This window comes from Macrotis lagotis, chromosome 2, assembly GCF_037893015.1.
Source record: "Macrotis lagotis isolate mMagLag1 chromosome 2, bilby.v1.9.chrom.fasta, whole genome shotgun sequence".
Taxonomy (NCBI): domain Eukaryota; kingdom Metazoa; phylum Chordata; class Mammalia; order Peramelemorphia; family Peramelidae; genus Macrotis; species Macrotis lagotis.
The window spans coordinates 245,438,204-245,510,292 of NC_133659.1; the positions used below are offsets into that span (position 1 = coordinate 245,438,204).

At 37.0% G+C, this 72,089-nt stretch overlaps 1 protein-coding gene across 4 annotated transcripts; it reads right to left on the bottom strand.

Moving 5' to 3' along the window:
* Positions 1 to 2,313: 2,313 nt before the first annotated feature.
* Positions 2,314 to 43,384, bottom strand: LOC141514642 (uncharacterized). Of its 4 annotated transcripts, XM_074225614.1 has the most exons (4): positions 43,103 to 43,384; positions 40,936 to 41,050; positions 31,356 to 31,463; positions 2,314 to 9,427 (listed from the first exon to the last, which is right to left on the bottom strand). In XM_074225614.1, the coding sequence occupies exon 4, from the start codon at positions 9,345 to 9,347 to the stop codon at positions 7,779 to 7,781; it is 1,569 nt and encodes a 522-aa protein (XP_074081715.1). In that variant the 5' UTR covers positions 9,348 to 9,427; positions 31,356 to 31,463; positions 40,936 to 41,050; positions 43,103 to 43,384; the 3' UTR covers positions 2,314 to 7,778. The 4 variants fall into 4 exon arrangements, with proteins under 4 accessions (XP_074081715.1, XP_074081718.1, XP_074081716.1 ...); XM_074225617.1 differs by lacking the exon at positions 40,936 to 41,050; XM_074225615.1 differs by lacking the exons at positions 31,356 to 31,463; positions 40,936 to 41,050.
* Positions 43,385 to 72,089: the final 28,705 nt, after the last annotated feature.

Consider the following 72,089-nt stretch of genomic DNA (forward strand, 5'->3'; position numbering starts at 1 on the left):
CAAAGACTTACCTTTAATTTAGGGGAAAAAAACCCCATTTTCTTATTATGTAATTCTGCTATCTCTTATACTTTATTTTCTTCCTTAAGGATATCATTTCTCTCTCATCACATTCAACTTAGATCAGTGTATACCATAGAAACAATGTAAAGACTAACAGACTGTCTTCTGTGGGGGGGTGGGGAGAGGGAAGCAAGATTAGGGGAAATTGTAAAACTCAAAATAAAAAAAATTTTTAAGAATGGAAAAAATAAAATAAAATTATCAAATAAGATAGAAAGAAATTTAAAAAATGAGCTTTTTCAAAGCAGAACTCAACTTACTTTTCTATTTGTATCCCAATGCTTAGCACTACTTAATGTTTTTTTATTCATTGATTCCAGGCATTTTTCTTTAGAAAATTAGATTTGAAAAAGCTTTTGAAATGTGTAAAAAGATAAAGAAGTCCTACTAATCTTGAAAAGGACAAACAACAGTTCTCAAATTTTTTGGTCTCAGGATTACTTTACATTCTTTATTTTTTAGGTTTATTTATTTATTTTTTTTTTGCAAGGCAAATGGGGCTAAGTGGCTTGCCCAAGGCCACACAGCTAGGTAATTATTAAGTGTCTGAGACCAGATTTGAACCCAAGTACTCCTGACTCCAGGGCCAGTGCTTTATCACTGGGCCACCTAGCCACCCCACTACTTTACATTCTTAAGAATTATTGAGAATCCCAAGAAGCTTTTGTTTATGTGGGTTATAGCTATCATTTTTTACTATATTAGAAATAGTAGTTGATAAAACTTCAAAATATTTTTTCATTTTTAAAATACATATATTTTCCAAAACAAAAAACAATGTAGAGACAAGACTAACATTGTTTTCCATATTTTCCCAACTCTCTTTAATGTCTGTCTTAATAAAAGAAAAATGGACTTTCGTACCTGTTTATAAATATGATGTGTTTTGGATGAAGGATATGAAGAAAATCTTTTATTACACAGACATACAGTTGAAAAAGAGAAGGATATTTTAATAGGTAAAAAACATCTTCTTATTATTATCATTATCATCATAAAAATAGTTTGGACCTTGAGAATATCCTGAAAGGGTCTTGGGAAATACCAGAGGTTGAAGGATCACACTTTGAGAACCAAAGGAGCTAGATGATGATGTTTACATGACTCTAGGTAAGAGACAACTATATTTTGGATGTCCCACTTTATCTATAAATCATTTAATGAACAAAAGAAAAAGAGCTAAGAGTTTGGAGTCTCAGAAAAAGAAGTCGAAAAGTATTTCTTGGAGGAATGGTGGGAGTGTGGGGTTAGGAGGATAGGGAGGTGGAGAACAATAGTATCATAGTGACCGTTCTGGCTAAAGTACACCAGATGGAGTTGCTTTTCCACTTCTGGGAGACTTTTTTTTTTATAATGAAGCAAATCCTGGGTAGTTCTTTAGTTCCCCAACCATGACAGCTAAGGAGTAGGGGAGGAGGATAGGGGAAATGGCTACATTAAAGAGGACTGGCCATCAAAATCTGACAGAGTGACTCCTGCTCTTTAGAATCTAGATATCTTTTCCAATGTGTTGAAGATATGAAGATTCTTCAAAACTTTCACTAAAGGGAGTGGGAAGCTAGCTACATTTCTCCCACCCTGGCATGATAGAGCTCTCCTGAGACTGAATTGCTTCTTCTGATCAAAAATCCTGATTACATCTTCAATTTTATGTTTCTTTACTGAGTATAAATGACTTTGTTTACATGATTTAAAATGACAGTCTTGAGACAGACATTTTCAGCTTTGGAGGCAATCTTGGGTGATAGCAGAGGTTGGCTGCTTTTGGATCCTCAATATTATGCTGACTGCACTTTGGGAGGAGCTCCTGGAAACTTTTTGGGAGATGACAATGGGCAAGAGAATGAGCCTAACTGCTGATCTGGCTTGCCAAAATGCACGGATTTGTTAGAAAAAGGCAGAACTAAGGTGAAGGTAAAAAAAAAAATTTAATAATCATAAAATATCTTATTTTCCTGGGTTAGGTATCAGTCTTCTGGGAGAGGGCATTAACTGTTATTGCTCATTTAAGCCTTCCCAATATGTGGTTATGAATCTTTTGTGTTTAGTATTTCCTCGGGATAGAAATAACTGTTTTATGATTTACATTGTACAAAGAGTACCTTTCTACATGCTTATTTTTGGAGAGACACTGAATGTGGACCAAACTTAAATTTTCTTCCTGAGCTTTTAGGATGAGGATATAAAGACAGGAGTTCAAGGAAAGGAAACTGACCCCTCACTTAGAGGCTAAATTCCTCCAGGACCAAATTCAGTCTCTTTATTGCTTATTATTATTATTATTAATGTTACACAAAAATTAGTTGAAAGGAGGAACAGATTGAGGGGGCAGGGATTCATTAAGCTTACTCTTCCAAAGTATTGGGGTCCTTTCCCTGGAGACCTCCAAACAAGGACTGGAAGATTACTTATAACGTATTTGATAGAAAGTATTCATTTTAAGGTTTAAGTTAAATTGGATGGCTGTCAAGATAATTTCTGATTCTGAAATTCTATAATTTTATGAAATCACTTAGGGGAATTTTCTCTCCAGATCTGGTCTAGCTGACTATAGGGTAGAGATATCATAAGTGCTCTAACTAATCCTCAAGGTCAAGTAGGGACTTATGCTTCAGGTGGAAGAACAGAAGAAGTAAAAAAATCAATCAAACAAAATAAACTGTAAGTGAAGATTGTGCAAACTTCATTCTCACTGCTTCAGCCTATTGTAGAAGGAAAATGAACTCTTTCAGGTTCAGGGATCCTGATTTCTTTCTTTCTTTTCTTTTTTTTTTGGGGGGGGGAGTATTTAGTTTATTCGTTTTCCTGCCTTATCTTTAGGGACCAATAAGGGTTATTTGGAAGTCGGAAGAGTTCCTTTGAATTTCGTTCTCAGTAGTTTTGTAGAATTTCCTGGTGCCTTATTATTATTATTTCTTACAATGAGAATTTATTAGGACATTTGACTTCTTATTCTCTAAACACTCTAGATTTACTAAGGCAACTAAGAATCTATCATTTGCTAACCAATGTTGGGCAGCCTTTCTTGTTTCTAATCTCCAAATCATCTCACCCTACTCCAAACCAAAAAAAAAAAAAATTCCTGCACTCCAAACTTCCCAGTCTCAGACCAGGCTTTGTAGAGGGCCAGCCCATGGGAGTTTCACATATCCTTGGTGACTTTTTCCATCAAGGATATGTGTGGATTATTGCTCATTGTATGGATCTGTTGGCTCACCAGTGAACCCTGATCTGGGATAATCTGTGGCTCCAGAGGTGGTTGTAAAAGGTTTTTCTGATAGAGAAGTATGCAGTTTTCTAAGAAAAAATATTGTAGATTTACCCAGGAAATTGTGAAACTGAGTATCCTTTAACTGGTCATTCCTGAGATAAGTTTTTGCTATAAAAAGTCCAGGTTTCCAAAAATAAAGTTGGTAGATTTTTACTTCCCAACTTTTCGTGTTTGGGTATGTTTCTCTACCCGACCTGACTCTCAGAAATTCATGTCCAGACCCACACCAGAACTACCGTGGCTGATAATGCTTCTCTTTACCAATACACCATCTAGTTCAATGGCCTCTCAAGCATACTAGAAATTCAGGAATAGAGGGTACCACACATTTAGTTCAGCTTCTTTTTTTAAGATGTGCGAAGTGAGACCCAGGTAGTTTAAGTAGATTGACCATAGTTCCATAATAAATGACAAAAGCAGGATTCAGTTCTTCTAAATTCAAGTTCAGTAGTCTATAGACAGAAAATTCACATTAGAGGAAACAATCATAAAGTTACATAGCAAAGTAAATCTTTGCTTTTTTTTGTCTGCTCCCATATAGTAACATGAACCAATTTTGTTCCATTATAGAAATCTGTGCAGAAGTTACCTGTTTTGAAATGTACTAATGTGATCTAAGCCATCAAGGAAATAGTCCAACAAAACATTTTCTAGTGTTGGGTTGCCCTATCAAGCACAAAGCATATATGACTACTTGGAAGTACCAGGAATACCTGACTTTGATAAACCCCAACCTAGTTATTATTCTCTAACTTCAAGGGCTCCACATTATCTCAAAGCTTTTCCCAACAATCACACTTCACAGTTATTACTCTTTTCTTTGAACTGAAAAGTAGTATTGATTTAGTAGTATGATCACTGAGCTTGGGATCAGTTATCATGAGTTGCTACCAATTGTATTACTCTTTGTCTTACAGAGATGGAGCTAAATGCTTCCCAATTGTTTTAAGAATCCAACTAATGTAACCTTTCCTGACTTCCAATTAATGAAAGTTATCTCCCCACAAAACTATAAGTTGCTTACTAGTAATACATTATATCTATTTGTATCTCTTTGAACTATGTTGGGATTTAAGGATGATGGTGGGGTGGGAATTGTACTTAGTTTCCTCTGCCACCTTTCCCACCTAGTTAGAGCAAAGGGAGAGCCTGGGCCAGAGATTCTGCAAGTTCATTCTGTGTAAAAGGCTTGAGTGGATAGTCTCTATTAAGTCTTATCTACTATGAAGCTTGTCATTTTTATGGAAGAAGAACTAGTTTGATCCTTTATTGAGATGCTGATGTTATTTAAGCTATCTATAGTATGAGGATGCTGAGCCATTAGCATATTACACCATACAATCCAGGGGTCATTCTGTCTTATCCTTAGTACCTCAAACTGTACTGAAGTATTAGAAAGAGTCCTGAGATTCAGGCTCCAGAATAAAACCTAACATTTATATAATACTTTACAACTTGCAAAGTACTTCAGATATATTCTAACCCCTTTTACAACAATCCTATAACAAAGGTACTACAAATATTATTATTATCCCCATTTTTACAAATGAAGAAACTGAGGTTCAGAAAATGTTAAGTGACTTTCCCATGGTCATAGCATATACAAAGCTATTTGTCAGTGGATATGAAAAATGTGATGAAATTTAATTCTGATGGCCAAACAAATTCAACTTTATTGAATTTTGCCATTTTGTCATGCTCATCTAAAGGACAAATGCTGATTATTTTGTGAATGTCTGTCCATATGCACACATATACACACACAGAGACATTCTATCACTATAAAGTAGGAAGTGTTATATTTGTTTCTGCCTGAATTCATGTATATCCCTCCATCTCCAACAGCAAAGAAATCCTCAAATTCAATATTTTGAGAAAACTCTAAGAAAGAGGTATTAACTGGACTAATGAGTATCATTCCAGTTCTTTACATGGCCTCCTTTACATATTTTGGAAAACTGTCAATAATTTATTATATTTTAGACCTTCATGGACTTAAAACTTAAATGAGCAAATTCAACCTGATTTATTATGAAGAGGAGAGGAATTCTATTATTAAATTCTACTAGCTGGCTTACCTTACTGTTGTTTCATTTTATCCTTTTACTTCTATACAGAGGCTTGATCCCCTAACACTGTTGCACAGATTTGGATATATCTCCCTAGGAAGGTATTCCTTCTAATTTCTCTCTCACTTCTATCACTTTTTCTCATTTTAGTAGAAAAATTTAAGGTGGGGAAGAGAAAGAAGTCAGAGATAGATGGAATACAAGGATGGAGGTTAGAGTGGGATTGGAGAATGGGGTACATACAGGATACAAGGAAGAAAGAGGGCAAGGGGAAGGGGAAATAGGGTCACAGGGACACTTTGCCTCTAGCAAATTATAATTAAAATAAAATTATAAGTTATTTTTGACATGTTTTCAGAAATTTACTGTTAAAATTAAGGGAAAGGAGAGTGTGACCAAGGGAAAGCACATCTGTTTCTTCATCATGTTTAATGTTTTTACCCTCCTTGGTTTCTGGTAGGACTTGAAGTTTCTTCTCCATCAGAAAATCAGATAAATGGTTTTAGTTAGTCAACCCGTTGCCTGGCCATGTAAGGCTATGAAGAATCCGGGATATAATAACTTGTCTGACTGTGTTCGTTCACCAAAGTTTATGAGGATGAATAATAACTAAAATGATATAAATGAAGAGGAGAGTCTATAAGTCAGAGTTCTTCAGTGCAAGAAACCTAGAGCCCTGGGTTTCCTAAAATTTCTGATGACTGAGAAAGCTGTATAAGTTGAGAAAAATTGGTAATGATAAAGAATGAAGACTACAGCTTGGAATAGCCTGCTGTGCTGACTGTTCCTATTTTTAAGACTAAAGTCCCAGTCTGTTCCTATAGTGAGAATCAAGGCAGAGGCAGGACAGATATTTCTTCATTCCCTTCAAGTAGTAGCTTCCTTGACTAGATTTAAGGTTCCTTCTAATATGATGTAAGGAATTTTATCATCCCATGCCATGTGTACTGGAGAGAGTATTTTTGTTCACTTCTAGCTTAATTTCAGGACCAAAAGTCTAGTCCTCTCTTTCAAGTCCTGTTTCCCCTACTCAGTGTTCAGGGTCATGTTATCCATGTACACGAAATCCATAGAATAATTTACAATAAAATGATGAGATATTTTTGTAGAACTAAGTGCCAAATAAAGTAAAAATGTTCTTAAAATTAATCCCTCATGATTTGCATGAACTGATGCTGAGCGAGATGAGCAGAACCAGAAAAACATTGTACACCCTAACAGCAACATGGTGGGTGATGATCAACCTTGATGGACTTGCTCATTCTATCAGTGCAACAATCAGGGACAATTTGGGACTGTCTGAGATGGAGACTACCATTTGTAGTGGAGTTTGTATTAAGACCAAGACCTTTAATTTAGGAAAAAAAAAACCTGATATCTTATTGTCTGATCTTGCTGTCTCTTATACTTTATGTTTCTTCCTTAAGGATATTTCTCTCTCATAGCATTCAATTTGGATCAATGTATGGAAACACTGTAAAGACTGGCAAATTGCCTTCTGTGGAGGTGGGGTGAGGGAAGTAAGATCAGGGGAAAACTCAAAATAAATAAAATCTTTTTTAAAAAAATTAATCCCTCACCATTTTTTCCTGACTTTTTGACTTCCTCAGGTTATGTGAACTATATCCCCATAATCTGAAGATGGAAGCATAATGATTTCCAGGAAAGAAAAAAAAAATTCAAGTACCATAAACAAGAGCTGTCTGGATTCCTGGACCACAGAAATAGCATTGAGATACTCTGTTGCAATTATAATTATTACCTTTCTAGGAGATTTTTCAGATTCATCAACTTAATCCAATGGCCTCAAAACTTTTTAGACTTTGACTCTAAAGTGAATATTAATAGGAAACCAAAAATATTATCTTTTAGAATTCACATAAAATAACAATATAATAATATAATAAAATAATAACATCAGAAAGCCAGTACAATAGTTTAGGGCTCATTGTGTACATTTCAGGTCTCTTAGATCCCCTTTTCCCTAGGCTCTAATGAGTTGAAGATAGTAACTGCCACCTTTTTGGAACAGTTAACCAGATGGTGCAACTTTGGAAGCAATATGATTTGGAAAAGACAATACTACTTTAACTAGTAGAACCAACAGTCCTTAAATCAGGATTTCTTCTTTTTGGTCATTCCATCTTCAGGAAAAAAGTTACTTTAGTGCTCTTAAGTGACCCTTCCAACTTAAGTACACAAAGTTATTTTAATCTATATTAACTCTAGCAGTAGGGCCTGTACAAGGAAATACAGATGCAAAGAGAGTCTGCTTTTAATCAGTGTAATTTTCTATTAGGTCACTTAACTAAAATATTTAAGAAAGCAGATGTCTGATTATAGTTTTCATTTGTAGTACATTTACATAGTTACTTTCAAACATGTAATCTTTGATGTCTGATCAGGGATGAACTACAGGTAAAAGCTTTCCCACATTCATTACATCTATAAGGTTTCTCTCCAGTATGAGTTTTCTGATGTTCAGTAAGGTGGGTATTCCGACTGAAAGCTTTCTCACAATCTCTACATTTATAAGGCTTTTCTCCAGTATGAGTTTTTTGATGTTCAACAAGTCGAGTACTTAGACTGAACGATTTTCCACACTCATTGCATTCATAGGGTTTTTCTCCAGTATGAATTCTCTGATGTTGAGTAAGACGTGTACTCTGACTGAAGGCAGTTCCACATTCATTACATTTATAGGGTTTTTCTCCAGTATGAGTTTTCTGATGTTGGTTAAAGTTGGACCAACAACTGAAGGCTTTCCCACACTCATTACATTCATAGGGTTTCTCTCCAGTATGAACTCTCTGATGTTGAGTAAGGGAAGAACAATAACTAAAGGCTTTTCCGCATTCATTACATTTATAAGGCTTCTCTCCAGAATGAGTTTTCTGATGTTGGTTAAGGTATGAGCAGGAACTGAAAGCTTTCCCACATTCATTACATTTATAGGGTTTCTCTCCAGTATGAGTTTTTTGATGTTCAGTAAGGATTGAGTTTTGACTAAAGGCTTTCCCACATTCGTTACACACATAGGGTTTCTCACCAGTATGAATTATATGATGACGAATAAAGGTTGAGCGATAAGTGAAAGCCTTCCCACATTCATTGCATTTGTAGGGTTTCTCCCCAGTGTGTGTTTTCTGATGTTCAGTTAGGTGTGTGTTCCGGCTGAAGAATTTTCCACAGTCATTGCATTTATAGGGTTTTTCTCCAGTATGAGTTTTCTGATGTTGAATAAGTTGGGTTCTCTGGCTGAATGCTTTTTCACATTCACTACATTCATAGGGTCTTTCTCCAGTATGAATCCTCTGATGCTGAATAAGGTGCTTTTTTTGGCTAAATGCTTTTCCACACTCATTACATTCATAAGGCTTTTCTCCACTGTGAATTCTCTGGTGTTGAATAAAGGTTGATTGGTCACTAAAAGCCTTTCCACATTCATTACATTCATAAGGTTTTTCTCCAGTATGGATTCTCTGATGTCGAATAAAGGGTGAGGGATCACTGAATGCCTTTCCACATTCATTACATGTGTATGGTTTTTCTCCAGTGTGAGTTCGTTGATGTCGAATAAGGTCTGAAAAGTAATTAAAGGCTTTCCCACATTCATTACATTTACAAGATTTCTTGTCTGTATTAGTCCCTTGCTGTTTAACTGTATCCAAATTATGTTTGAAGTTTTGTTCACGAATATCATATTTATCAGGTTTTTCTCCTGTAAAAATTCTTTGCTGTGTTCCCAAGTTTGAGCTCAGATTGAAACTTTCCCCAAATTCATTATATGCAGGGCCTTTTTCCCAAGTTAGATTTTTTCTGTGCATTATCACTTGATGCAATAGTTTATTGGGTTTTCCCTGTACGCTCTCTATACTACCCCCAAATTCCAAAGTTTCTTCTAAATCAGAATTCCAAGATCCATCTATTTTAATTCTTTCCATTACTAGTCCCTAGGATGATGATTCTTTGGAAATGTATTGTTTTGAAGTTGAATGCTTCATCTCAGTCCATGTGTTCCAATCTGAAAGAAATTGAAATTACAAACTTTCCACTTTCCTGTGTGAAAGAAAGGGAACTATTCTGGTGATAATGAGATAATAAAATTGGCATGCTTTGACAATTCCAAGATCCATTCTGGTAATCTGGGCAGGGGACAGGAGGGGAAGCTGAGGCTTGGCAAACAGTCAAGAGAAGGTATAGAAGGGGAGCTTAATGTAGTCTGCTTGAACTGGAAACCTTTATCTAGAAGTAGAGTGGGAACATGGTATATAGGTAGAAACTGTTAAAATTACTGATAAGTTCATAAATGCAGCCAAAGGAATTATACCAGATTTTGTGTTTCTCCTTAACTGGACTATTCATTTTACAGCATCTCTCCATTGCCTATAATATTAAAAAACAAACAATTCTTCCCGCACTGTACCTATTCAGACTTAATTCCCTCTACTTTCTACCTTCCATAGATGGTCCTCTTTAGGCTAATTTTTTTTCTTCGTTGTCTCTAGATTATATCATGCTTATTCTTGATTTCAGTTATCAAATTGTTTACTTTCATCATGTTTAAAGAAATCTTATCCATCCTTTCCTTCTCAAGTTCAAACTCTTGCAAAAAAATTTTTTTTCCTAACCCCTGCTTCCTATATTCTGAGTTCTATAGTCTGCATTATTTACTTTGGCACTAATTGTCTTTTTTTATAATTTCTTTTTTTTTTAATTTTATTTTTTTAAGGCAATGGGGTTAAGAGTGACTTGCTCATATTGCAATGATATGGAAGGGGGAGGCAAGGGGGAATGAGGGAACCTTTGCTCTCATCAGAGATGGCTAGGAGAGGAAACAGCAAATATACTCAATGGGGTATAGACATCTGGAGTAAGAAGGAGGGGGGAGCAGGGGGAAGGGGTGGGGATGTGAATAAAGGAGGAGAGGATGGACTATGGGGGGAGAGTGGTCAGATATAACACATTTTCTTTTTTACTTCTTGCAAGGGGCTGGGATTGGATGGCCTGCCCAGGACCATAGGTCCAGGTGGATTCTGGGCCTAAGGGGTGGTATGGGGGCTCAGGGCTTCTTGGCCCCAGGACCAGGGATCTGTCTGCTGCACCACTCAGTGACCCTACAGCAGAGTCAGAGTGAAAGGAGAGAGAAAATATAGTACATGGTAGTGGAGAAATAAGAAAGGAGGGAGTTGCGATCAGCAATGGCAACGTTGGAAAAATATGGAAGTAACTTTTGTAATGGACTTAATATAAAGAATGCGATCCACCCATGACAGAGTTGCTGGTGTCGGAACAAAGACTGAAGCACATTTTTTATTACTATTATTTGGGGGAGGGTGCAGGGCAAATGGGGCTGGGTGGCCTGCCTGGGGCCACATAGCAGGGTGATCTTTGGGTGTCTGGGACTGGATTTGGACCCAGGTGCTCCTGGCTCAAGGGCCAATGCTCTGTCTGCCACCCAGCCACCCCTACTATTATTACTATTTTATTTTATTTTGGGTCTTTTTTTTTCTTCTTTTTGGTTTTTGCAGGGCAGTGGGGATTGGGTGGCTTGCATGTCACATGGCTGGGTGATTCTTGGGTTTACGAGGCTGGATATGGACTCGGGTGCTCATGGCTCCAGGGCTGGTGCTTCGTCCATTGCACCACCTGGCCATACCTACAATTATTACTATTATTTTTTTTAATTTTAATTCTCTCCCCTTTACTTTTTCGCCCAAGCAAGTCTATCTATATTCATGGGGGGAGGGGTATTTTGTTTACTTGTAAACAAGAATATTTTATTAATGTAAAAAAACATTTGACCCAGCAATACCACTACTGGGTCTATACCCTGAAGATATGAGGAAAAAGGGTAAAAACATTATTTGTACAAAAATATTTATAGCACCCCTGTTTGTGGTGGCAAAGAATTGGAAATCCAGTAAATGTCCTTCAATTGGGGAATGGTTTAGCAAACTGTGGTATATGTATGTCATGGAATACTATTGTTCTATTAGAAATCAGGAGGGATGGGATTTCAGGGAAACTTGGAGGGATTTGCATGAACTGATGCTGAGCGAGATGAGCAGAACCAGAAAAACACTGTACACCCTAACAGCAATATGGGAGTGATGTTCAACCTTGAAGGAGTTGCTCACTCCATCAGCACAACAATTGGGAACAATTTTTGGCTGTCTGCAAAGGAGAGTACCATCTGTATCCAGATAAAAACCCAGATGTCTTATGGTTTGATCTGGTTACCTCTGAGAATTCTGTTCTCTTTAAGGATATGATTTCTCTCTCATCACACCCAATTTGGATCGAGGTACAACATGGAAACAAAGTATAGACTGACGGAATGCTATCTGTGGGGTGGGAGTGGGGGGAGGGAAGCAAGATTGGGGGAAAACTGTAAAACTCAAATAATATCTTTAATAAAAATTTTAAAAAAAGGAAAAAACATTTGTACAAAATGAGAATAAAAAATAAATTAAAAAAAAAGAAAAAAAAAGAGTGACTTGCTCAAAGTCACACAGCTAGGCAATTATTAAGTGTCTGAGGTCAAATTTGAACTCAGGTTCTCCTGACTCCAGGCCTGGTACTCCACCACAGAGCTGCCCCCACACCACCTAGTTGCCCCCTACTAAGTGCCTTTCATGTATACTTGTTTTATATGTTTTCTCAACAAGTATCTTGCTTTCCCATCTAGTCTCTAAGTTCCTATAAAGATAATATGCTTGGGTGGCTAGGTGGCACAGTGGATAGAGCACGGGCCCTGGAGTCAGGAGTACCTGAGTTCAAATCCTACCTCAGACACTCAATAATTACTTAGCTGTGTGGCTTTGGGCAAGCCACTTAAGCCAATGGCCTTGCAAAAAAAAAAAGATAATATGCTAACCTAATTGTGAAATTAAACACAAGACATAAGGATCTTGATTCTTCTACCACATAGATAATTTCCTACCTCCATAACAGCAAATAAAATTGTGTACAGGGTTGTGGTTCTTCCCCTTCTTCACCAAATCCTTTACCTTAGTTAAATTATAGCTATAAAGATGATTTTTACTCAGTTTAGTTTGGCATAGGTTCATATATAGACCAGATTTTTTTCTTTTTTTTTTTAGGGTGTTTTTTTTTTTGCAAGGCAAATGGGGTTAAGTGGCTTACTCAAGGCCACACAGCTAGTTAATTAAGTGTCTGAGGCCAGATTTGAACTCAGGTACTCCTGACTCCAGGGCCCGTGCTCTATCACTGTACCACCTAGCCACCCCAGACCAGATTTTCAAAGTTTGCAGTTTGCTTTCTATTTCAACCTTTCTTCTGATCTTTAAGTCAATGGCAAACTATTTCTCTCAGATCTTTTAATCACTACAAAAACAAGATTTTTTTCTATCTGGATCCAAAGTAGACCTCTTAGTACCAGGTTAAATTTGTTCTTAAAACCACTTGAATTTTAATATGGTAGCTACTAGGAATATGTCCTTCAATATCAGTTTCTCAGAATTACCCAAGCTTTAAGAACATCATCATTTCTGCACCTATTATGTAGAAAAGTCCTCAATTTCTTTCCAGTCTCATCAATCTCAAGTGGTGATATTTTATTTTATTCATTTCTCTTTGAACATTTAGTCTCTTTTTTTTCAGTTATCAACATTAGTATCACTTTTAATGCCTTGAAAATAATAGCAACAATGCACAATTCTATGTTTCTTTTTCATATTTCTAGTATTATAGAAAAGTACTTCCTTACTATTTTCTTCTGAAGGAAGTAGGCTAATATAGCAATGCTTATTTTAAAAATAAAGAAATCAGGAATCTTAGAGTTTATGACTTTCCCAATGGCATATAATACAGATGTCTAGACTCCCAGTCTAGCACTTCTAATTTTATCAAAGGTTTCCAATCCATTGATAATTTTTGAAGAGTTTTATTTGCTACTGCATGTGAAATATATAATTAATTTATAAATGCTTGTTAAATGAACAAATTAATGAATGACTATGTAGTAAGACAAAAGAAAAAATGTTATGTAACAGATGACTTCAACAAAAAAGGGAAATGAATCATTTCTCCTCCATCTATCTTCATTAAAAAAATCAAGTATTTACTGAGCAATTCTAAATGTTCAGTACTGGGGACAAAAAAAATGTAACTTCTCTCTTCTAAAAGCTGAAAATCTAAGTGAGTTTTAAAAAAATTATAATATAAACTAATCAGATATGATATTGTGTTAAAAGACTATATATAAATAATAATGGAATTTCAAAGAAGATGAGGGTGACAAGCAAGACCAAAAGCAAAAATCTGAGAAAATAAGTATAACAAAACACATTGTTTCTTAACTTTGTGGGTATGGAGACAGCTATTTTTATAGTGTTAAAAATATTTTTTAGTTTTATAAAACATTAATGATAAGATCTTGGAAGAATACATCTCTTCCAAAATATCTGATATCATTCCTTCCCCCTTCTCCTCTGAGAGCTTGCCCACTGAATATACTGTTACTCTTCCTAATTTTCTACCCCTCTTTATCCTGGGACCCATTGTTCTGCTACCTAGCAATATGCATACATCTTTTCCAACCTTAAAAACAAATAAATAATCATACAAACAACCCTTTAATCCACCTTACCTTGCCTTCAAATGATTTTCGTACATCTCTTCTCCCTTTCATAGCTAAATTCCTAGGGGAAAAATCTTTTTTGATCCTTATTCTTCTATACAATATTATCATGTCTCCTCTGCCCCCTTATTGTGGGTGCACTCCAGGCTTCTGTTCAGGGCCCATTCTTCTTCTCTATCTTCTCTTGCTTGGTGATCTCATCAGTTCCATTATTATCTCCATGAAGACAACATTGATATCTACCCATCTCAACCCTGCTTCCTAATTTATTTTTCTATTGAGAGCTCTACCATCTTTAGTTATTTGCTTCACGGTAATCCTTAAATGCTAGATGTTACCATTTTCATGGTATATGGTACATATTCTATTTTCATGGCTATAGCACCCCACAATTTCAGAAAAACCTGGAAAGACTTACCTGAACTAATGCTGAGTAAAGGGAGCAGAACCAGAACATTGTATAGAGAAACAGCAACATTGTGTAATGATCAACTATGATTGATTTAGCTCTTCTCAGCAATACAATGACAGCTCCAAAAGACTCATGGAGGAAAATGCTACCCTCATCTAGAGAAAGAACTACAGATACTGAATGCAGATTGAAGCAAACTATTTTCACTTTGTTTTGTGGCTTTTACTTTTTGTTCTATTTCTTCTTTCACAACATGACTTATATGGAGGGAGATATGTTTACATGACTGCACAGGCATTACTTATATCAAATTGCTTGCTGTCTCTGAGAGGGGTAAAAGGAGGGAGAAAAAAATTTGAAAAAAATAAAATACTATTTAAAAAAAAATTCAATGATCAAAGACAATCCTGAGAGACCTGTTATAGAAAATGCCATCCACATCCAGAGGGAAAAAACTATGGAATCTGAATGCAGAGCAAAACATGCTATGTTCACTTTCTAAAACTTCTTTTATGTTTTTCATTTCTTATGGTTTTCCCCCTTAGTTCTAATTCTTCTTTCACAACATGATCAATATATAAATATGTTAAATATGATTGTACATGTATAATCTATATCATGCTCCCTGCATAGTGAGGAGGGAAGGAATAGAGAATGGTAGAAAAATATGGAACTTATAAGTTAGCAAAAGGATGAATGTTGAAATCTATCTTTGCATGTGATTGGAAAAAAATTTTAAAAAAAGAATACAGTAAAAAAGAGAACTATGAAAAGGATATTGATATTGTCCTCTGATTTAATTAGCCTAGAAAAGTAAGACTTTAACCATTGATAATCAAAGTAACAAGGCCAATGTACAAGGAAACAGAAATTTCTCCCTTTCCCTGCCAACATGGCAAATGCAGAAGTAGTAATTCTGTGCCTCCCTGTTTGATCTTTCCTTCTCAGTGTCTTTTTGATGGATCATTGTCCACATCACCCCCCCCCCCCCTTTTAAGAGTTTGTCTGGATTCTTTTCTCTTTTCTTATTCACCTTATCTCTCTTATTGACCTCAAGAACTTTCATGGTTTTAATGATCTCATGAAAATGACTCTCAAATCTGTATCTTGCTCTACTCTCATGCTTGAGCTCCAGTTCCACATCACTGCTACTGGTCAAAGCTAATTGAATATCCTATAAATATCTCACATGCAACAGTTCCAAAACTGGATTCATGTCTATCCAACAAAACTTATCCCCCATTGAACCTCTCTGTTTCTGTTAAAGGCACCACCCTTCTTTCAATTGTATTACCTGGGCAAAAGTCTTCACTCCTCATTCTTCCTCATTTCATATATCCAATCAGTTGTCAAAGATTACGCTTCTTTCCCAAAACATTTATTAGGTCTTCCCCATTCTTACTACTCAAAAGACTATCCCTTTAGTTCAGGCTCTTATTATCTCTCTCTCCAATACAATTCAACCTCAAAGAGTTACCAAAGTGATTTCCATTTTCTGATTTGACAGAGTTGCCATTTCTTTAATCAATAGACATTTCTTTATTGTCTCTAGAATAAAGTGTATAAACTTTGCAAACTGACCCCAACCTTTCTTTCCAGCTTCATTACACATTACTTCCCTCCATGTATGCTATAGTCTATCCAAATTGGTCTTGTTTTTATTCATACATGATACTACATTTCTAGCCAACTCCCATGCTTAAATAAAAAACTTTCCTTTTCTCTACCTTGCTGAATCCATGCTTCCTCAAGTACCTCTTTTTCCATGTTCTTTCTGATACCTCAACCTGCTAGTTCCAGAGTCCCTCTTAATTCCATTGCCTTCCTTCTTTTAATTAATTCCTGCTATCCTCTATATAGCTTGCTTTATATAGGATATATTTGTACATATGTGTTTGTGTGTGTCAATGTATGTATGTTTGCTTATTGTCTCCCTCATTAGATTATAAGCTCTTTGAAGGCAGGTACTAGTACTTGGCACATAGAAGGGCTTAATAAAGATTTATTGATTAATGGATTCATGGCTTGTGCCTTCACTAAGCTAATACTCACTATTTTGTGTTTTATTATAGAGGGATTGATTGAAAAATCTGTTTTTTGCTATCTCAACAATCAATACCCTCTATCCAACCAATTAGCAAGTCTTGTCTTTTTTGCCTTTCCAATCTCTCACAGAACCACCTCTTCACATATTTCACACCACAACACCCTAAGTCAGGCCTTTATCACATTTTGCCTGGACCTTGCGCTAACTTCTTCACTAGACTTTCTTCATCAACCCTTGCCCCTTTTCAAATCTAGTTTTCACAAGGTAGCCAAATTGATGTTTGGAAAGCACAGGTCAAATTGTATTATGCCTCTGCTCAAGAAACTCCATTGTGTCCTTATTGCCTCTAGGATAAAATACAACCTATGGCATTTTAAAAACCCTTCTGAATCTGGCTCCAATCTATCTTTTCAGACTGATTACATATTTTCTTCCCTCTTTCCCTCCCCCTCCCCCAAACTGTACATTCCGGTCAAATTGACTTGCTATTGTTCCTTTCAGGTGATATTCTATTTCCTGCCTTTGCACAGACTGTCCCCCTAGATGCTCTACCTTTTCATAGCTATTAGAGCTCCTATGTCCCTTCAGTGCTCAGCTTCGAGTACTACCTCCTGTAAAAAAGACTTTCCTGGTTCCCTTAGTTGTTAGTAATACATGGGAATGATTTTCTTTTGTACACATCTTTTATTTACTTATCTGTGAATGTGTTGCTTTCCCTTTGCTCCTCATTAAAAGGTAAGCTTCCTGAGGGTAGCAACCATCTTATCTTTGGATTTATGTCCTCAGTACCTAACAGAGAACTTGACAGAGTAGGCAATAAATATTAACTGATTGATTTAATTGATTATAAGAGTATTTTCAATTAAGTTCTGGTGTTAGAATACAGCTTGCCTGACTTATGTAAGAAATAAGTAATGAGGAAGTGGAGGCAGGGGAAATAAACTATATTACTGAAATGTTTAGCATTGAAAAGGAAGGAAAATGGACAGTTGTTGTCCAGTTGAACAGAAGATGCTAGGCAAGAATTGCCCCCTCCTCCATAAAAGAAATATATTCATATTTGAAGGAAAAAAAGAAGCAATTTGTGAAAAGGGAGATGTCAATTATACCAGAAAGCAAAGGATAATCAAGTCATCATGGTCTTTCAATTAAGCAACAGAGAAACATTACAGATGGATTTGGTTAATTTTAAGGAAGAAGTGGGCACCTATTCTTCTGAGACTGAGGGAAATATATTGGAATAGTGACAGTTTAAGTAAAAGTAAAAATTTATGAAGAAAACCTTCAAGGAAGCTTTCCAACCAAAGTGAACATTAACAGCTAGACTTTACTTTTTACAATGATTTCCATCTAGTTCTTACTGACTCACCTGGAAATGTGCCTCTTGGGACATCTTACATTTTTTTTTTTCCAAATAAGATATTGCATCAGGTTTAGAAACTAGAAACCCTATTCAGGGGAAAAGAAATAGTTCATAGCTCAATCACAAAATCATAAAATCTCATAATGGGAAGGAACTCAGCAGCCACTTATCCAACCTACAAAAAAAAATCATCACCACATCAGACAACTAGTTATCCAGACTCTGCCTTGAAAACTCCTAATGCAAGGGAAACCAATACTTTTTTTTTAGGTTGTTGCAAGGCAATGGGGTTAAATGGTTTGCCCAAGACCACACAGCTAGATAATTCTTAACTGTCTGGGGCTGGATTTGAACTCAGGTACTCCTGATTCCAGGGCTGGTGCTCTATCCACTGTACCACCTGGCCGCCCCAAAACCAATACTTCTGAAGAAGTCTTTTTTACTTTGGGATAGCTCTAATTGTTAAGTTAGAGCTTTCTTCCATGAAGCAAAGCAAGCAATTGTTTCTGTTCTGGTAAGAAACTCTGAGAGTCTTTCCCTTTGAAATGGATTCTTTTGTCTTTTGTGAAGACAAATTAGGCTATATTTTACCTCAGTTCTTGCCTAGTGTTTTTTGTTGTTTTTTTTTAAGGCAATGGGGTTAAATGACTTGCCCAAGATCACACAGCCAGGCAATTATTAAGTGTCTGAGTCAGAATTTGAACTCAGGTTCTCCTGACTCCAGGGCTGATGCTCTATCATTGCACCACCATTGTACCACCAAGCTGCCCCCTTGTCTAGCTTTTAACTATTGAATGACTGTAGCCTCAGACAAACAAGACCTTAAAAACTTGACCTTAAAAAGGTCAAGGTCTCCCACTGAAGCCAGGTCCTTTGCCAGTCACCCTGACTTATTTTTTGCCACTGGACTCTTATGACTGGAGGAGTGAGGCTGATGACTTTGCACAGTTCTGTCTAACTTGAATTCAATTCACTTGCAAGTCATCAACCTCCTGTCATCATTGGACTTCTTTGAGAATAAAGAATGAAGTGCAAGAGTGCCAGATATGGAGTCAGGAAGATCTGAGTTCAAATCTGTCCTCAGACTCTTACTAGCTGTGTGACCTTGGACAAATCACTTAATTCCATTTGCCTCAGTTTCTTGATCTGTAAAATGAAATGAAGAAGAAAATGGCAAACCATTATAGTACCTTTGCCAAGAAAATCCCAAATGGGATCACAAAGAGTTGGAGACAACTCAAAATGACTGAATAATGTAGAGGAGCAGTCTTTGTAATTGATTGGATATATGGGGTGAGGAAAAGTAAAGAATCAAGAGTGGTGGTGCCTTTGATAGAAATAGAGAAGTTCAGAAGGAGAGATACTTTAGGGGAAAGGTAATGAATTTCATTTTTGACATGCTTAATTCAAGCCTAATATGGTATATGTGAGTGTAGGAGGGGGAGGTAATTATGTACCTGGCACTGTAAAGTGTTTTACATATACATATATATATATATATATATATATATATATATATATATATAATTTTTTTCACACCAACTTTGTGAGGTATAGTTGTATTATTATCACCATTTTACAGCTAAAGAAACTGAAGCAAACAGAACTAGTAGCTGTGGTCAAATTTGAACTCAGGTCTTTCTGACTTCAGACCGAGTACTTTCCTCACTGTGCCAATCTGATCATTTTCTGCTGAATATGGCATCAGAAGCCAGATTAAATGGAGTTCACAAGAATGGAGACATCGATTGTATATTGTTGGGGGCGGGGGGAAGAGGCTTGGCGGTCGCTTAGCGGGGGAAACATAATCACCTTATAAGGGAATGTTACAGAACTCGGCCCCTCATTGAGTAAGAGTTCATGGGAGGGAGGACAGAGGGGATAAAAGTGTCTGCTGAGAGGTTGGGCGGGAGCGGGATGTGATCACAGAAGAATAAAGACTCATTATCCACCTCAGGCGCTCTGTCTGGTTCTTCCCCCATCAAAGAGTGGGGGCCGGAGGTACCCCGAAGACTCATCACGCGTTGGACTGGTGAGTAAGAGGACGGACTAGCATAAAGAAGCCGGCGTTGTAAATAAAAACCCGGCAAGTGGCACCCGGAACAGGGACCTGATTTTGCTAGGGAACGTCTGAATCCGCTGGTCGGATTCTCCAGACAGCCTCGGTCGTTTCCGACCGGGAGGAAGGAGAGGGCGTTTACTCTCAGATATTGCCTGAAGGACATATCCCTATTGTGTTGACTATGCTTCCTTTCTCTTCCCTTTCTCCTTCTGCTCTAATCACGCTCCTTGCCGTGCTGGCCTGTCTGATTGTGCCCTGCTGCCTCCTTCTCTTTTGCCGAACGGGAACTTACCAGTTCTGCCACCTGTTAGGATTGCAGCCTCGGCTAGTAGACAGCATGGGGGGCCGGAATAGTATTCCCGCCTTTCAGCCGGAGGAGAAAGGGGTCGTTGCAGCGCAGCTTTATAAACTCTGCGCTAAGCATGGCTGTAAATTACCTATCAAGACGTGCCGTGCTTTTGTTGAGAATATCTGGAACATCTGCCCTTGGGTGCAACATAGTGGGATCCAACCAGGTAAATGGAAGGTGGTAGGGCAGCAGATGGCCTCCTATGATGACACCTGCCCGGGAAAACTGACCCCTGAGGATTTTACAGTGTATAAGATAGTGGATGCAGCCCTGCATCCCCAGAAGGTGACTTTGGCACGACCAATCAGCACTCAGGTGGGTAGCTCGTTGGCGGGATCGGATTCAGAGAGCTCAGAGGAAGAGGGAAGGCCACCCCCTCCCCTGTATCCATGGGAGGAACTTAGAAGAAACAATGGGGGAACAAGGGGCCCCCAGGGAGAAGAAAATGCCGCATGCCCCTCCTTACCGAGACAGAAAGAAAAGGGGGAGGGCGATGAATGTGGCACACTTAGAGATTCAGGGCCGGAAGTTTCCGAGCGCGGGAAGGGAGGGGTGCAAACAGTCCTCAGGGGTGGCAGGAAGAGGAGCGTGAGTAGGTGGGACCGGGAGGCTGCTGACGAGGAGGGAGAAGTCCGCGCTGATTGGACAGCTGCCGCGCCCCAGACTTGGCGGCCCAGCCAGGAAACAGAGGCAAAAAATCCCCCGTGTTCCTTGTCCGCCCTTCAGAGATCCCCTCAAGGGCTCTGCCCATCCGGCCTACTTGCCGCGAGTGCCTCCATAGCTATAGAGAAAGAGGAGTAGGTGGACTGGGATGACTGGGGCCTCTACCCGGTATTTACGGACCCCCTTACCGGAGCCCGAGACTACCGCCCTGTCCCTTTTAAGGAGACATGGATGCCTTGAATGGCTATACCCCCGGACCACTAAGAGCATCATCCGGGACCGGTGGGAGGCCCTGGCCTTATTTTGCCTTCAGGCCTCAGAGCGATGCCAGCGTCTCTTTGGCCTCTTGCCTGTCCTCAACTTTACCCTCCCAGAGGAGGTGACCCACTCGCTAGTTGATAGATCTATCGCTTGGGCCACTGTCCTGACTACCCTCTCTCAGACCAGACTCACGCCACCTCCCGTGGTTAGAGTGTTCGCTGAACTGCACCTTTCCCGCCCGCGCCCTCTAGTGTCCCCAGAACCAGTGACCGGCCCTAATGTCTTCACTGACGCTACCAGGTTGGGCCGTGCTGTGGTCCATGACCCTGCTAGACCCGCCACCTGGATTTTTGATACCCCCTTTGACTCCACTCAGAAGAATGAACTATATGCTATACTTCAGGCGTTCCGTCTCTACAGAGACACCCCTTTTAACCTTATTACTGACAGTATGTATTGTGCCATGCTAATCCCTCGTTTAGAAGATGCCTTCATTTCCTCGACTTCTTCCATTAGCCCACTCCTTATACAGCTGCAATCCTCCCTCCGTGATAGAAACCACCCCCTGTTCTTCACGTGCACTCTCACGTTTCTTCCACCGGCCCCATATTCCAGGGCAATGCGGAGGCAGATAGGGCTCTCTTGTTAAACCTGTCCACACCTGCCCAGCTGGCACATGGTAAGTATCACTTGTCATCCAGGTCGCTCCGGCGCCTATACAGCATTCCCCGGAAGGAGGCTCGCCAAATTGTGCGCTCCTGCACTTCTTGTGCTCCCTTTAGACAAGCCCTCCCCGCGGAGGGGTCTAACCCACGTGGGGACGGCCCCAATGCTCTTTGGCAGATGGACATTACTCACCTGGGTCGTAAGTACATCCATGTCTCGGTGGACACCTTCTCCTCCTTCACCTTCGCCTCTCTACAGCCAGGAGAAGCGGTTAAACATGTTCTCTCACATCTATATGCCCAGATGGCTGTCTTAGGCGTCCCCTCGGCTATCAAAACCGATAATGGGCCCGCCTACACCTCGAGAGCCTTTGCTTCCTTTTGCAAAGAATTTTCCATTTCCCATTCCACCGGGATCCCTTACAATCCCACTGGCCAAGCTTTGGTAGAAAGAGCAAATCGCACACTCAAAACTACGCTCTTTAAACAGAAAGGGGGAGTTGGCAGGTCACTGACCCATTCAGACCTGTCTCAGGTACTATTTACCATGAATTTCCTACAAGTCAGGGATGACGGCACTACAGCTGCCCAGAGATTTTTCTCCCCAAAAGGACATGCTAAGAAAGAACCAACGCTCCTGCCCTCTCCCACCAAGGCCCTACCAGGCTCTAAAGTCATGTGGAGAGATGAAGAGGGAGGTTGGCATGGCCCTGTAACGGTAAAGAACAGAAGACAGGGCCACCTGTCATTTCATCCCGAGGATAAGATAGAAGAGCCAGAAAGATGGCTCCCTGTTTACAAGATAAGAGACCTTGATTAATGCCCAACCCTACGGGGTGAGAGGAATTTCTTCCTTTTTCAGGCCTTCTGATCTCGTAGGGATCCTTGGAGGTGCTCCATCTGAAGGAAATCCGACATGGGGAATACTCCGAGTTATTCCCTCTCCCCTTCCGGTAGCACGGAACTCCCCGATCTACCCTCGCCTGCTAGTGACCAATACATCGATGGGGCTCCCTTCTGCATATATGGACCCCGCTGAAGCACCGGTCCAGAACTCCTTCTGCTGGGACCTGAACAACTCCCTATGTTTCGACATCGGGGAAGAAAATCGGTCCTGGAACTTCAACTCCACAGGGCAGAACGATTTTAACTATAGCACTGCCCCGACTGACCCCTGCGTCGGCCTTTTCCCGCAGACGACTGTCAGCCCAGCAGGGACAAAAAAGGGGACCCAGCTCCGAGGCCTTCTGGGTTGGCGACCCCTGGTGAATCAAACTCAACGGGACTTCGTTGGACTGGTGAGTAAGAGGACGGACTAGCATAAAGAAGCCGGCGTTGTAAATAAAAACCCGGCAGTATATATCCTTCACAAGGAGTTTAGTCATGAAAGGAAAAAGAGAGAGACAATGAACCTAGATGGAAAGAATGAATCAAGAAAGGGCTTTTTGAGGGTTGTAGAGGCATGGCTGTGTTTCTAGACAGCAGGGAAGCAACCAATAGGCATGGAGAAACTGAAGATTATAAAGGGACATTCTGGAGAAGATTGAAGGAATGGAATCATGTGGGCATGTAAAAGGGTTTGCTTTGGCAAGGTGAAAGGCCACCTCTTCGTGTAGGATAGATGGAAGAAATAATGACATAAGTTATATGAATGATATATGATGAGGAGAAGGAGAAAAGGAGATCTCTGTGAATGGCCTTAATTTTTTCAGTGCAATATGAGACAAGATTCTCAGTTAAGAGGGTGAGAAGAGGAAAAGACAGGATGAAAAGCTTTGGAAAAGACTTGGGGAAAATAAAAGAAATATTATCCTCTACTTGACAAAATTTTTCTTGAGCATTTGTTTGCCATTTCTAGGAATCAATAGAAACCTATAGAAAGGGTTAGAGTAGAATTGTCCCCAGGCAATTTCCTAAGGTAATTTTATCACAATATGAAGAAGAATTATTCAAAAGTCAGTACCCTTATGAGAAAAACAATGGAGGGTATCAGAGATCCTGAAAAGGTCAGGAACTCCAGGGATTTGTTCTTGGAGTAGGAGTTGAGGGCAGTTGAGAGGATAATGTACTTAACTTTAGTTCTATAAGAGACTATCTTCTCCAACTTGGAGGCAACTCCTAGAAGACTATAGAGATGTGGGGTGGGGGGAAGGGGTGGCAGGGTGGCTGGGTGGCCCAGTAGATAGAGCACTGGCCCTGGAGTCAGGAGTACCTGAGTTCAAACCGGGCCTCAGACACTTAAAATAATTACCTAGCTGTGTAGTCTTGGGCAAGCCACTTAACCCCATTGACTTGCAAAAAAAAAAAGAATATAGAGATGATACTTAGAACATTCAGTGACAAGCGACCTTCAAAGCATATCACCATGTTTACTAGACAGGAGCTTGGAAGGGTGAGGCAACAATTGTTCTCCTGCCTCTGAGAACATTTGTTTCCTGGTGAAGGTAAGGGACAAAATGAAGATGACTGGGGGCCAGGCAGGAAGGATGTGATTTCAGACCTTAATAGATGTGGTGGAGCTCTATTGATCAAAAATTTTAAAGTTAGTATTGTTAAATTTATCTTCAGTATAGCAAAGATTCTCGGGAAGCTTAGATATCCTGGGAGGTACTCTAGACGTCTAACTCTCTATTGTGGTCATTTTAATTTTATGCAAGTAAAATCTATTTACCAATGACTAATTCTTTTTGGATCATAGGAAATTAGAGCCCCAATGGGATGAGAGTAAACAAAAGTCAAGTAGATTATTATTATTGGGAATGTTTGTGCCTCTGAGGCACTGAGGTTTAAAGTAAAAGACTTATTCATGCATAAAAGGAAGACTAAAGAGAAGCTCAGGAAATGGAGTGGTGAAGAAGAAGGAATAATCAACACCTTGGGACTGACAATTACCTTGATGCACCTTGACCTTATTTGAATCAGTTGCTCATTTTGCACTTTAATAGACTGCTAAGATTGCCACTGATTGCTATGACCCTAAATTCCCTCCACACAGCACTCAAAGTCTAGTCCTTTATTCTCTTCCTCTAACCTCTTAGTTCAAATCCCCCTTTTTAGAGCTGATAGGCAAAGCAGGGTCAAAATGATAAAGTCTTCTGGGGAGAAAAGATAAAATGCAAACAAGCGATAAAAACCACCCAACTAAATGAACAAAAAAATCAAAACCTCCTATATCCTAGGATAGGACTGAACAATGATATAGAATTTATGGTGTTATCCTAAGGGATATTTTGGCAATAGATAGAAACCTAGCCTTGGAGTTAGGAAAGCCTGTGTTTAGTCTGTCCTTTGACACATACTGGCTGTGTGACAGTGGACATGTTACTTACCTTTTAGTGCCCCAAAACAAATTTTTAAGACTCAATTAAAGAGGAGAATCTGAGCTGTATCTCTTGGTGTTTCTATTCCATTAACTTCATTCACAATATTTATGAAGTGATGCAGTGGATAGAGCACCAGTTCTGGAGTCAGGAGGACCTGAGTTCAAATCTGGTCTCACTTGAGACCTACTAGCTGTATGACCTTGGGTAAGTCACTTAACCCTGATTGCCTCACATCCAGGGCTATCTCTAGTCATCCTGATTCATATCTGCCCACTGGAACAGATACAGATGTCTCCAAGGGAGAAAGTGAGACTGGTGACTCAGCATAGTATGCCCTCACTCAAAACCAATTCCCTTGCTTGTCATGGCATCACCTCTTTGATGTCTTGAACATCTTCAAGAATGAAAGACTTTTTCAATTAGTCCAGTGCCTGGATCAATCTCTACCCTAATTTGCTCCAATATTAGCTTTCTTTAATATGTTGATGACATAATGGATAGATTGCTATGCCTGGAGTCAGGAAGATTCATCTTTCTAAATTCAAATCCAGCCTCAGATATTTGATAGTTGTGTTATCCTGGGCAAGTCATTTCATCCTTTTTGCCCCAGTTACTTATCTACAAAATGAACTGAAGAAGGAAATGGCAAACTACTCCATTGTCTTTGTCAAGAAAACCACAAATGGGGTCATAAAATGTTGAAAGTATCTAAACAAAAATTAACATTGGTGACATTACCACAAACACCCGCATTTCTCAATTCTTCAATCTACTCAACCCTATGCCTTCTGCTCCACTTCACCTCAGTTATACACTGGAACTATCAACTTTGATCCTGTTGTCAACCACAAATGTTCCCTCTCAAACAAGATTCCTAGGTACTTTTAATCAATTCTAATCTGTCATTCCATTTCTCTCTCTCTCTCTGTGATTTAACTCTTCCTAAATTAATTCTTTCTACTCTCCATGACCTAACAATCTTTCTATCATCAGTGCATTTCTAGGCCAACACTCAATGTGCAAGCAAACTAAAGCCCTGCCCCCCTCATCCACCTCCCCTCCCCCCCACAAACACTATTCCCTCTTAGCAATACTAAGAAAGCATTTTAAAATTATTCAAATCTGAAGTTTTGAACTAATGTGAAAGAAGGGATCCAGAAGTGATGACTGTATGGTGGGGGGAAAGGGATTTTGTGTAAAAGATGTTTCAGAGAGTTTGTTATAAGATATAACAAATTGATAAGATACATGGGTCTACAAGAAAAAGAAGAAGATGGCACCAACATTGTGAATCTCAGTGACTACTCAGTGCCCTGGGTAGTAATAAGAAAGTTCAAAGAACAAGAAAGTACAGAGAGAAAAGCAAAAAGAGCCCAGGACAGAGGCTAGGAGAGCAATGGGAGTGATATAGATGAAGATCCAGCAAAGGAAACTAAAAAGAAATAGACAGATTAGTCAGTTCATAAACATTTAAGCAGCATCTACTATGTGCTAAGCACTGTGGTAAGTGCTTGTGATATAAAGAAAGCAGGAAAACCAATCTTTACTCTCAAGGAGCTCATAGTCTAATAGGGGAGAGAAAATGCAAATCATTATGCACAAAAAGTTATATACAGGATACACAGTGGGTAATGAACAGAGAAAAGGTGCTAGAGCTAAGAGGGATTGGGAAAGACTTCCTGAAGAAGATGGGAGGCCAGGGAAGTCAAAATGTAGGAATGAAAGAAAACATTTCATATATGAAGGAGAGACAATGAAAATACTTGGAGTGAGAAGATAAAATGTCCCTGGATCAAAGAATATATTAGAGGTCAAGAAAGGAAGAGTATAAAGTGACCTAGAATTTCTAGCCTAGTAAGAATATTAGAAAGATTGGGGGTAGGGGAGAGAGGTGGAATAGGGTTTTGATGGATTTTTAAAACCAAAAAATTTCATATTGGATCCCGCAGGTGATAGGGAGTCACTGGGGTTTCTTGAAAGAGATGAGAGAGAAAATGTGTGACATGGTCAAATCTGCACATTGACTTGAATGGAGAATCAACTGGATTGGGCAGAGATTTGTGGCAGGGAAAACAATCAGCAGGCTATAACAATAGTCTAGGCATAAGACGATAAGGGTCTGCACCAGGGTGGAGATGTTATATATGTTCCATATGTGAGAGATGTTACAAAGTAAAAATCAATAGGTCTCAGCAACATATTAGATATGGAGATTGAAAGAGAGTGAGCAAAAGAAAGATACCCTTAGGTTGCAAACAAAAGGATGGTAGTAGCCTCAATATAATAGGGAAGTTTGAAAGTGAGAAGAGCTTGAGGAGAAAAATAGTTTAGTTTGGAAGAACAAAAAAGAACAAATTGCCCATACTAATTACTTACATTTCTTTTCCTTTTAATACCTCTGTAATCTGGTTTCTAACCTCAACATTTAACTGAAACTGCTCTCAAAAATTGCCAATCATTATTTTATTGCCAGATCTAATGTCTTGTTCTTGGCCTGTATGTTTCTTGATCTCTTTGTGGTATTTGACAATGTCATACTTGGAGAAAAAGAGGTATAATTTTGATGGGAACTACCTAGAAGACACACAGTTGGATGTATTATCTATTCAGGGCAGATACCACTGTTCTTTTTTGAATCTTCCTGACTCCAGGCATAGCAATCTATCCATTATGTCATCAACATATTAAAGAAAGCTAATATTGGAGCAAATTAGGGTAGAGATTGATCCAGGCACTGGACTAATTGAAAAAAGTCTTTCATTCTTGAAGATGTTCAAGACATCAAAGAGGTGATGCCATGACAAGCAAGGGAATTGGTTTTGAGTGAGGGCATACTATGCTGAGTCACCAGTCTCACTTTCTCCCTTGGAGACATCTGTATCTGTTCCAGTGGGCAGATATGAATCAGGATGACTAGAGATAGCCCTGGATGTGAGGCAATCAGGGTTAAGTGACTTACCCAAGGTCATACAGCTAGTAGGTCTCAAGTGAGACCAGATTTGAACTCAGGTCCTCCTGACTCCAGAACTGGTGCTCTATCCACTGCATCACTTCATAAATATTGTGAATGAAGTTAATGGAATAGAAACACCAAGAGATACAGCTCAGATTCTCCTCTTTAATTGAGTCTTAAAAATTTGTTTTGGGGCACTAAAAGGTAAGTAACATGTCCACTGTCACACAGCCAGTATGTGTCAAAGGACAGACTAAACACAGGCTTTCCTAACTCCAAGGCTAGGTTTCTATCTATTGCCAAAATATCCCTTAGGATAACACCATAAATTCTATATCATTGTTCAGTCCTATCCTAGGATATAGGAGGTTTTGATTTTTTTGTTCATTTAGTTGGGTGGTTTTTATCGCTTGTTTGCATTTTATCTTTTCTCCCCAGAAGACTTTATCATTTTGACCCTGCTTTGCCTATCAGCTCTAAAAAGGGGGATTTGAACTAAGAGGTTAGAGGAAGAGAATAAAGGACTAGACTTTGAGTGCTGTGTGGAGGGAATTTAGGGTCATAGCAATCAGTGGCAATCTTAGCAGTCTATTAAAGTGCAAAATGAGCAACTGATTCAAATAAGGTCAAGGTAATTAAGATATTCCCTCACAGGCAGCTGAAGAGAGCAATTTCCATTGTTGGTCACCCTGAAGCAGGAAAGAAAATGGGATTAATAAATCAACAAGTACTTACTGAGCACTTGTACTGTTAGAAGTGAGTCATAGAAAAGAAGTGTTGACATGATCTCTCCCCTTAAGAAGCTTATTCATTAAGCAATAAAATGATATATGATATGATCTAAAATACTAAAATTATTGAAGGAATACCTTATCAAGAGGTATGATCACAGAATCTCAGAATTAGAAAGAACCTCCAACATGCACCTGAATCTACCCTCACATACTGTATATATATTTATTCAACTTTTTTTTGAAGATCTCTAGACTGTCCTCTTCATCACATTCTACTTCTACTCATTCTACTTCTGAATTGTTCTAATTGTTGGGAAGTTTCCCTCATCTCAAAACTAACTCTGAAAGTTTCTGGGACTAAGCAGATTAATTCAAATTCTTCCACATGACAACTATCATATCCATTTTCCTTCCCTTCAACTCATCTTTTTCCGGCTAAATATCTACATTTGTTTCAACCAGTCTTCATATACGAGGTCCTAAGACCTCATATTATTCATCTTACCCTCTCTATGCCATTCCCAAAATGTGGCACCTAGAACTGAATTAGAATGGTCTCCTTGGGCTCAATCCAACTCTTTTAGTCTGAAAAAAAATTAAATTGTAAATATAACCTATTCCCTGAAGTAGATAGAAGAAATTAAATTCAACAAATATTCTTTAAATGGCTATCACATGCAAAGTATTGTGTTGGCATTGAGAATACCAAAAACAAAATAGTTCCTGCTCTAGAGAAGTTTACATTCTACTAGGAGGATAAAAGATGAATGCAAAAAATAGAAATATAAGGTAATCTGAGGAGTGAGTGAACATCAGCAAGTGGGACTGGGGTGGGGAATAAAGGGAAGAATCATGGAGAAGATGACCCTTAAACTTGATCCTTAAAGGCAGGCATTCATAGAAATGGAAGTAAGGAAAGAAAAGATTCTAGATATGAAGCAAGACTTGATCAAAGAGAGTTAGGAAATAAAATATAAAATTCTTTTTCACTGAAGCAGAATGAATAAAGAATTATACTAGGGAAGAAATGTGAGATAAATCTGGAAAGGTGAGCTAAAACCGTGTCCTTAAATGCCCAGCAGAGAACTCTATATTTTATTTTGTTGGCAATTGTTATCCATTGAAAATTTTGAACAGGAAAGTGACATGGTTTATTTTGTTTGAGGAAGATTATTTTTGCAACCATGTTAAGAATAGACTGGAGAAAGGAGGGAATTTATACAAGGATATCAAGAAAGAAAATTTATAATTGCTAGTTAAGAAATACTGAATTAGGGGGTGCTAGGTGGCTCAGTGGATAGAGCACTAGCCCTGGAGTCAGGAGTACCTGAGTTCAAATCCAACCTCAGACACTTAATAATTACCTAGCTGTGTAGCCTTGGGCAAGCCACTAACCCCATTTGCCTTGCAAAAACATAAAAAAAAGAAATACTGAATTAGAATGGTACCCATGTAGAAAGGAATGGAGGGATGTGAAAAATGTTGTGGGAATAGTATTCACAAAACTTAATGACTGCTTGGATATAGAGGGTGGAGAAATAATTTAGGTTAATTCAATGATTATGGGGCTAAGCAGATTAAGGAGATAGTAGTTCATTGAGCAGAACTAGAAAAGTGTGGAGGACAGATGGGTCTAAAGAGAAAAATATTCATGTTAATTTGGAGATGCCAGTGGAATATTCAAGTGGAGATTTTCAGTAGGTGGTTATCCCTGTGAGAGTCAACTTTTGATGAAAAATTAGAACTTCATATATAGTTTGTCAACAAAGAAAGTATAGTGAGAGGAGATTAAAAACCAAGAAGGAATCTTAGAAAACAAACATAAACTGTTTTACTGGGAAAATAATAATTGATTTGAAATTCAGAGAGGCAAATCCAACTAAGGGAGAGGATAAAAAGGTATAATGGAGGAGAGGTGAACCAACAAAAGAAACTGTGGAAGGGGTCCTGTCATAGTGGTCAAAATGAGCACAAAGACTGGACTGATCCAATTTTAGAAGATGGGAAGTGGAATCAGGTAATAGATTGTGAAGGAAAATGGAGATAGATAGGCACAGCAAAATGTGAGATAAGCTAACAGAAATAGTACTAGCTGATCACAGGAAGTGGTAAAGAGAGGGAGTCAGCAACTTGTCAGAAGAGTGAGGAATAACCACTATTCCATCCACAAAAGAGAAAATGGAATGACTTCTTCCATGCCTTGATTGCAAATACTATTTCAGGAGATCTGGAGAAATGCTGAGGAAAGTTGCCATCATTTCACTTGTACCTTTCCCTCATAGACCAATAAGGTTGTCCTTTCTGATGACTTCTTTGTAGTTTGAGAAGAATCTTACACGTAATATAAGCTTATGATAATATAGTCACTTCTTCTACAAGTGAGAAAACAATCCAGACATGTTAAATAACTTGTCTAAACTCACACAGAAATTTAGTAATAGAGCCTGGACTAAAACAGAAGAGTCTTCATATCTTGGACTAATGTTTTTCCCATTATACTAAATTTCTTACTCACCTGAACAGGTATCTCGTATGACTTCTTTCTGGTTTGCTACAGATCCAATATCTGCAATCCATTTTTCTCTCTAATTGGGGGATCACATCATATCAGAAAGTAGTACTTCTGGTCATGGGGAAGGAAAAAGACATAGATGTATTTTCTGAGGTGAGTGGGATTAAAGTCTGAGATTTCTTCAGTAGAATATTATAGATTGGAGAATGGTTAACTATGTGCCCCTCCTCCCTTGACAAAGCAACCTCTGGGATATTGGTGAAGAGTCAACAGACCCCACTTTATCTGTTGAAGTTCAGATGACCATTCAGTCCCTGAGGTTGAAGAGATAATCTGGTTTCAGTTTGAATTTTATGCTCTTTTCCCTAGATTAGCTTGCAGGTCTAGATGGTAAAACCACATTCCTCATTAATAAGGGTGGGTCAGTGTGGGGCAGGAATCAAATTAGGATAAATGTGATTCTTGGGCCTTTTGCTTTTGCCTCAATCTCTGTAATTGATTGTGGCCCTTTCCTTGAGAAATGAATAAAGCTTTCTCTTCATAGTTTGGAAGAGCTCCGAAATTTATTTAAGTGGCATTTGTCCCACACAGAGGCAATAGAGCTTAGTTTTAATGCCTGGTCTAAGTGAGATTATATAACTATTCAAAGTGAACAAAAGAGAAAGAGCCAGAAAGAGGAGGACCTCTAAAGAAAACTCAGAATTTATGATCCAAGGAAGATTATGAGAGAAGATCTGAACTCAGCATTATATTTAACTCATTATTCTCTTTTTTATAAGAACTTCTCACAATTGCAGATTATTTAAATGTTTTTGATTTCAACAATTCTAGGAAATTTTGGGGGGGAAGGGGACATATTCCTGAAATTACATATACAAAATCATGCAATTGGAATTAGAAGAGAAATAGTTTATTGGGAAAAAAATTTTTTTGCAGCAAATTCAGATAAAAGTCTGACATCCTACACATAAAGATAATTTTTTTTAAAACTATCAAAACAAGATGGGAAGAAATAAGCTTTTAGTAAGTGTTGAAGGATATTATAAGCAAACTAGAAGATCAAGGAGTAGTTTACTTGTCAGATCTATGGAAAGGGAAGCAGTTTATGACCAAGGAAGAGATGGAGAACATCACTAAAAAACAAACTAGATGATTTTGATTACATTAAATTAAAAAGCTTTTGCACAGACAAAACCATTGTAATCAAGATCAAAAGAAATGTAGTAAACTGGGAAACAATCTTTACAATTATTATTTCTGACAAAGGACTCATTTCTAAAATATATAGAGAACTGAGTCAAATTTTTTAAAAAAACAAGCCATTCCCCAATTGACAGATGGTCAAAAGATAAGCAAAGGCAATTTACAGATGAGAAAATCAAAGTGATCCATGGTCATATGAAAAATTCCTCTAAATCATTACTTATTAGATAAATGCAAAATAAAGTATCTCAGAGGTACCACCTCACACCTCTCAGACTGGCCAATATGACCAGAAAGGACAATTAATGATCAATGTTGTACGGGATGTGGGAAATCTGGGACACTATTACATTGTTGGTGGAGCTGTGAACTCATCGACCCTTCTGGAGAGAAATTTGAAATTATGCCCAAAGGGCAACAAAAATGTGCATACCCTTTGGTCCAGAAATACCTCTACTGGGTATATATCCTGAAGAGATGATGAAAAAGCATAAAAACATCACTTGTACAAAAATATTCATAGCAGCCTTGTTTGTGGTGGCAAAGAATTAGAAATCAAGTAAATGACCTTAAATTGGGGAATGGCTTAACAAATTATGGTATAAGTATGTCATGGAACACTATTGTTCTATTAGAAACCAGGAGGGATGGGGATTCAGGGAAGCCTGCAGGGATTTGCATGAACTGATGAAGAGTGAGATGAGCAGAACCAGAAAAACAATGTACACCCTAACAGCAACATGGGGCTGTTGATCAACCTTGATAGACTAGCTCATTCCATCAGTCCAACAATCAGGGACAGTTTTGGGCTATCTGTGATGAAGAATACCATTTGTATCCAGAGAAAGAATTGTGGAGTTTGAACAAAGACCAAAGACTATTACCTTCAATTTAGGAAAAATGACCCATCAGATTATTATGTAATTTTGCTGTCTCTTATATTTTATTTTTCTTCCTTAAGGATATGATTTCTATCTCATCACATGCAATTTGGATCAATGTATACCATGGAAACAATGTATAGACTAGCAAATTGCCTTCTGTAGGGGGTGGGGAGAGGGATGCACAATTAGGGGAAAAAATTGTAAAACTCAAAATAAAATCTTTGGAAAAAAAAGAAAAAATGTTGAAGGAGAAATTTTTTTTAAGAAAGATTTTATTTTGAGTTTTACAATTTCCCCCCTAATCTTGCTTCCCTCCCCCCCACAGAAGGCAGTCTGTTAGTCTTTACATTGTTTTCATGGTATACATTGATCCAAATTGAATGTGATGAGATAGAAATCATATCCTTAAGGAAGAAAAATAAAGTATAAGACATAGAAAAAGTATTTAATAAGATAATGGTTTTTTTATTTAAAGGTAATAGTCTGGTCTTTGTTCAAACCCCACAATTTTTTCTCTGGATACAGATGGTATTCTTCAACCCAAATTGCCCAGAATTGTCCCTAATTGTTGGACTGATGATTCCATTTTGCTCTTAGGGTGTACAGTGCTTTTCTGGTTCTGCTCATCTCACTCAGCATCAGTTCATGCAAATTCTTCCAGGCTTCCTTGAATTCCTATCCCTTCTGGTTTCTAAAAGAACAATAGTGTTCTATGACATACATACATCACAGTTTGTTAAGCCATTCCCCACTTGAAGGACATTTACTTAATTTCCAATTCTTTACCACCACAAACAGGGTTACTATGTATATTTTTGTACAAGTGATGCTTTTACCCTTTTTTTCATAATCTCTTCAGGTTATAGAGCCAAGAAGTGGTATTGCTGGATCAAATGGTATGCACATTTCTGTTGCCCTTTGGGCATAATTCCAAATTGCTCTCCAAGAAAGGTTGGATGAGTTCACAGCTCTACCAATAAATAATGCATTAGTGTCCCAGATTTCCCACATGCCTTCCAACATTGATCATTGTCCTTTCTGGTCATGTTGGCCAGTCTGAGAGGTGTGAGGTGGTATCTCAGAGATGCTTTAATTTGCCTTTTCTCTAATAAGTAATTATTTAGAGTAATTTTTCATATGACTGTGGATGGTTTTGATTTCTTCATCTGTAAATTGCCTTTGCATACATATCCTTTGACCATTTGTCAATTGGGGAATGGCTTGTTGTTTTGAAAATTTGATTCAGTTCTCTGTGTATATTTTAGAAATGAGCCCTTTGTCTAGTTGTAAAAAATGGTTTCTCAGTTTACTACATTTCTTTTGATCTTGGTTACAGTGGTTTTGTCTGTGCAAAAGATTTTTAATTTAATGCAATAAAAATTATCTAGCTTGTATTTAATGACGTTCTCCATCTTGAAGGAGAAATATTAGAAAAATATTTCTCTAGCCTTTCCTGTAACATTTAGAAGCTACTATCTGTGCTTGTCTGGCATTTTTGGTGGACTCTCAAGTCCTCACCATTGTTCAGTCTAACATTCTTCTCAAATGTAAATTCATTAAGATAATAGAATTCAACCTCAGTCCCTTACCCTTACCCCTCCTACACCTGTCTGGATGTAACCTTCCAAGATGCATGCCTGACTCCAGTCATATCCAGATAGGGTCATTCCTTGACCCTCTATTCCTTGACTTCTCCCTGCACAGGAGGTGGGCTAGGTTCCCTATAAGGTTTCAGCCCACCCTCTTCTCCATGCTGCTGGATCTATGTGATACCAGTTCAGCTACTTGTCTCATGATTGTTTTCTTTCCCCTTCCATTTTCCCTTTCTTAACTGTTTTTTTTTGATGCAAGTAGCTGCTTCTTTGCTTAAAATTGCTATCTTCTTAAAAACTCACTTTCCTTAACCTTGCTAATGAATTCTGTGACTTAATCTGTGAAGTTTTTTGCAGTAAATTGTGAACTTTTGCAATAACGTGTGAATTTAATTTTAAACCTTTGTTACCCTCATGAGTCAGAGAGCCTCACCTAAAATGAACCCACATCCTTAAGCCCCTTGTCTTGAGCTCATTTCTCCCAGTTTCAAGCATAAATAACAATAAATACAACTCACTGTGCACCAAGTGCATTTATAAAAAAAAATTACTCAATTTGATCCCTTCAACTTTCCTGTGGGGTAGGAGCTTTTATTCCCAATTTTCAGAGGCAAATAGAGATTAAGTGACTTGCCCAGGATCTCAGAACTAGTAAACATCTGAGGCTAAAGTTGAATACAGGTTTTTCTGACTCCAGGTCCATTGTTCTAGTCACTGTTGTTATCAACTGCCTTCATATGCCACAACCATATTAAAAAAAATTCTTCAAATCATTAATGAGAGAAAGATATATTAAAATACACTTGAGTTTTCATGCTACAAACATCCCCATTGGTAAGCAGGCCAGTTTGGCTAAGGAGTAGAATGAAGGAAAGAGAATAATAATAATAATAATAATAATAATAACACTAGAAAGGCAATCTGGAGGCAAAGCTATTCATTTATATGATAAAAAGAAGTACAACCCAATACCTTTTAAGAAGACAATATGGTGTTGATTTTAAAACACAGCAAAAATAATATTAAAAATAAAATAACCAATCCTTTCATTAATATTTATATATGGGGCAGCTAGGTGGCTCACCTACCCTGGAGTCAGGAGGACTTAAGTTCATATCCAATCTCAGACACTTAATAATTACTGTGACTACTGTCACTAGCTGTGACCTTGGGTAAGTAATTTAACCTTGAAATATATATATATATATACATATATATATGCAAATATTAAATCAGTTTTTAACTTACCAAATTCAGCAATATATTTTAAAAAATGAAAGGGCCCCTGTGTGATTAAATCAATAGAGAAAATAACTATTGATGAAAATTCACCATTCATTTTTGAAAAAAATTGCTAAGAAGACTAAACTAGGGAGAGATTTTTCCTTAATTCTGTAAAAACTTTCTAACAAACCAAGGATCACTATGATCTACACTGAGATAAGAGTACTATAACCTTGTCAATAAAATTTTTTTACAAATGAATCGCAGAATTCAAAGGGGGAAAGAATTTTTAAAAGAATTTATTCTAGTCCCTTCATTTTTATAGACAAGGCAACAGAGGCCCAGAAAGTTATTTGATTTTTTCAAGGTTACACAGAGATAGAATTTAAATCTAAGTTTTCTGAATTTTCTTTCTTTACCTCCATTCTTTTTTCTTAAAGTCTCTGGTGGTTCTTTCCCTTAGCAAACACTGCTCCTACACTTGTGCTCTTAATCCTATCCCCTCCAGTCATTTAGGAAAAATTACTCCCTAGATCTTTCTTTCTCTTTTCTTTAATCTAGCCTCATTCATGGGTTCTTCCTCTAATAAATGCCCAGGTCTCTTCCCAAAAGGACATTTAATTGAGATCTTGTCAGTTCCTCAATCTACAATGCTTTAGATCTTCTTTTCACAACCAAACTCTTAGTCATCTACTTACTTTACTTCCATTTCCTTATTTACACCCTCTTATTTACCATATGTCCCCATGTATAAGATGCACCCTTTTATGAAAAATTTGGGGTCTAAAAACTAAGAACATCTTATACAGTGGTTGTAGATTTTTTCCTTGCATTTTCTGCTTTTTTTGCACTTGTCTTTGCACTCATTATTTCACATTTGTTATCAGTATATTAGATTACATTTTGTCATGTTCTGCCCAGAAATTGGCTCAGAAAAGATTTTCCTACAGTGCTGAATTCAAGTTCAAAGTGATCCAGTTTGCAAAAGTGAATGTGATGCAGGGAAAAGATGTGGAGAATTATGAATGTAGAAATTGGGCAGAGATGTAAATTGATTATTCATTCATTGTTTAATGTAAAATTGGTATCCTGATTGCCTTAGGTTTCATCTTCTACCTAATTCCAGATCTAGTTAAGGGGAAGGCAGTTCACCTTTTGCTCTTTGGATGAGAGGCAAGACATAAAAACGTGAGTTGGACTCTGCCAGGGGCTGCCATTCTTCTATTCTGACCTGCTGGCTCAGCCAATACTACTTGGCTGTTCTTTTCTCCCCCCCCCACCCTTCCTATATGTTGTAACTTCTTTTAATAAATTTTTGTTTTATTTCCACCCTTGCTTTCCTGAGTCTGAATAATGATTCCTCATAGGCAGAATTGAACTCAACTAGCCAGCAGCAACAAATGGAAATCGTGCTGCCGAACCTAAGTTTGGTCCTCCTCCAACTGAGAAAATAATTTGACTCTGGCTATGGGAAGAGAAAACCCTCTTGAAAACACCATGGCAGAAGAAGGCCAAGCCAGCAAAATGTCCTGATTTAGAGAGGGAATTGAAGATATGGATTGAAGAGCAAAAGGCATATGGAATTCCTGTGTCCACAAAGATGGTTCAACATGAGACAAGAAGAATGCTGATGAAAAAGAAGTTACTGATTTCAAAGGAGGACAAAGTTAGTGCTTCAGGTTTACGAAATGGAATGGACTAAGCATATGCACATACCAAACTTGCCCAAAAGATGGCTGAAAGCTATGAGCTCAATATGAGTACAATAACTTTATGTAATTATTTTTTTCAAATTTCAGGCTCCAAAATTAAGGTACATCTTATACATGGGAAAATATGGTAACTAAAGCTTTTCCCTTCAAGGTTATTAAACATTTCTTAAATACTAATCATCAGATCTTTTCTCAGACTCCCCAGTCTTTGACATTATAGTCTTTGATTCTTTCTTCCTGGTTATCTCCCCACCCCCTTCTTTTCCTTAATATTCTTTGATTGTTTTCTCAATACCCTTCCTGGGTCTTCAATCTCTTTCCATCTACCACAAGTGGTTGTGTGGACTTCCTTTAAAAACTCTTAATCTGACCCCTTCTCTCTTTATATTCTTCCTTTTGATGATCTCATTTGTTCTCTTGGGTTCAATTATCATCCATTATGCAGGTCACTCACATAACCTGCTGGATCCTGAATTCCTGGAAGTTGGATTCCTTTTACCTGAATGGATCTCAAACTCAATGTCTTTAAAAAGAGTTTATTATATTTTCCCTAAACCTATCCCTCCTCCAAACTTCCGTGTTTCTTTTCTATGACACTACATTCCTTCAAGTAATCAAGGTTTATAACTTTGGGAATCATCTTCAACTTCTCATTCTGAAATAAAAGAAATATTGGATAGAGAAATGTATTTATAGTTATTAATCTGTACCCTCTGTATTGACCTCACATCTTTCCCTAATTCCATTCCATTGTTCAAGGTATTGAAATGAAGTCAATGAATTTTTAGTAAAGTACCTGGCCTCTCCCAGAAATCCTATCAACAAAACAATGGTCCTTGCCCTAGCATTAAAGGATTAAGTCTTAGAGCTACGTGTGACTCATCAACATAACTCTTAAACTCTTCCTTGGCTCTTGGAACTACCCACCCCACTTACATCTCACTATGTCCTCTTTAAAAGCTAATACTCCTCCTTAGTTTGCTTGTTTTCCTTGGAAGCTAGATGGCTCTTGGGGAGTCTAACACCCAAGGTAACTTCACTTACTCCAATATTTTTCTTTCTTGCTCATCTCATGGCAGCTTAAGTTGTTGATGTTGCTCCTGTACCTTTTCTTACTGTTCAGTCTTTCATGGTGGCTTTGCTTGCTTAGCATGTTTTAGGCAACTTAGGGATAAATAATTTCCTGCCTTTATTCTTTCTGCTAATCACAGTAATATTTAAATAAACCTTTTTTATCCCTAAAATTTCTTCTATGTCAGAGTTGGTCTTTTACATGAATTCTTTCATGTTTCACAACTTTTAGCTGGCTACATTCTTTCTGGTAACAATCCCTATAGAATTCCTATGTCTTGTCTATTCTACTTTCAAAAAATATCTTCAATAAGTATTTAGTAGTCCTATTATATGGTAGGCACTATGATGGCATCTGCTGTCCTTTTTCTATTGTTTTTATCCTACTTCAAGACCCTCACCTCTCACAGGTCTTACTGCATTATCATCTTCATTGATTCCCTGCCAACAATCTTTCCCTATTTTTCACACAGCTACTAAATATAGATTCATAAAATATAAATCTGAACATGCTTACTCAAAAAGATTTACGCATTCCTTATTGCTTCTAGAATTGAATATGAAGGTCTCATCCTGGCATTTAAGATTCTCCATAATCTGGATCTCATCTCCCTTTCTAATCTTACTTCACATTGGTCTTTCAATCAAACTGATTTGAAGTTATTGCATGAATATGGCATTCTACTTCCTCTCTCCATACTTTTGCATACATGATGTCCCCATGTCTGAAAAGTACTACTTTCTCACTTTTACCTGTTGACAATATTTAGATTCCTGTAAGACACAATTCAACTAAGAACTGGTCCAAATATTCTGGAAATGTTATCAAATTATCTTTTTAAAAAGTGATCAAAAATGGGACATATGCCTATCAGATAACCTCTGAGCTAAATTTAGGCACATGTCCCATAGAAGTCAAAGAAAACAAAAACCCTATACATTCCAGGATATTTATAATAGCAATTTTGTTGTAGTAAGAAAGTGGAAACAAAATACAGAATGGGTTAAGTAAAACTTTAGCATAACTATGTAATATAAAGTTATTCTGCTATAAGAAATGATGACTATTAAAAAATTTGTAGAAACCTAATAAGATTTATGTGAAGTGATACAGTGTAGAGTAAGCAGAACCTGATGCAATTGGAGGGAACAAAGAAAGGAAACTCAACATTAAGTCATTATAATGATAACCTTGGATAAGAGATAACATAATGCACTTCTCTCTTTTCACTTCATATATTATAAGTTTTGGCTGATGTTTTAGTTTTGCTGCTTTTTTCCTTAATTTTTTTTTATTCTTTATTTCAAAGAATGGTCTTCTGGATAAGAAATAAGAGATATATTCTGAAGTGAAGATATATAAATTACAAAAGATTTTTTTAAAATTTCCACAATAAAAACAGAAAGAACAATAAAACAGCAAATCACTATGTAATCATGACATATTTAATTTTAGAGAATAAATGACAAAATCTGCCTCCCTCTTTTCCTTGAAGAGGTGGCAACTCTTCTAAAGATTTGAAATGTTGCATATATTGTCAAATACATTAGATGTGTCAGTTAACCCTGTTGAACTATTTTTGATGTTTTTTTAAATTTAACTTTGGGAACAAAAGAAGGTTTACTCGGGCTCATGTTTGGAAAAGACTAATAGAGAAAAAACCTTCCAAAAAGATTTTAAAAAAGTAAAAAATTAGGTATTCCTGCATTATATTTTATTCATGAAAATTTAATTGTAAACGTTTTTTAAGACTTATCTCTTATCTCACCCAGGCAGGAGATACAGTGATTGTTAACAGGTTCTGAAAGTTTTGACCCACTCCATTTTTCCAATTTGATTCCTTCTTAGGCAATTTGATGACCCTGTACACCTGAGGACTCATATTGGTGCCAATACCTGAGAGGTTTGACCCTTACTGAAGCTCAGAACTCCTGAACCCAAGCAGTTCAACCAGTTTCATCCTCTGCAGCAAATTACAGACATGTTCCACAAGATCAGACCAAAGTTATTTCTAAAGGAAAAAAAATAATAGCTAGAGTTTATATAGAACTTTTAAAGTTTGTGATGCATTTTACATTTTAAATCATTTGATTCTCACAACAACCCAGTTAGTTGATATTGTTATTATTTTACAAATAAAGAAACTGAGGCTAAAGAAATTAAGAGACTTCTGCCGAGTCACATTGTGAGTTTGAGCAGAATTTGAAGTCAGAGCTTCCTGACTCCAAAGTCAATATTCTATCCTCTTCACCTTTTAGATGTCCAAAATAAGCAAAGCTCTAGTGCCACAGGCCTTTCCTGACCCCTTTTCTTCCCTCCCCCCAAGTTGTTAACTCTCCCTTCCTTTTGAAATTACTTTGTTTTTTGTATGCACTTGGTATTTATTAATTTGTGTATATGTTTTAACCCTTTCTGACACTCCGAGGAAAAAGTATCCAAAACAGTCCTAGTTCCAAAGCAACAAGACTCAAATATTGAAAACAAAGTCTCTAACACTGAGGTGCTCATAGCAGTTTACAGGGTACAAAAGTCTGATGTAGGAAGTCTGGGAAGAATGAATTCAAATTTCTGTTCCCAACATACCATGAAATCTGGAGTAATTCAGTGTTTCTGTGCTCCAATCACCTCATCATTTAATGAAGAAAATATATCCCCTCCTTGCCTCAGTTTATGGGGAATACCCTTTCTCCATAAAAATGTTTAGAGAAAAATGATAATATGACCTAGTGGAAAAGAGTATAGAACAAATTTGGGCCTCTTTTAGCTCTACTCTTGAAAGCATCAGGATCCTGTTACAATCCTTTGCCAAGTGATATGGTAGCAATTACTTCCCTACCCTACCCTGTAAGGCTGTTATAAGGATCACAAAATCCAAGTGGGAAAAACATGGTAAATATTAAGTGCTATATACACACATAGGTAGTTTAATAATGCACAAGCCCAAGTTTCAAACCAATTGCTTAAAAGATTGAATTGGCATAAAGTTGGGAAGAGGAAAAAGGGGGTTGAATATTTTGCTTCTTAAAGTGAACTTCTGCTCCAAGAAGAAATTCTTGTCCATTCACCACTTTTAAATAATCAGGGAGGATAGCAAAATTGGTCATTGATCCCAGTTTAAAAAATCTAAATGTGGGGGTGGCTAGAGCACCCGCCCTGGAGTACCTCAGTTCAAATCTGATCTCAGACACTTACACACACACACACACACACACACACACACACACAAACACGTCTGGCCTTGGGCAAGCCACTTAACCCCATTGCCTTGCAAAAACCCTGAAAAAAAAATCTAACTGTGAGACCACAGGCAAATCATCTAACACTTCTGAGCCTGTTTCCTTAACTGTGTAGATAAATTTATATTAGTGTTTATATTGTTAAAAATGTAAAGGTTTCATTTTCTTTCAGGGAAGCTTGAATCTGTGAGACAAAAAACAGTAGCTTTCTTCCAGTTGACAACTTCACTCTGGGCTTGTCAAGAGAACCAACCTTCTGAAGATTCAGGTCCAAACTTAGAAGGATCAAAAAGAGGGGCTTAAGCAGTCAAAATTTAATACACTTTAAATTTCAATATCCCAGAGGAACTATTGTGGGCAAAAGAGCTTAGAGGCCCGGCAGTTGATTTTTTCAAATATGTAAACAAAAGACACACAAACACACAGACACACACATACACAATTAGACGAAAAAAATCTTGTCTCCGTTCTCAGAACCAAAAAGTGCAGACCTGTAGGAAATATGTATGCATAGTTGGAAAAGGGAACAAAAGCACTAATTGACAGATTGTTATAGCCTGGAAAGGGGGAGGGGACTCTTTTCTACTTTTATATCTTGCAAGAGTGCACCCAAAGGATTTGGGATTTTGGTGACAAAAGGAGGGAACTCAGTTGAGACAAGACTATTCTTAAAAAAAAAAGAGTCGAGTTACCCAGACTGAGTCATTTTTCCTTCTAGGGTTCCCCACCCTGCCAAAATCGCAGCAGGGTAGGGGAGTGGCCAGAAGCCAGAGATCAGGAGCTTTCTCGCGGATATAGGTGCCCCCAGGGGTTGAGGACTCACTCACCTTCTGCGCACAACCGAACAATTCTGGCTACTCTAGAGAGCTATTCGTTCCAGTTCAGAGCCGCGCCCCATACTCAGTCCAAGCCCCTAATGGGGGGCCGGACCAGGAGCACGCAGCCTCCTGCAGCAGGAGGAGGGATTAAAGGAAGATCCCATTTCTCCTAACTCCCCAAAGATAGGCTAGGTGGAGGGATCCAGAGCATCCTCGCTCATCTTTGAGGTCATAGCCTACCTCACCCGAAAGCACCTTCTGGCCAGGCAAGAGGGGTTCACAGGTACTCGAGACCATAGAAGCAATTGATTGTGAAACCGGAATATTTAAAACTACGATTCCCAAAATCCCCTTGGCTGCGCCTCTTCCTTCTGACTTTGTTAATCAACTAGCGGAAAGGCTAGATGGATCCTGGAAGCTTTCCGGGAAATAAGCTGAATCCCAGAACATGAGAGGGAGGAATTTTTAGGTTTCAGGGAACCGTGTACCTTCCTGGAGCTTTCACGTGTCTGGATAAAAAATGTTCTAGGGGTTCCAATAGGGACCGGCTCCACAGAAGCCTCTGAGTTGAACTTACTAGAAAAACAAATCTCAGACATCAGCCAACTGGAACTAGGTGATGCTAAAAACTTGTGTTTAAATAACTTAAGGTAATAGACATTTTAGTTACATTTTATACTTAAGGGAAACAGTTTCAGAGAACGCTAAATGTCACACCAGTGAGCGTCACTGGCCTAGGTCTTTTTTTTTTTTCCTTCACCCTCCCTTCCCAGACTTCTCCATCTCTTCTCTAAGGGGTTAAGGTAGGATTTTGGCGGGGAGTGGCGTTCCTGCTACTCCAATTCAACCTATTTTCTACTTTCTCTTAACGAGACCTCTCATAAATCATTTGTATCTTTTTCAAAACTCCCAAGTGATACTCCAATCCGTCTTTTGGCACAAAGATTAGGAGGAACCAAACTACTCAGGGCTAAGAGGAAATATTTGTCTTTCTTAACCACAAATCCGAGGGTGTCAGCTCATTTACATAACTGATTTGTTCGTGGTCTAACTGGTAGAATTTGAACCCACCTTTATCCGATGTAGAGCAGAAAAAAATCGCTGAGAAAATATTTTAATGTAATTTTATTTATCATACACACATATGTATGCTTCTAAGTTCTCTCCCCTATTAGATTGTAATCTCTTTAAAGGTAGGAATTGTTTTTCTCCTTTTTGTATACCCAGCACTTAGAATACTGCCTGACACTTAATAAGGTTTTACTAAATGTTTAATGATTGATTCTAGTACCAAGATCTACAAATTCCAGAGCTGGACACTCAAAAAGAAGCAAGCTCAAGAAATGATGCTGGTGTTGGAACAATTGATGATCTTTTTGTCTGATGGCATCAGGAATTAGATGAGAATATGACGGCCAAAGAACAAGGTGATGAAGGAGTGAAGATTTGACTGAAGCTAGTTTCTTTGACATTTATTAAATGCTTATTTTTTCCAAAGCATTTTCATTCAAAGCTGGCCATACACAATTTAGTTGTGTCTTCAAATATAATCATATACCTGCAGTAGTTCAGTCATTTCATCTCATTGGGACTTAGTTTCTTGATCTGTTAAAGTTAGTATAAAAATATGCACTAAAAATATGTCTTGGGGAAGAAGAGTGAGGAAATTGTTGAAAAATATTAAAAGCCTAACTAGGAATAGCTGAATGGAATGAATGCTGATATTTTTTAATGGAAAAGTTTAAATATATGAAGAAATGAACTTTTCCAATGAAATCTTTTCCCTGTAATTAATCCCTGTATTCTTTCATCTTAAACACCTTTACTAATGTATAGTTTCTCCCCTTTAGGCTCCAGTTAATGACTTTACTAATATTATCACCTTTCTGAATTATTCACATAGGACACCAGGCCTGGAATCAGGAAGACCTGTGTTCAACTCTGGCTTCAAGCACTTAACTGTGTTAACCTGGGAAAGTCACTTAATCTTATTTGTCTCAGATTCCTCATCTGAGAGCTAGAGAACACTACAGAATCTTTGCTAAGAAAACCCTAATTGAGGTTCAGAAAGAGACTGATTAAAATGACTGAACACCAATAACAAATATTTACATGCATACAGTTCAATTTATTAGCTACTTAAGACATATATTTGAAAGATATATTTATATTTTAAAAAGACAAATAAGTCCAGTTGAAGACATAAAGACCCAAAAAACAATCTAAGAGGCCTTAGAATCCTCATCTTGAGTATTTTCTTATTAATTTAGGGCACTGGGGTGGGGGGGGGGGGGATATGGTTCCACTGTTTTCACCTCTGCTACATGAATACAGCTGCATGGAGCCTTTCATACTACTGGTTGCATTTTATGCTGCATACATACAATTATTTGAAGTTTTAATTAAACCAGGGCATCCAACCTTAGGTTATCTTAGGGCCACATTAAAATAAACTAGTTATTGAGGGTTTCACCCAGGATAAGAAATACAGAGCACTAATATAATAGTTAATTTGTAGGTTTAGCAAGCGCTTATGAAAAGTCATGGTACTTTTAGCGTCTTAGAAAGTGGGGGAACACAAATCATTAATACAACAAGTGAAGGAATCCAGTGGGAAAGCAAACAAAACAAAAAAAAAACACAATAGTGTAAAGACAGATGCATACTGATTAGTCTGCATTGTATAGACAGAATGCATCCCACAAATCAGATGAAAATTCTGTGTGATATGTTCCCTCCATAAAACTGCTTAACACCAAAGAAAATTAGCATCAATGATATTATTTATTAGTGATGGAATTAAAAAATCTAATACACATTCCATACAAATTATTAATTTATTTTTTCATTCATGAAAATTAAAACCCACAGGCAGGACACATAAAATCAAACTGAGACTGCAAGAAACCTGCTGGCCAAATGTTGACAACCCTGTCTTAGGGGAATATTTAATTGTGGCAAATTGAGAAATAATTTCTGTGAAACTTTGTAAAGTGGATGTTAAGAGAATTGAGAGAGGAATGACTAAGTCTGAGAAATTATGGGAGAAAAAGTTAAGCTAGTGGGTTAATCATGTGAGGTCACTTTTTAAAGTCTATATTTGGGAGGAATTTGTTTTAAAGTTTCAGGTCTCTATGAACAGTTGTAAATTTGGTAATATGAGTTATTGGGGAAATTTTGACAGGAAATTATGTTAAATCCCTCTGCACTGACCACATGGCTTAGAGCAATTTACTGTCTTGCCCCATTCCATTTTTCAGGTTCTTGAGATAAAGTTAATCAACTTCCAGCTCCTTTAGTATCTCATCGCTGAACTGAGTTTTTGGGGATCACTTTGAGAATTTTACAGGGGAAAATTAAATAGGAATGTCTAATATTATTTCACGATTTTTTATCATTATTGTTAAATTCTGGCAAAACCCTTGTACAGATTGGAAAGTAATTATGAAATTTGGATTGTTAAACTGGTTTCATCTAAGAATATGCTTATGTAAATTAAGGTAGAAATGTGGGATTATTTCTAGTGCCAAAAGAAAATAATATTTGAAAACTTTGTTAAAGAAAGTGGTACTTATGGGGGTGGCTAGGTGGCATAGTGGATAAAGCACCGGCCTTGGAGTCAAGAGTACCTGGGTTCAAATCCGGTCTGGTCTCTGACACTTAATAATTACCTAGCTGTGTGGCCTTGGGCAAGCCACTTAACCCTGTTTGCCTTACAAAAAAAAAAAACCCAAAAAAGAAAGTGGTACTTAGAAGTTTTGTGGTCATTGGAATTTATTGCATGTAAATAAATTTGGGGAATTTTTTTTTGTAGGGCAATGAAGTAAAGTGATTTGTCTAGGGTCATATATCTAAGTAATTATTAATTGTCTGAGACTGGATTTGAACTCAGGTCCTCCTGACTCCAGGGCTGGTGTTCTATCCACTGTGTCACCTAGTTGCCCCTTGGGAATTTATGTATACTGTTTTAAATAAAAATAATAATGTTATACTAACTTAAGGTTGATAGATTTCAATTTTAAGTTTATTTTTGCTTTAAGATTGAATAACCAAGCCTTTTATCATCAGGAATATTAAGGTAGCTTAACATCTATTATTTGAAAATAAGGAATATTAAGATAACTTACTTAACATCTGTTATTTGAAATTAAGCTAACTTACTTAACATCTGTTATTTGAAAATTTGAGAATCTATTTGAAATCTTATTCTATATTGTTTGACTAAGAGTTACATTAGGGTTTTGAAATTATTTTATATATATGATTAAATTCTTGGAAATCTCATTTTCTTTTCGAAAATAGAAGTGTATTTGGAATAAGAGGCAAATAAATTTGTTAAACAAAAATCTAAAAGATATTAAGTTATAAAGGCAACCTTAGTTAAAAAAATCCTTTTTGTTGTTTTGTTTTAAGATTTCAGCAAGGAAATCTTATGTTTAATGTAAATTTATTATATATTCAATTTAAAAGAAGTCAAGATTGTGAATTTCTTTCCCCCTGTTAATTTCAAACTCAGAGGGACAGTAGTCAGGAAATTGGAAAGCATATCCTAACCTCAAGATGTTGTTACAGGTATTGGATAAGCATGAGGGGCTCTGAAGAATGGTTGGGCAATTGAAATTGTGTAGCCCCCTGTAAGGTAACTCACAGATAAGCAAGATGTTGAGAATTATTTTTATCAGTTATGTGATCTACTTTTGTAATTGCAGAGATTGTATCAACAATGTTTGGTTTTCTATTGTGAAAATATAAGCTATTTGGAGTTGCTGTAATAATGTTGAGGTCTGGAATTAATAACTAATTGTTTTGTAGGGATAATGAGGGAAAATATCAAAAATCATGAGCTCCCCTGGGATCCCTGAAATATCTAAACAATGTATTGGACTTGCTCTAGATCTGTAGGTTTATAATATATAATAATGGAAAGATTGTTTTGTAAAATCTAATAATTCATGTATTATTCTTATTACTGTTTTGTTACATTTTGCAATTAATTATATATGTTGAATATTTAAAGTCATCTAAGATGTTCTAATGGGTTGAAAGAATTCTGAAATGAATGATTTGTATTTTAAACATAGTTAATAATTAAACTGGTTTACTGCTAAAAGAGTTGGTTTTATAGAAATTTTCCAGTTATATAAGTAAATTGGGATTATTGTGGTTATACATTCCAAAACTCTGGTTGTTTGCTTTGAAGTAAAAGCACCTGAGTAACATAAGATAGATAATAATTGTAGTAATCAATTGATATTTTTCTTTGATAATGTCCTGCTATTTTTGATATGAGATCATGATTGGTATTTAGTCCTTGTGAACTGGACTCAGTTGAAGGTCTAATTTACTAGAGTTTACTATTTTAGATCTTATGAGACTGTTGAATTGTTTCTGTTCTGTCTTGATAAGACTTATGGTAGGCAAAGGAAATAACTGTTGGATCATTAGTGTTTTGAAATCAGAAAGCCCAATTGGGGTTTGATGATTATAGGTGACAGGTGCTTTGAGATGAGAAGTTGAAGGAGTGGTTTTCTATGTGGACTGAAGTTGGACAATTTCTCATTTGATTTCCTAAATGTGACATTTGAAAAATGTCTCATATGGTAGATTTAAAATCTGGTTCAAGGTATTTGGCTACCCACATGACCTCATGCATGGAAAATGATATTCAAAATCATATCTATAAAGGAATTTTCCTTTGATGTACTGGATTTTTATAGTAAACTGCAATAAGTAACTCTGATATAGAAATTTTAGGTCAGTTGGATTTTAATAAGCACATAGGCTAGTGTGTGGTTTTGACATCTGCTGCAGTTATATATTAAGATTCATTAATTTTTATGCTAAAAGGTATGCTTAGATAAGAAGAATAAGAAATTTTTGTGATTTTAAGATATGATTCTATACAATAGCAGTTTCAAGTTCTAGTTTAAGGAAAGGAATGTGAGTCAACTGATTATAACAGGAGAAGAATGATCTATGGCATGTTTAGGAATATTTTGAGGAGAGAAATTTGTTTTAATCAAGAGTGCTTGAGTCATTATTTTAATAAGAACAAAAGGTTAAGCTGTGTGAGTCACTTGCTGCATACTGTTTGTATTAAGATGATTGTCAAATATATAAATTACAAGGTCAAGTTAATCTGGAAATTTTCAGTGAATTCACTTGTATATTATAACAATTATGCAAGTTTATTTTGTTAGAGTGGAGTATGTATATCAACATAACAGTGAGTAGGGCAAAATGTAAGTTGTAATAAGATCTAAAATTGTATTATCTAGTGATAAAAATATGAGTTTTGATCTGATTAAAATGTTGTCAAGAAGTTCCTTTACCAGAAAAGAAGATCTCAACAAGTCACCTGAACTGGAGAGAACTTTTTGTAATAGACTCTGAAGATGCAGAAGGATATCCCATGTCTCCAGGGAGAAAGAGAGAGACTGAACCAGTTTATCTTCTCCATCTTGTCAGGGGATCTGCCCCTTTGATATCTGTAACTTTCCCCTTGATTCTGTAAGTGTATTGGCCATACTTATGCTCCCTCCTTAGAGATAAACATCATGTTTGTTGCTTGCCCATTGTCAAGAAGGAGAGTTGGGTCTATCAAATTCCATTTATACTCCCAACAGACTCATAAGGTCATTACCAACCAAGAGATGAAGATTTTGATAGAAAGTGATGAGGGTTGTGATTTAAGGAAGAAATCACTATTAAGGTGTGGAAACCAAATTCTTATTTACAAAAGGTGGTGGTGGGGGAGAGGATTGAGAGGAATATAGGGTGTTTGGTTTCCACAGGATATAAGAGGAGATTTTTAGTTAAAAAAAATTATACATTTCAAAGAGTGGGATCTGTCTGTGGCTAATGAAAAGGAAAGACACCAGTCTACATGCAGGTATGTGTAAGACAAAAGGGAATTGACTCCACCAATCACTGAAGTGGGAGAGGTCTTCCAATTTGATCTAAAGATACCAGATCTGAGATTATACCAAGGCCTGCTCCAACTAGTCCTGGGATGACCTAAGGTATCTGACCTCTGCAAGTATGCTTATTTAATGAGTCCATACATATCCCATACATTTAATGAGTTCATACATTGCCTCTGTGATGACTGAGGCTCATCAGCATAACATGTGTTGTATGACTAGGGTGTAAAAAGCATATTAGAGCATAGTACGGGGTGGGTGTATTGAGATTGTACCCCTATCTATTCAGATCAATGGCTGACTTGTAGGGGAGGAGAAAGTCTTTCAAAATGTATAGCAGCCTATACATTATCACAACTTGGGGGTTTTTACCACTAGGGGAGTTAGCCCTTTTCTGCAGAAAAGTTAATAATCAAACACTCCAGGCTGTTTTTATATTATGGGCCATTTATATCTTCCTTAAAGGCCCCACTTAAGTCCTATTTTTTTTTTTAGGTTTTTGCAAGGCAAATGGGGTTAAGTGGCTTGCCCAAGGCCACACAGCTAGGTAATTATTAAGTGTCTGAGACCGGATTTGAATCCAGGTGCTTTATCCACTATGCCACCTAGCCACCCCTAGTCCTATTTTTTTCTTAAAGCTTTCCTTGCCCACTCCAACTCATGCTAATTTTTCCATTCTCTGAAGTCTCAGATGATGTGTTTGACACTTTATTACAGGATCACATGGAAATTAGCAGTTGTTATTAATTTGATAAGTTACTTTCTTGATAGTCATAAACTAATGCTGTGCATTTTTCTTTGCTTATTGTTTGTTTTCCAGAAATTAGCTTCTCTTCTAGCTCCTTGTCCATGTCTTTCCTTATTATTGCCCAATAAAATTGGCATGTGCCACTTCTCCTAGCTCTTGCCTGGTCAGTTCCTCTTAGAGAGATTGCATTTCAGAAATATGGATGGAAGATGATTGTCACAATGAAGCTTCTTGACCAAATCCTATAACTTTGCCTCCCTTTTGTATATGGCAGATTAACTCTTTCACTCTTAATACATACATTTATTTCCCCTCCTCCTTGCATTTTATCTATCCATTTATTTTTTGCAAGGCAGTGGGGCTAAGTGACTTGCCCAAGGTCACACAGCTAGGTAATTATTACGTGTCTTGAGGCTGGATTTGAACTCAGGTCCTCCTGACTCCAGGGCAGGTACTCTATCCACTGTGCCATCTAGCTTCCCCTCCACCTTGCATTTTAATAGCTTTTAATTACCATTGAAAGCAATTAGGTATTTTCAAAAATCTGACTTATTTCTTACTAATTTTTCAGAGGCAAATTAGTGATTTCCTAATCATTTTAATCCTATAACTTTAAAACATGAGATTCTTCCCATGCTAAAAATAAGTCTATCTAATGTGCACATTCTATTTAATCTTTCCAGTAAACTATCGTTAGTGTTGCACATCGAGCCATATTAAAGTTGAAAGCAACTCTTTCAATTTTCTTTTCAAAGAGAGTTAACTTCAGAAATTCGAAGGATGAGAAGATGATTTTTAAAGGCAAAAAAACTAGAGGCAGAACCTGAAAAAGACAACCAGAAGAGTTTTCTGGTGAACAGGAATTTGGGAGAAGCCTTTCTACTAGAAATACCTTCCTGATATTTTTCTCTTCTCCAGCTGTTCCACAAAATTTCCCTATATATCATTAGATATTCTGTAATTTCATCTCATTTATTAACTCTTTGAACTAGCTATATTTATTCCCTGGGGATTTTGTGGGTCTAAAACCTCTCCATAAAGAGAGACTCAGTCTGCTTTGGGCACATGGAGATATATATATATATATATATATATATATATATATATATATATATATATATATATATACTCATTCAAACTGGTCCATTTCTTTAGTCAGTCCTCAGCTGAGATGTCATCCTCATAGCAACAAATTCCTTCCTATAAATATATTCTATTAGAAATAATGGAATTTCTTGCCCTATTTAAATCACTAGTTTTACCCAGTTAAGTACTCTGCGTCCCCTAGGGAGCAGTGTGTGTGACACTGCTTCTGTCAACTCCTTCAAATAAATGTCCCTTACTTGATTTGGAGACAGTATGAATCCTGTAATTCCCTTTTTTTTTTTTTTAGGTTTTTGCAAGGCAAATGGGGTTAAGTGGCTTGCCCAAGGCCACACAGCTAGGCAATTATTAAATGTCTGAGACCTGATTTGAACCCCCCCAGGTACTCCTGACTTCAAGGCTGGTGCTTTATCCACTACACCATCTAGCCGCCCCTCCTGTAATTCTTTAGATTTAACTCTGCAAGATACTCCCTCATCATTAATTAGCTTAATAGTATCTGGAATCCTCCAGGAGAAGGATACCTTAGAATTCCCAAGGGCAGCAGGAATTTAAAGTAGTATGGAGACAAACAGAGAGAGGATGACCTGCCCTAAGCAATATGTCTAGGAATCAGGGAGAGGCCAGTCTGAGCCTCTGAGAGGAATCTGAAGGGGAGGAGATGTCAAGAAGGGGGGACAGAGTACTTACAGATTATTACTCATAGGTATGTCAATGGTTGGGGGGGAAGTATCTGGAGAGGGACTAGAAAGAAAATGAGAAAGAAAACTGGAAAGTGAAGACATTGTGGGTCCTAAGAAGAGAGGAAGATGTGAAGTTATAAGCTCCCAGCTGATGATGCCTTAAAATTTGGAACCATGTGAAGGTCTCATGAAGTAAAGGTAAATGTCTAAATCTACACTTTTTTTTAATCTGTCAGGCAGTTTTTAGTGATGAAAGGATTTCTTAAGACAATAAGAGGTCATCCCATCAGAAAAAATAAGTTTTCACTTTCATTCTGGTCCAATGGAGGCTTTTTTTTAGAAAGGTTTAATTAATTTTGAGTTTTACAATTTTCCCCCCATTCTTGCTTCCCTCCCCCTACCCCCCACAGAAGGCATTCTGTTAGTTTTTACATTGTTTCCATGGTATACATTGATCTCAGTTGAATGTCATGAGAGAGAAATCATATCCTTAAGGAAGAAAAATAAAGTATGAGATAGCAAAATTGCATAAGATAATGGTTTTTGAATGGAGGCTTTTAAAAAAACTTTCTGTTCTCAAAGAAAACTGGTTATTACGATTTAAAAGAAAAGACATCAGAAGCAATGTGGCAAGCCAAGAGTGGCAAAATTCTGCAAAAAGAGTTCCTGGAAGAATCTTCACCTGTTTCCAGGGACTGTGAAGTCAGAGCAGTACAAACTGAGACCACTGGTAGCAGAAACTCTAAGCAGGAGAGCAATAGTATAAGCATATTAAGTCAGGATGAAAGGTGTCATGGAAGCTAAGTTCAGGCTCCTTGACCCAGAAAGAATAATTTGTCAGGAATAGAAAGAAAACTGTCAAATATCTGAATGAATCCAGTACAATCCTAGCAGCAGGAAAAGATCACTTAGAGTGTATTGCTTATGATGTGAGTGGTGAGGGATGGAAGGAAGCTCCAGCCCTGAGAAGATCAGATGAAAGGAGAGGAGCCCAGCACATCTAGACCAAACCTCTGCCCTCTTTGAGCCCCAGAGCTCAAAGACAATAGAAGCCATTGTTCTTTCAACTCTGTTGCTGTCTCCAAGTTTTGTTGTGGTAATTATTGAAGTAGATAGCAACAGAATGAAGGGGTTGCTTAGAGCCATGATTCTGAGGATTACCATGGCATTCTGATGTTGACTAGAGTAGAAGGGAAAGGAGTGGGTTTTGTGAATTTCGGAATGGTTTTGGTTTGTTAAAGACTATCTTACAGAGTTGGGTTTATAGGGGCTAATTGTGGCCAAAGAGTTATGTGCTTCTTTCTCTCCAGGTCATTTCTTTTCTTGTTCATCAGCTTAACTATGTCTTTTTTTTGTTCCATTTCTCCAGGACATGGGCTCCATGTTTTGATGACCTGTTTAGGATTTGTACTATGTGGGAGACATCCAGAAACAGAGTCTTTGAGTGGTGACTTAGTCTTCACATTCCCAAAGTTTAACTGACCAATTCAGGCACTGATGCCAAAAACCTGAAACTTATCTTGTCCAGATAGATAAGTGGAATTCCCCAGAAACAAATATGCAGATATGCCTAGGAAGATGTTTAAGTTTTGTCACTTCACTGAAGTAACCTCTAATCTGGGAATGAGGAGAGCCTAACACAGCAGGCTAGAGTTGGGGAGTCAGGAATGAAAGAGAAGGAATAATATAATATCAAAGTGAGGGAAATGACTGGAGGGCAAGGATTGAAATGAGACACATGGGCCAGATACTGCCCCTAGTGGTACCCAGACCAGTGTGGGGAAATTTCCATCCTGACACCAATGATTCCTGTAACCTTGGAACCCTGACAATAAGGAATAACAGTAACAATGAGACAAGCTGGATTCAGTTGGGTCTCAGGAGCATAATTAGTCTTAGTTTGCACTTAGATTGTCCCACTCAGAGAACAGATACTGGAAAAAGCAATATAATTATGTGATTTTGCTAGAGACTGAAATGCAAAGCCTTGTCATGCCAAACTCTGGGGTAGCTTTCTTGTGGGGACTTAGCTCAGGAAAACAGGGTATCTCCTCCCCTTTTGGCAAAAAGAAGGTTCTGAAAAAATAGAGAGTAATGAAAGAATTACATTTCTGGCTAATAATGCAGAGGCAGGTAGAAGCCAACATGCCATGAAAAATCCTTGAGGAAACCATTTGGTCTGGGGACCTAAAGAAGTAAACTGTTTTGTTGTGAACACAGGAAGAGAGTGGATTGGCCATAGTCTTCCTAGCTGACTCTGCAATTGCATCTTCTCCCAGAGACATTCTAGTATAGTCAGATTTCTCAAAGTTCAAGACAGTCTTCTATTGGGAGGATCACATTCTGTCCTTCTCAATTGTTTATAATTATCTTCATACTGTTCTTGAGGTGGGATAATAAGGTCTACAAATCTTCTGGGTGCATACCTTGCAAACACAGCCTCAGTTTAGCTGTTTCTCCATTCCCTCAACAAGCATCTTTCTCCAAAAAGATAAAAGGACTGAAATATCATACCTCAGGATGACCAAGCTTTTCAAGATTGTGCTGCTTTTCAGGATAAGGGCCATTGTTTCCTAGAGATCCAGGAGGAAATCTTTCTCAGACTTTGCAAAGTGGTGGCAGGTCAGGGTTTCAGCCTCTTGAAAGTTATCTGATTCTTACTGACTACTTTATCATCTTTCCTCCCATAGCTAATTCTATCCTTGTTCTTTGCTTTTGCGTTTTGAGAGAGGGTTGGTAAAGACCTCAATTTTACCAGGTGAGTCCATCAAGAAACTTACAATCTATCTTTCATATTAAATGATCCTCCAAATGTGTCCGCCTCCCCCCCCCCCCCCCCCCCCCCCCCCCCCCCCGCCCACGTCCTGTTCCTCATTTGCGAAATGGACTATTCAGAATAGAAAGCTTCCCCAGGATGTGTCCTCTTCAAGAGACTCTGAATTGCTAGTTTTCCATTACTGTTTGGATTCTGAACTGAAGAGAACAGCCAGTTTTCATACATATAGCAAGAGTTCTGCTGACAATGGAGGGATGGCAATCTTTTAGTGACTTGCATCATAACCCCATTTCTTGCTGAGCACCTTTTCAGGCGTGGTATAAATTTTGTGTTCATTGCCTGAAAGGCAGAGGCATTGCATGCCCTGAGTCATTGAATGGGACAAGTCAGGAGCCAGCAGCAAGGTTAAAAGTAAAGGGAACCTGTCAGGGAGCAGCTTTGACAGCCAGACTTCTCTGGAGCTCTTTCTAGGAGAAGCAACTGTGGAAGTTGTACTGCAGAAGTCAGGAGGTGAAATGAGGGACACTGGAAGATTGGGGGGTGAGGGGAGGGAAGTAAGATTGGGGAAAAATTGTAAAACTCAAAATAAAAAAGTCTTAAAAAAAAGATTATGGAGAGACCCAGCAAGATAAGAATTGAGATAAACCCTTTAGAATAGCAGCAGGGGGAGCTTAGAGTTCAACCAAGAATCAACTGCCCAGCAAAACTGAATATATAATATTTGCTATATGGATTTGTGCTCCTGGGCCACAGAGGTGCCATTTCAAGTTTATTGTGTCAGGTTAGGGGCCTGCTCACAGATGTTCCAGGTTGAGATTGCTAGTCTTGCTCAATAGACTGCATTCCAGCCCAGATGTGCTGGTTGCACATCAGGGCTGAACTTCGAAACCATTGTATGCATCTGTTGCTAATGCACTGAACTGGAACCAAAGGCCTCAGTCTCTGACTGGCATCTTCAACACTGCTTTCCACTTCCTTACCTTTTCTGAAGTCTCTCCTAGAAAAGTGGAAAATGTTTAACTCTGTTCTTTTGTGGGTACTGTCACTCCAGAATCTTGTGCAGAGGGCTGATTGATGTAGTTTCTGAGGGAAGTCCAGGGGAAACTTCCTGGTTTCTGTCATCTTGGCTCCACTCCCAAGTGTAGAAGGGCACTCCATCACATTCACATACTACAATTGGTTCAATCATTCCCCAACTGATGGATGTCCATCCAATTTCCAATTCCTTGTCACTAGAAAAGAGTTGTTATAAATATCTTTTTACATATAAATTCTTTTCCTTCTCATTTTTCATCTCTTCTGGAATATAGACTTAGTAGAGAAAGAGTATATAAATGGTTTTATAGCCCTTCTTTCATAGATCTAAATCTACAGAAGGGTTGAATCATTTCACAACTCATTCAACAATGCATTATTGTCTCATTTTCCCCACATCCCATCCAGCATTTGTGATTTCCCTCTTCTGTTCTATTAGCTAATCCAATAGTTATAAGGTATTATGTCAGAATTGTTCTAATTTGCATTTCTCCAAAAAATAGTGAATTTGAACTTTCAATAAGGACATAGATAGCATTGTTAACCTAATCTGAAAACACTTCATATCTTTTGATGATTCATCAATTGAGGAATGACTCTTATTGTTTGTAAATTTGATTCAGTCCTCTGTGTTTGAGAAATGAGATGTTTATTAAAGAAACTTGTTTCAATATCTTGCCCCACCCTCCACCCCCTGGCCCTGTACTATTGCTAACTGTATTTCCCTCCATCCTATTCTTCTATCCACTCCATGTTTATTCTATTGTTTTTCTCTTTTTTTGACCATCTCGCCACAAAAGTGCTTTACTTCTAACTACCCCTTGCAGAATCTGCACTTCCTTCTATCACTCCCCACTTTTCTCCCATCTCCTTTTATGCTTCTGAGTCTCATATTTGAATATCAAATTTTCTGTTATGCTTTAGTCATTTCATCAACAAAGTTTGAAAGTACCCTAATTCATTGTCTATTCTTATTTTCCTCAAAGAATATATTCAATTTTGCTGGGCAGTTGATTCTTAGTTGAACTCTAAGCTCCCTCCTGTTGCTATTCTAAAAGGTTTATCTCAATTCTTATCTTGCTGGGTCTCTCCATAATCTTTTCTTTTAAAGATTTTTTTATTTTGAGTTTTACAATTTTTCCCCCTAATCTTACTTCCCTCCCCGCACCCCCACAGAAGGCAATTTGCCAGTCTTTACATTGTTTCCATTCTGCATAATCTTTTGACCAGGTAGAAAAGGAAAACAATTAGCAAAAAATCATTATCAGGAGATATGTTCACAGTAGACTCAGTTCAAAAGTTTGAGTTTAGGAAACCATTTCATTTCTATTTTCAATTGTGTTTCTTTTCGGTAGAAAAATATTAAAGTGAAAAACATACCTGAAGAAGAAGCTAGTTTTGAGGACAGTTTGAATCTATAATCTCTCTGGAGAGTCGTACTACTTGTCAGTATTCGAAATAGCAGTATCTCTTTAGGAAACAATATGGCATTATCCATACCAAGTTTAAAAAATATCCCACCTCTGTCTGTCATTCTTTTATTGAGACTACAATGAATGAAGTGACATATGTATAAAGAGAAAAAGAGGTCATATTCATATATTATTACTAGTAGTATCCTTTAGTTATTCCAAAAAGGAGAAACCTGAAATGTCTGACAAGTTGAGACTGTCTGAAGATATTCTATATAACCAACATAGTAGAATAATAGTAGGAATTGAAATTGATCATTGTGAAGAAAAGGAAAATTGTAAATAGATCTCTATAATTTAGTGAGAGCACACAAAAAAACTTACATGCCTTAATAAAGCAAGCACTCATGAGGAATCTATATGTTTTCAATCAAAAAAGAAATGTTATACAGATCAGAATGTTAAAGAGGACAGAGACAGAATCACTGCTAGGATGTTATTAGTATGAATGGATCGAATGAGTAGAATCCAATAGCTTGTAAAGCTCTCCCCAAAATGATACAGAAGAAAGATGCGAATTTCAAACAACTTTGTAAGAGAAAAGTCAAGCATTTATCAATGAAATTGAAGGTATATGGGTCATGGTGAGACAGTTCAGCACATTGGTCCTTTATTTGTATTCCATAAGGATTTCTTCAGGGCCCATTTGTGTGCAATTTCCAGAATTTAGTGATTAGGATTTTGGAAAGTCACCAAGGTAATTTCCTCAATTTGGGAGATTCTGGGAATTTTTCATTCACTTTAGTTATAAAATCTCATTCTGCATCAGTTAAAAATAATTATCTAGGTTATTTCTGCAGTCTTTCAGTTTATTATTTTGGACACTACTGATTTTTACTTTTCAATGTGACCAGTCATAACTTCTATTGATACTCTAAAGGTTTTTTTCTGGGTCTCTTCATAATCTTTGACACCAGGCAGAAAAGGAAAACAATTAGCAAAAAATCATCAGAAGAACATAATTGGCTCAAACTTTTTTGTTTTTGAGTTGCTTTAGGAAAGTATTTGATTTCTCTTTTCAATTATATTTCTTTTCTACAGAAAAGCATTGACATGGAAATAATAACTGAAGAGGAAGCTAATTTTTTAAGGACAGTTAGAATGTATCATATATCTCTGGAGGATCAGGTACTCTTAAGTACTGCTAGTCAGATTTTAGAATGGTAGAATCACTTTAGGAAACAATATTGCATCATCCTAGTAATGTTAAAAAATGTACATCCCATGTCTATTTTCTTTTATTGGGAATATTCAAAATGAAATGACATTTGCATATAATGAAAATGAGAGATTATGTAAAAATATAACAAAACTAGTAGTATTCTTTTGTTATTCCAAAAACCTGGATATGTCTGAAATGTTTGAAAAGTGGAGAGAGAAGAAATTCTACTTAACCTACATACTGTAATAATATTAGGAACTGAAATTGATTGGTGTGAAGATAAGGAAAATTGTAAAATGAACCCTATAATCTAGTTTTGAAGTACAATATCAATGTTTATGAAATTCCTGTATAGAAAGGAGTCCCTGACATCCTTCTGAGCCTTGAGAAACTCCTTAGAAATATAAATTTGGCTAGGCGCCTTTGGGTCTGAAAATAATCTGACAGGACCCAAATGCTTGACTCTGGGGGTCGGTCACAGATATACCATAAATTTGGCTAAGATTCAGAAAGCACCCTTGTTAGCCTAATTATCTTGCTGTATCTGTAAAATTTCTGCTTCCTCCCAGGACTGTCTCCCCTTCCTCAGATGTGACTGGAACCATAAGATAGTAAATTTCACTCCTTCAAACCTGTGGGAAGCCCATGAATATGTGGCTCCCTCTGTCTCAGGAAATATGTTCAGACATAACACAAAGACCTTGACCCTTTCCCACTCTATCTATGCTGAACCATATGTTTGCATATGTTTGTAGCAGTATGACAAGAAAATAAATCTAACTGCTGTCTTTGCTCCTGTTTCCTTCTTGCTCTCAGTACCCCCCTCCAAAACACTATAAAAAACCCTATCCCTTGAACACTCAGCGACTGTCTGATTTGGGTACTCTTCATCCCCAGGCAGTCCCTGGGAATAGAGATCTTCAAACTTATCAAATTCTGGTCTCCATCTCACTCTTTGGGTTCAGCATTTGGAGGTCCCAGTGAGATCTTGGTGTTTTGTGTCACCAAAGGAGACCACAGGAGCCTCAAGTTTAGGTTCCAACAGACTGTCTCTCTCTTTCCTAGGGGAGCTGGACCCTGATGATGTTCCAGTGCTCCAGGACCAGGTAGATATAGTATTAGTATGAACCTCTCCTCGACTGCAATCCCCCATTCGGCCTAAGTAGAGATTCTGTTACACCTCCAGAGGTAAGCTTGTTGTGGTTCTGGGCCTAGACATTTGGTTACAGGATCACTCCTTATCAGATGTGAAGTCTAGGTCCCCTCTTTTGCGTGCTCCTTGCAACAGCAAGGATCACATCTGGTGGGCCTTTGGGAGGGAGAGATAGTTGGACACGACACTGAAATCTCCCCTCAAGGCATTCCTGAGATGTCAGGAATTTGCCATTGGCCTGTGTTTGTGGATATGTGTTGAAATTTTCAGTTTGGAAAATTCTGTTGCGTTTGTGTGATCTGTGCTTGTGCCTCATCTGTCTTTATGTCTTTAGATTGTCTATTTATTTGTGTGTTCAGGTTCTTCTATTTGTTAAATAGGGAGAAAAGTTCCCCTAAAAATTTCCTTGGGTTGCCTCATTTAAATTGCTGCTCTTTGTTATTTTGGGCACCTAGATGCTTAGGCATCTAATGCCCTCACTGGCTCTCCCCTTGAGTCTGCTTTCTACCTGTGTTACAATGGGTAATCTGATCCCTCCCTCCTCACCCTTGCATTGTTTCTTGAGCACTTCCAAGAGGGATTTTTTTTTTATTTAAAAAAGGAATGGATTTTCGTGTTAAATTAACTGAGGCCAAACTACTCACTCTATTATTTTACTATTATGAGAAGCCTCCCCCCCATTCCTTGTTTATGTTCCCTTCTCTTCCCCATTCTCCTTGATTCTGTGCTGCCAGAGTGTTTCCCTTCCCTTCTCCTTTCAGGAGAGAGAGAGTTACTTCAGGAAGAATTATTAAAGTAAATGATTAAAAGGGACCTTATTTTGAAGTAATTACCAAATATGTTAAAAAAGGAAATCATAGAAAGAAATGCTATTTTAATCTGAAAATAGGGAAAATAAATTTCAGAAACACAAGAGAGTTAGGTTAATCCTAAAGTGTATAATGTGGTTACCAAGATATGCCTGTATAGGGGAAACTAAATAGTTAATCTTTTTCCAGAATGATGTGGTATCATTAGAGCTTCAGGAGTTTATCAATATAGATTCAGATATTGTTAGTTATTACAGAAAATTATGGGACGTGTAAGGATCGAAGAACTGAAGATCAACCCCCCAGAAAGAATCTAGGATGGTCTCTCTATGAATGTTATTCAGTTTACTCTATTTGAAGAAGGGGGGCAGGGAATATTCTAATTAGGCTAAGGGATTTTTGAATGACTGTTTGCCCTCTCCAGAATTTTAGCAGTTATAATCAAGAAATGTTAAATATTAAAACCTTGGAATGGAAAATGTATTCTGAAAAGTGGAATCATCTGTGGTTTATATAGCTGTATAAGCTATGTGATTTTAATTCAGAATAGTATGAATTAAGAAGTGCAATGAAAAGGAATGGTGCAACAGTATATCGAGAGAAACTGTGAGCTGTATAGTTTGGATCAGAGGTTTGGAAAGAACTTGAAAGAAAATCCAGACATGGAGACAATTGAGATTTTTGAACCATTTGTTAAGTATGGAAATGGATAAAAGCAGGTAGACAGAAAGTTTGAGCAGGTTTGACTTTGTATACAAAAGATGGATTTTGGGAACTTTGGAAAATGGTTTACACATCATTGTAAGAAAAGAAGAAAGTATAGAACTATAAGTCTCTAGGGATATATGTGTTTATATGAGGTTGAGGTGATTTAAAAGTTGCATTAAATTGGTACTTTTTGCAATATTAGGCAATGAATTGATTGGAAAAGTAATAAATCCCATGAAGTGAAAAGTTTGATTTGAAAGCAATGGCTGGGTAAATGTTATTTTTATTATGTTATTATTGTTCCTATAATGTGCTAATCTAAAGATACATGTAAATTGAATTAAGGGGTTTGTAAAAAAAAAATATGTTTGAGTTTGGATTCTGATGTTTTATGGCCCCTCCAGAGTCATGGGAGTCAGGACAGACTTGTGAGTTAGCTTTAGAATAACTAAACAAGGGGAAGTTATTATTTTACACTGATTGGAATGTAGATCATGTATTTGGGAAAAATCTGGAGTAAGTAATGATAAATAGTAAAGTTAAAGAATTAATACACATTACTTTGATATCTCAAATTGTGGGGAATCTTCAATTCCCAGAACATAGAATGTTCTAATATTAAGAAATGTTGGTCAGTGAGGATAGAAAGCTCTTATAAGCAAGAAAATTGAGAAGTTAGAATTGCACTGATAAAGATAAAAAAAGAATTTGCAAACTTTTTAGGCTTTTGAAAAGAAAATGTTTGAAGGGTAATTCGAATATGACTTTTGGAATTTAAGAAAAGTATAAAGAAAATCTTGTAGTCATAAGAAGGGATTTTTTTTTAGCAACAATTGGTCTTAATTCTTTGTATTTTAAAGTTTTAGGGAGTAAAGAAAACATATGCAATTGAAATATGCTGTGTACAATCAGTAAACTTTGCATAAGAACAATTTAAGCTATATTTTTTGAGATTTTAAAATTGATTTGTAATAACAAATTATGAATGAATTGAAGTTTCATCTATCACATCTGTAAAGATTTTGTTATGAGAAAAAAAACTAGAGAATACCTTGCCAATGGGTTATAGTTCTCAAGGTCTTTTTGGCCCAGAAAATTTGTGAAAAGCTTTGTTTTTCACCTCTTTATGAAAGGGAATATTGATATGTGAGATCAATGTAGCTTATTTATTATCTGTTAAAAAGAAGAAATTATACATATAACTGTAACACTGTCATGGGTAATAAATGTATATTGGGCTTTTGAAATTATTGTATAAAACTAACATTGATAGAGGATCTTATTTTCTTTGAGAACAGAACTGTATTTTTTTTTTCAGGTTTTTGCAAGGCAAATGGGGTTAAGTGGCTTGCCCAAGGCCACACAACTAGGTAATTATTAAGTGTCTGAGGCTGGATTTGAACTCAGGTACTCCTGACTCCAGGGCTGGTGCTCTATCCACTGTGCCACCTAGCCACCCCTAGAAGTGTATTTGGAAGAAGAGATGAAGTAAGTTATAAAGTAAAAATTCAGAAGAGGTTCGCGTGTAAAAGATACTTAATTATAAGGTTAACTTTAAGAGAACCTGTTGTTTTATGTTGCTTTAAGACAATGAGATGTCAGCATGTTATGTGTCATGTAGGTTAAGAATTTAATTTTTACCTTATAACTTAACTGCAAGATACCCTTTCCATTGATATTGAATAAATGTGAGGGGCTTTGGTAAATGATTAGGAAATTAAAAATTATGTAACCCTAATTAGATGACTTATCAATAAATAAGATTGAAGGGTGGTGTCAAACATGATCTGCTTTTGGAAATATAAACTATTTTACTGTAATAATGTCAAAGCTGGAATCAATGATTGTTAATGAGGGAAATTATCAAATCATGACCCTCTGGGTTCCCTGAAATTTTAAATGATGTGTTGGACCTTGCTCTAGATCTGTAGGTCCAGGTATAAATGTAATAATGGAAAGATTATTTTGTGAAATCTAGTTCTTAATGTGTTACACTTATTACTGTTTTGTTAAATTTAGAGCCCTCAGCCCCTGAATTTCCAACCCCCCCTCCCCACTCCTGTCACCAGGTCTCATCTGTTCCCCCTTGGAAGATTTCTTCACTAGATCAAAAGGGGGGAATACAAGAGCAGGGAAGGTAATGAACATTCCTAGATGGAAAAATCCTGTTCTGTCTCCCCTTCCCCTGACCCAGCCTACTCTTCCCTTGGAGGATTCCTTTGCTGAATAAAAAGGGGAGAAGAAGGTAGCAGGAGGATGGTGGGGAACTGGCAGAAAAATTCTTATCTGAAAAACAATAGAAAGACAGTAAAAACACCTGCAGCATGTTTTGAGTATCTCTTGGTTTTTGTTGACACATTTTCAGAAAGAGTAAAAGCTAACGAAATAGCCTTGGAAGTAGTTTAAAAATTCTGAATGAACCCCTTCCCCATTTGACTTCCTGCTAGGAATCAGGTCAGACAATGGCCCTGTCTTTACAACTAAAATCTCTCAAGGAATACTCCAGATCTTGGGAGAACTAGACTGCTTTTTGAACGTTTAGAAAGTAACCCTATTTAATGTATTCTGAGGATAGGGACACTCAGAGTAGATATATGTGATATATGTATAAAGAAGGGAACTGATTGATTGTGACCCCCCCAATCTAAATTGCAAAGTGGATTCACTTGGAGATCTAATTAGGTAAAATGCCTATTTTAGATCACAGGATTTTTAATCAATTTTCTTTTTATATCAGATACCAGGATGGTCAGCAAAAGGAAATGCTACTGGGTAAATGTCATCTTCTTGCAGCCAAGGAAGTCAAGATGTCAGGTGACTGGGATGTGCAGCCAAAGGGGCGGCTTCTCAGTATGGTCTGAGGTTGGACCCTTTTGACTTGATTTCCCCAGAATAACATTTGGATAATATCTCACCTGGAAGAATAAATCTGGCCTAAGACATTTGACTATCCACATGACTTCTGCCTGGACACTGATATTCAATACCTATAAGGGAATTTCCCTTTGATGTCCTAGATCTTTATGGCTACTAAGCAAAACAGAAAAAAAAGAAGTTTTAGGTAAATTGGATCTAATAGCCAAAGATAGGTTAGCTGTGTTAGGTGTGTGGTTCTGACACCTGCTAACAGCTACATGTTAAGATAGGAATTAAGTTTCTTTAATTTTTAGAAGGGATATTTAGGTAAGAAGAAGAATGGGAAATTCTTAGGATAATTACAGTTTTAAGGCCTAGCCTAAGGAAAGGAATGTGAGTCAGGAAAAAAAGAAAATCAATGGTATATTTGAAAATATTTTGAAAAATTTCATTTTGGTTAAGGATGTTTGATCCATTCTCGTAATGAGAACAAAGGCTAAGATTGTTTTATTTTTAAATGATATGCTGGGTACTCTGAACTAAGATGATTCTTGAATGTATGTTACAAGCATAAGACAGTATGACAATTCTCATTGGGAATTTGCTCATATAGTAAAATACTGATGAAAGTTTATTGTGTTAAAGTTAAGTACATGTATCAATATAGCAATAGGACAAAATATAAATTTCAATAAGCTCCAAAATCTCATTGTTTTGTGATGAAAATATGTGTTTTGATCTGAGTAAAATGTTAAGCAATTTCTTTACCATAAGACAAAGTCTCAACTAGTCACCTGAACTGGAGAGGACTTTTTGGAACAGATTTGTAAGATGCAGAAGGACATTGGAGGTCTCCAGGAGAAAAGAGAAGAGAGGAGAGACACTGGACCAGTTCATCTCTACTATTTCTCACCTATGTATACACTGTATAGTCAAGGGATCTGTTTTTGTAATCTCCCCTTGATTCTGTAAGTATGGCACCCCTACTTATGCCCTTCTCCTTATGAAAAGGAGGAAAGGCAGGGTGAAGATGTTCTCTATTGAAAGAAAAGGAGGGAGACTACTGGGTGTTATGTTTATATCCTATCTAAGGAGAGTCTTATCTCTGATTTAGCTGGTCTGTACAACTTAAAGAGATAGCTGGATTGAGATATAATGATGATATCTGGATTCTTTGTAAAGATGCTTGTAGTTCATGCTTATCCAGTTATGTAGGTAATACCTCAGGGGTTTGAGGAATCCTCATAAAAAGTGGGGAATGAAGTATAGTATCAATGTTTGTGAAATTCCTGTATAGAAAGGGGTCCCTGACATCCTTCTGAGCCCTGAGAAAATCCTTAGAATTATAAATTTGGTTGGGCGCCTTTGGGTCTGAAAATAATCTGACAGGACCCAAATGCTTGACTCTGGGGGTCGGTCACAGATATACCATAAATTTGGCTAAGATTCAGAAAGCACCCTTGTTAGCCTAATTATCTTGCTGTATCTGTAAAATTCCTGCTTCATCCTAGGACTGCCTCCCCCTTCCCCAGATGTGACTGGAACTATAAGATAGTAAATTTCACTCCTTCAAACCTGTGGGAAGCCCATGAATATGTGACTCCCTCTGTCTCAGGAAATATGTTCAGACATAACACAAAGACCTTGACCCTTTCCCATTCTATCTATGCTGAACCATATGCTTACATATGTTTGTAGCAGTATGACAAGAAAATATATCTAACTGCTGTCTTTGCTCCTGGTTCCTTCTTGCTCTCAGTACCCCCCTCCAAAACACTATAAAAAACCCTATCCCTTGAACACTCAGGGACTGTCTGATTTGGGTACTCTTCATCCCCAGGCAGTCCTTGGGAAATAAAGATCTCCAAACTTATCAAATTCTGGTCTCCTGCTCACTCTTTAGGTTCAGCAGTTTCAGTACAAACATCAAATGAGGAAAAAAACCCTATGCCTTAATATAACTGCCACTCATGAGGGATCCATATACTTTTAAGTAAAAGAGAAAGTCTATACAAATCAAAATATTAAAGAGGACACAAAGAATTACTGATAAGTTATCAATATTATATAGATATCATTGAGTAGAACCCAATAGCCTTTAGAGCCCTTTCCATTTGAAATACACTGTCCAATTTTTTATTCTAAAGAAATGATAAAGGAGAAAGACAGACATGAATTTCAAATAGCTTTGTAAAAGAATAGCCAGACATCTCTCAGTGAAATCAAAGTTTTATGATACATAGTGAGACAGTTCAATTCGTGAGTCCTCTATTCATTTTTATTCCATAAAGATTTCTTGATGGCCTATTTGTGTGCAAACTTCAGAAAACTGGGGGTTTAGTGAGAAGTGTGTAGGAAAGTTATTAACGACATTTCCAAAATGGGGAGATTTTGGTAACTTTAATGGGCATCCCCAAACCTGAAAACGAATGTTTTTGTAGAAGGCTGATACTTCTGCCCTAATTTCTTTGCAATAGAAATTTCTTTAAAAATTCCTCTTCTTCATCACTTTCAAGGATTAATGGTAAATGGTAGTATATAGTTTCTTTTTAAAATATTATATTTATTTAAGGCAATAGGGTTAAGTGACTTGCCCAAGGTAACACAGCTAGGCATTTTTTAAGTGTCTGAGGCCAGATTTGAACTCAGCTCCTCCTGACTCCAGGGCCGGTGCTTTATCCACCATGTTACCTAGTGCCCCCTTCTCCTAGCTGTTCCCTTGTATAGTTTCTTAAGATATTATGCATTTATAACCTGGTCATTCACCGCAGAACAATTCCCTCTACTACAAAAATACATACATACATGTAAAAAACATAATTTCATGTTTGCATATACATTTATATGTATGTAAATATGTACCTATGTATTAGTGTCTATCAGGGTGTATAGACATAGTAAATGTACTAATAAACTGTTCAGCAAAACCTGACTATATAACTTTCTTTATTGTCATGGCAATTTCAAAGCTAGGACTAGAATTTTTCCATGAATAAGAGAATCAAAGTTTTTCGGGGTTTTTAAAATTTCATTTCATTTTTGTTCTAAGTCATATGTGCTTTACCTTAGTCTTCATCAGTTAAAAAAGTTCAGCTAGGTTATTTCTGCAATATTTCAATTTATCATTTTGGATGCCATTGAATTTTACTCTTTGAAGTGCAAACCATGTCTTCTGATTCTATTTCTGATGCTACTGCTGATGCTACTAAAAGGTTTTCTCTCAATTCTTATTTTTCTGGGTCTCTCTATGTCCATGAGACCAGGTGTCATATCTCCATGACACCAGGTAAAAAAGGAAAATTATTAGTAAAATTTAAGCATAAGAACAAAAGTTCAAAGTAGACTCAAATAAAAGTTTGACTTTGAGTTGCTTTAGCAAAGTATTATATTTTTCTTTTAATTATGCTTCTTAGATTCTACAGAAAAAGATTGATGTCAAAATCATAACTGAAGAGGAGGCAAGTTTTAAGGACAGTTCTATTATTTTTCTGGAGAATCAGTCCTCTTATGTTCTATTTGTCAATATTTAGAATGGTAGGATCAATTTAGGAAACAATATGGTATTTTCCATGTAAAATTAAAATAAAGATGTATCCAACCTCTGTCATTCTTTTATTCTGAATATAACAAATGAAGTGACTTTTGTCTAAAATGAAAAGAAGTTATATTAATATAACATCATTAGAAGTATTCTTTGTTCCTCTAAAAACCTGGATAAACCTGAAATGTCTGACAAGTTGAGGTGTCTGAAGAAATTCCCCATGATCAACATAGAATAATACTAAGAATAGAAATTGATCAGTGTGAAGACATGGAAAATTGTAAAAGGCTCTCTAAAATATAGTGAGAGCATAAAAATAAAACTATAATAAAAGACCCTGCCTTAATATAGCAACCACTCCTGAGGGATATGCTTTCAATTAAAAGACAAATGAGGGGCGGCTAGGTGGCATAGTGGATAAAGCACCGGCCTTGGAGTCAGGAGTACCTGGGTTCAAATCCGGTCTCAGACACTTAATAATTACCTAGCTGTGTGGCCTTGGGCAAGCCATTTAACCCCATTTGCCTTACAAAAACTAAAAAAAAAATGTTATACAGATCAAGATGTTAAAGAGGACACAGTAAGAATCACTGAGAAGTTATCAGTATGAGTGGATCCAATGAGTGGAATCTATTAGTTTTTAAAACTCTCTCTACTTGAAACACATACCCTGTTTTTGTTTCTTTTTGTACAGAGAAATGATACAGAAGAAAGAAAGACATGAATTTTAAACAGTTTTGGAAGAGAAAAGCCAAACATCTCTGATTGAAATCAAAGCTATATGGCTCATGGTGAGACAATTCAATTCATAGCTCTTTTATTCATTTGTATTCCATAAGCATTTCTTGAGGGCCTGTTTGTGTGCAATCTCCAGAAATTGGAGGTTTAGTGAGAAGCATTTAGGAGTTATCCTCATAATAACTTGTAGTATTCTCATTGCTAAAATTTTATTTAAGATTTTTCTTCAATATCCATTAGTGAGATTGGTCTATAATTTTCTTGGTCTGTTTTGGTTCTTCCTGGATTAGGTATCAGCACCCTGTTGGTCAAAGCAAAGTCCCTATCTTGAGAGATTCTGGGAATTTTGGTGGACGTCTAAAAACATAAAAATAAATGTTTTTGCAGAAGGTTGATGCCCCATTCCTATTTTTTGAAATAATTTTTCAAAAATTACTATTTCTTAAAAATAATCCCTCTACTTAGCTTCATCACTTTCAAGCAATTATTTTGCAGTGAATGGTATATAAAATTTCTAAAGATAATATGCATTTATAACCTGGTCAATCTCAGATTCATGTCCTTTCACCACAGAACAATTCCCTCTACTATAAAAATACATACACACATGTAAATATATATTACTATATATGCATGTGTGTGTGTGTGTGTGTGTGTGTGTGTGTGTGTATGCATTAGTGCCTGTCTGGGCTAGTAGACATAGCAAATAAAGTTATAAATGCTTTGGCAAAGCCTGACAACATAACTTTCTTTGTGTTTATAGTATTTAATTTGTTAAATTTGAAGCTAGAACTAGGATTCTTCTACACAGTTTAAAAACTATTTAAGATTTTCATTCTCAATTTATTAAGTTTCTTTAGTTTTAGTTATAAACAACTAAATAATTATTTAGGTTATCCCTAAAATCTTTCAATTTGTCATTTTTGGACACTTTTTTTGAATTTTATACTTCTTCAAAATTACCAGTCATCACTTCTGATGCTACTCTAAATGTTTCATCTCAATTCTTATCTTTCTGGGTTTTTCTATAATCTTTCACACCAGGTAGAAAAGAAAAACAATTAGCAAAAATTCAGCAGAAGTAAATAAGTTCAAAGTATACCCAGCTAAAAAGTTTGACTTTAAAATGCTTTAGGAAACCATTTATTTCTTTTTAATTATGTTTCTTTTCTGCAGAAAAGCACTGAAGTAGAAATGTCTAAGTTGACAGTGTCTGAAAAAATTCTACATGAACAACATAGAAGAGAAATACTTGGAATTGAAATTGATCAGTTGTTGGGAGCCAGGGACTCTAAGCTGTTTGACACAGTCGCAGTAAGAAGACTCAAGGTGGTCACACCACCTGATGGAACAACATTTCCTTCTTCAATATGTATAGGAAATCCATGTATACCCATATTTATAGGTCTATTATTGATTGCAATATTTACTCACCCTAATAATGGAATGACTATAAAGGAAAGGATTTCAGAGAAATTCCTTGAATAAAACAAATTGTAAACTCTGTCCAAATTTAACAGGATTGCCTCTCCTTGAGACATACAAAAGGCTTCAACATTATGAAATCTTTGGAAAATACTGCATTGGAAGTTCCAGGGAGATGTCAGAATATATACAGGGAAAACAGATACAAGATGGGTCAGATAGAATTCCAGGGAAATTAACAGTTATTCCCCCCTTATCATACACAGGAATATATGATGAAGATGGTGAGAGACTAGTTAGTATAGGTGACCAATATGTGAACTCTAACAGCCTTAGTTTATTGGGAAAGAATAAAAAGTCATAGAAACAGTAGCATCTACCAACAAGGGCTAAAAGGAAAATTGGTTATTGAAGGAGTCAATGGACTACCCTCACTATAGGTTGTCAAGGGAACATATCGAAAAACATTACATATGCGGCATAAAAACATAAAATTATTCCATTAAACAAATTATATCAAAGATTATTGTAAGGAAAGTTCTGTTTAATTAATAACTTTACTATGCAGCAACAAACTAGGCAACTGGCAGGTTGGGGTCATCATGGTCTGAGCAGGGACAAGAAAATTAACTACATAATTGATAATCACACTTGTAACCACTACATGATCAAACTTGTAACCATATGAACTATATGATTAATGATGAAAATTGTACACTTTTGTAACTAAGGAAATTATTTTAGTTTGCTTGTTTGATATGATTCTGAGACTATAAAAATAAATCTAAGCAGCTGACAGTCAGTCAACCTGCTCCTGCCTTTACCCACTTGTTTACTCAACTCATTTTGCTGACTCTATCCCTCCTGTCAGGTTCTAAGGACCCTGCAGAGGCTGGACCCCCACAATCAGTGTGAAAGGAAAATTGTAAAAAGATCTCTAAAATTTAGTAAGAGCACAGAAATAAAACTAGAATAAGAGATGATGCCTTAATATAGCACCTACTCCTGAGGAATATGCTTTCAATTAAGAGAAATGTTAGAAAGATCAAAATGTTAACAGAAGTTATGAGTGGATCCAATGAGTGGAATCCAGTGTCTTTAGAGCTCTCCCCACTTAAAATACATACCCTGTTTTTTTTTTCCCAGAGAAATGATACAGAAGAAAGACACGAATTTCAAACAGCTTTGGGAGAGAAAAACCTAGTATCTCTCAATGAAATGGAAGCTATATTTCCCATAGTGAGACAGTTTCTTAATTCATAAGTCCTTTATTTGTATCCTATAAGGATTTCTTCAGGGCCTGTTTGTGTGCAATCTCCAGAAAATTCAAGGTTTAGTGAGAAGCATGTAGGAAAGTTATCAAAGTAAGGTCCAAAATTTGGGAGATTTTAGCATCCCAAAACCTTTTTTTTCAGAAGGGTGATGCCTCTCTCCTTTTTATAATATTTACTTATTTATTTATTTATTTATTTTTAGGGTTTTACAAGGTAATAGGGTTAAGTAGCTTGCCCAAGGCCACATGGCTATTAAGTGTCTGAGGCTGGATTTGAACTCAGGTCCTCCTGAGTCCAGGGCCCATGCTCTATCCACTGCACCACCTAGCTGCCCCTATTACCTTTAATTTAAGGAAAAAACCTGATATCTTATTGTCTGATCTTGCTATCTCTTTTACTTTATATTTCTTCCTTAAGGATATAATTTCTCTCCCATCACATTCAATTTGAATCAATGTATACCATGGAAACAATATTATGACTGGCAAATTGCCTTCTGTGGAGGGTGGGGGGAGGGAAGTAAGATTAGGGGAAAAATTGTAAAACTCAAAATAAATAAAATCTTTAAAAAATATTGTGCTCAGAACTG

Bases quoted from the DNA above. Each gene is read 5' to 3' on its own strand.
- LOC141514642 (XM_074225615.1), bottom strand. From the start codon at position 9,347: ATGGAAAGAATTAAAATAGATGGATCTTGGAATTCTGATTTAGAAGAA.